Source organism: Boleophthalmus pectinirostris, unplaced genomic scaffold (assembly GCF_026225935.1).
Source record: "Boleophthalmus pectinirostris isolate CB_2022bp ecotype Guang Dong unplaced genomic scaffold, ASM2622593v1 HiC_scaffold_5, whole genome shotgun sequence".
Classification (NCBI taxonomy): domain Eukaryota; kingdom Metazoa; phylum Chordata; class Actinopteri; order Gobiiformes; family Gobiidae; genus Boleophthalmus; species Boleophthalmus pectinirostris.
Window position 1 is genome coordinate 34,166,218 of NW_026571404.1, and position 72,089 is coordinate 34,238,306.

The 72,089-nt window shown below is 39.2% G+C and overlaps 3 protein-coding genes across 8 annotated transcripts; 2 read left to right on the top strand and 1 right to left on the bottom strand.

Annotated features, from left to right (window-relative positions):
- The first annotated feature begins 8,678 nt into the window (after positions 1 to 8,678).
- avpi1 (arginine vasopressin induced 1) lies at positions 8,679 to 16,472 on the top strand. The gene is made up of 3 exons (XM_020929569.2): positions 8,679 to 8,788; positions 13,225 to 13,597; positions 14,418 to 16,472. The coding sequence occupies exons 2-3, from the start codon at positions 13,239 to 13,241 to the stop codon at positions 14,662 to 14,664; spliced, it is 606 nt and encodes a 201-aa protein (XP_020785228.1). The 5' UTR covers positions 8,679 to 8,788; positions 13,225 to 13,238; the 3' UTR covers positions 14,665 to 16,472.
- A 2,384-nt stretch (positions 16,473 to 18,856) lies between these two features.
- On the top strand, positions 18,857 to 37,245 carry gpr155b (G protein-coupled receptor 155b). Of its 6 annotated transcripts, none has more exons than XM_020929545.2 (20): positions 18,857 to 18,986; positions 20,019 to 20,218; positions 20,571 to 20,718; positions 20,879 to 21,008; positions 22,004 to 22,182; positions 22,690 to 22,842; positions 23,197 to 23,264; positions 23,613 to 23,784; positions 24,621 to 24,776; positions 24,865 to 24,948; positions 25,431 to 25,554; positions 25,625 to 25,709; positions 26,227 to 26,314; positions 27,219 to 27,441; positions 27,586 to 27,660; positions 29,084 to 29,220; positions 29,938 to 30,033; positions 30,121 to 30,185; positions 31,194 to 31,331; positions 32,476 to 37,245. In XM_020929545.2, exons 2-20 carry the CDS (start codon positions 20,061 to 20,063, stop codon positions 32,600 to 32,602), a joined length of 2,406 nt encoding a protein of 801 aa, XP_020785204.2. In that variant the 5' UTR covers positions 18,857 to 18,986; positions 20,019 to 20,060; the 3' UTR covers positions 32,603 to 37,245. The 6 variants fall into 6 exon arrangements, 4 of the variants coding, with proteins under 4 accessions (XP_020785204.2, XP_055018587.1, XP_055018588.1 ...); XM_055162612.1 differs by having other exon boundaries at positions 31,194 to 31,442; positions 32,418 to 32,614; XM_055162613.1 differs by having other exon boundaries at positions 32,418 to 32,614.
- Positions 37,246 to 38,221: 976 nt separating this feature from the next.
- Positions 38,222 to 46,867, bottom strand: LOC110164390 (transmembrane protein 41A-B-like). The gene is made up of 5 exons (XM_020929426.2): positions 46,369 to 46,867; positions 41,834 to 41,984; positions 41,057 to 41,218; positions 40,552 to 40,690; positions 38,222 to 39,235 (listed from the first exon to the last, which is right to left on the bottom strand). Exons 1-5 carry the CDS (start codon positions 46,497 to 46,499, stop codon positions 38,973 to 38,975), a joined length of 846 nt encoding a protein of 281 aa, XP_020785085.1. The 5' UTR covers positions 46,500 to 46,867; the 3' UTR covers positions 38,222 to 38,972.
- Positions 46,868 to 72,089: the final 25,222 nt, after the last annotated feature.

Consider the following 72,089-nt stretch of genomic DNA (forward strand, 5'->3'; position numbering starts at 1 on the left):
CAAGTGTGTGGTAAACAAGTGATTTAAAACCAAGAACAGAGTCAGCTTGTCTTATGTAAATAGGCAACTCATTTTATAATTTAGGCCCAACAACAGAAAATGCTCTGTCTCCTCTAAGCTTTCTCCTGGACTGAAGAACCATGAGCAGAGCCTGGTCAGCAAATCTGATGGAGCACACTGGAGAGGATGGTGCCAGCAGGTCAGAGAGGTATTTAGGCATTTAAAGACAAATAAAAGTATTTTAAAATCCAGTGCAGGGCAGACAGGATGAGGGACATGTGGTCCTGTTTTCATGAACCAGTTAAAAGACAAGCAGCTGTGCTTTTTGGGCTAGCTGCAAGAATGCTTGTGAGAACTGGTTTATGCCAAGATAGAGAGCATTGCAGTAACCCAGTCTTGTCATGAAAGTGATGACTTTATCTTTGCCAGTTGCCTCAAATGGAAAAAGCCTTTCAAAGGGCATTAATTTGTTTGTCAAGTTTAAAGTCTTGATCAGTCTCACTCCCAAGTTTGTGACAGTGGGTTTCATAAACATCACTACCAGCACTACTTGGACCAATTAAAAGAACTTCATTTTTTTTATCATAATTTTTTTTTTTTTTTAACATCATCAGTACAATCCAACAGAGGAGCAAACAGATGGAATGAAACCTCATGCTTTTGGAGTACAGATCCTAGAGGAAGTAGGTGCTGTACAGTGAAAAAAGGAGTGGTCCAAAAATGGATCCTTGGTACTCACCACATGACAGGGCAGCTGTGGATGAAACACAATTACCAACCTGAACACTAAAACTTCTATCTGCTAAGTCGGATTGGAACCACTCCAGAGCATTTCCTTGGATGCCATCCCAATTTTGCAGGGAACACAGGAGGATCTCGTGGTCCTCTGTGTCAAACGCTGCAGTCAAATCCAACAACACCAGAGCAGCGGTGTGACCAGAGTTAGTAGACACAAGAATATCTTAAAAATCCCTCATCAATGCTGATTCAGCACTGTGAAGATTTTTAAAACCAGACTGAAAAACCTCAGAGATCTCATGCTGTTTTAAAAATGCCTTCATCTGATTAGAACTTTTTTTTTTTTTTTTTTTTTTCAAAATTTTTGAAAATATGAAGTCTTGTTAAAATCAAGGCCTGACAACAACATATTTAAGGGTAGCAGGTACCACTCTAGGTACGTCAGGGCGCTATGGTGGAAAAGACCTCTTTAAACAGGCAAGGAAGAATAGGGTCATTGTGTGAACCAGAAGGCTAAATTTCCCGGACCACTTTTTCCAAACAAGATAGTGTCACTGGCTCAAACTGACTGAAACAAACTAGACCTGTGACAACATCAGACTGGAGCACAGGTGAAGTGCTGATAAGAGCTCTCGCTGTCTGAACCTTGTTTATAAAGATGTTCAAAAAATATTCACACACCCAAGGGGGAGCTTCGAAGCTATCAGACTGGGGGACATTTCGAACTGCATTTACCATTCTAAAAAGAACATGTAGTTTGTGTCTGTTATCAGCAAAATACAAAGTTCTGGCAGATTTTACAATTTTCTGATAGCTGTATCAACTATTCTTAAACATTTATTATTATTATTATAATTTATAATTTATTATACAATTTGTTGTTATTATAATATGCTGTTTGCTACTGTGTCCAAATAATTTCCCTTGTGGATCAATAAAGTTTGTCTAAGTCTAAATGTCGCCTATATGTACAAAATATAGAAATATAGTGTGTGAACTTTTTGGCATGAAACATCATTGTGTCAGGAGATCAACAGTTTTTGTTTTTGTTTTTTTTTAACAATTACCTTACGTTAATATCCAAAGTATTAAGTTTATTTATAGTATAGAGTTGCATGGAAATACTCTGCTGTGGTGTTTGAAAGTTGTGGAAAGTGCTTATAAACTCATCATGGTGAATAACTCGGATGCTCAGAATGCATAAGGTAAGTGAGGAATAACTTTGAGCCACTGCAAAACATTTAAAAAGAACTAATTCTGTTTTTCACGTTTTTAAGAAGGTAAAAAAAAATCAGATACAGCGACTTTAACTGAAGGACTTCCTCACTGTCCATTTTACAGTGCCCCATGAAGGTGCACTTGTGTCAAATGACCAGCAGGTGGAGACAAAAAGCCTTAAAATTGCACACCTGGAACAAGCCTGAATGAACAAGCCTGTAGACTCCCGTATTTTTATTGCAAGCTGGGTTGCCTCTCCACAGATCTGACCTGTTACTTGCCAGGTTGCGTCACCTGTTTGTCATCATGGGATAGTTAAAACTCCTATATCTGACTCTTGTGAGCTTTAAGCCATGTTATAATGTTACCTTTTCAAAAACAGACCTGGACTTGTGTTTGTTTCATTCACACGTGTCTGAGCAATCCTTTATTGTTACTCTGCACCTTTGACCAAATCATAAATAGGCCTACAGCTGCTTTTGTTTGATAGTATTTATAGTGAACATGTTTGCAGTATCCCACTTTACTAATGGCACTACTAGGGTTGTCAAAAATATCGAAAATCAGATACTAATCAATACTAAAAATTAGTATCAAATCAAGACACTTATTTGAGCAGGTATCAATACTAAAAAAGTCACATTCATAGGACAGAAATTAGGCTTTTCTGAATAGTTTTAGAATGATCTTGAGCTGTATCAGAACAAGTATAAGAGCACATGGACTAGTATACACCCATGGACCACTATGGAACCTACCTGGATGAAAGTACTATGATGTTAAAAATCATGTCCTATTGTCTAAAGACCTGTTTCTTCTTTTTTCTGTGGACCCATAGTTTAAAAGTCACAAACTTTCATGACCCAAGTCAATAGATATTATTTATAAATCATAAAATAAAGGTGGGTCTGCCCATCACTAAACATTCATGAGGATATTTTATTGTTGACTGAGTGATTGTGTCTCAGAACAATTAGTATTACTCAAGTTTTAAACAATGAAAAACAGTCATTGAACCAGCAGTAAAAGGGATCCATAAGTATCTTGAAGTGCACTGACTTTTTCTGATTTATCACCCTTCTTTTTAGACAACAAAGCAAGAATTTCTCAACTTTAGCTGCAGGAACACTCGCTCAGATCAGGCAGGATTTTGCTGCCTGATTGAGAAACAATGGTCTAAAGAAAAAGTGTTTTTCTTTTAATAATCATTGTGGTATCAGAATCAGTATTGAGTACCTAGTCTGTTCCTTAGTATCAAAATTGAGTTGAAATGTTACTTAACACAAAGCACAAACAAAGTCTGTGTTTGGGAAGGAACATAGCCTATAGAATTAAGCAATTACATTGAAGACATTTTTTAGAAACTCATTTAATTAATTTGTTAAACAGTCTCAGAAGATCAGGTGCACTTTATTTTTTTATTTTTTTTATTTTTGTTTAAATATATCCCATATAAAATGAAAAAAACATCTCCCTCAGGGTTTGGTTGCTGTGGTTTTGGTGATGTGCATCAGTATTGAGTGCACTCAGGGACAGGACAAACTTGTATTGACTTTTTAATGAACTAATCAATCCGTCAATACTTTCTATGGGATTATATAAGGTCCTGTCAGTTACTAGGAAGAAAAAATAGTCGCTGTTATTTGTTGGAAATTTTAAGTGGCATATTTAACTTGATGTGGAACCTGCAGCCATGTGGCAACGCCAGTAATTTGAAATGTATTTTTAATTACAATGTTTATTACAATGATTTAAGACATGAGAGCACGAAATTTGGATTATAGCTGTGGTAAAATTGCAAGATCAATTACAAACAAATCTCAATCTTAATTTGAATTGACGCAATTAGCCAATCGTAAAGGTTGTAATTACTTTGAGTACCATGATTTCCTCCACAAACAACAAAATATCCGCTCTTATTCTGCATAAAAGCTGCCAACCCCCTAGTTTAGATCTGTTCATATTTCAGTCTTTTGGTCAGTTCTTCTGGACAGGTTTTAATTGTGAACTTTGAACTGAATCCTATTATCAAAACATAGACCACCGTAATCACAATCACAGTGGTTATCAGAAAAATTGCAATTAAATATTTCTGTTGTGGAAAAAATTATGTATTTCTTGATGATAAATAATTAATCAATTTGTGAAGCCCAATGAGTTTTTGGAATACAAACAAAGGTTTATTCTTGTTTCAGCAGATATGGACAGGGCCTAGGTCTGCCCTGGCCACGAACCACCATCCTCCCCTCCCCAGTAGTATGTCCCTCCAATGTTACACCCCAGTCTCTGCCCCGAGTCTCTCCCCAGAGCACAAAAATACAAGTTACATACATATCAAAGCAGAGTGACACTTGTCTCACAGGCTGATGATAACATACATTTGAGGACAACAAAGACAACACCCAGTTTCCTGTAGGGTGGGGACAGTTGAATCTGTTGAGTTTTTACACATGTTAATATTTAGTCTGGTCTCAGGTAGAAATCACATTCATTTACACAAAGACAGATTGAGAGAAATCTTTCCACAATATAAATTTCCATTACAATTTCCAAATTATTCAACCCTAGACTTTGGTCACATCCTGCATCCTGGATTAAGCATAAGCATTGTTGGGGTTTTGGTCTCTTCCCGCACCTACTTAAAAAAAAAAAAGTTATATGTTCAGCAATATAAGTGCAAAATAAATACAAAACACTGTGTAACTTTTGTAATGAGGGGTCCACCATCTGCTTCATGGAGCTGCAGTGACTTGGTTTTGAGATTAAACTTGTTGTCAGAGAAAACTTTCTTACTCTGAGCAGGCATACCTCTCCACAGATCTGATTTGTAACATACTCGTGACTCCATCTGCTTGTCTTCCTGTAGATGATAGAAGTTTTAATTCCTGATGTCACATCCCGACAGTCACTCTTACAGTTAGTTTTACCATTACTTTTCCTACATACATTTTTACGCTATAATTTAGACTACTACTATGTATTTCTACTTGAGCAATATTATTTTGAAGTCACTCTTATTTGAGTACAGTTTTTGGCTACTCTATGTTAGGTTTATCTAGACATTTAAAACAAGAAGAAAGACAAGAGATTAATTCAGTTTTACTCATGAGGAGAACGGGCAGAGAGTGGGCATCAAAACCAACAGTCTCCACACGTTCTGATGACTCAAGGCCGCTCTCCTCCTTTTATTTCATTAGGAGGCCCTAGTTACAGAATGATAATTCTCAAGGGGAAGGGGGAACCAGCAAAGACATAATAAGAAACTGATGCAGCTAAGCATAGTATAAACACATAAAACATGATTAACAATCAGGAGGTGCCGTAGGTATAGTCAGACACCATCATAACTCTTGCATGTGTGACAGTGGGAGTTGGCTTCATGTGAGGAATCATCTCGAGGTTCACAAGAGCGATAGGTCACTGCACAGTTGTCAAACACAAAGAGGTTATTCATATTCATACAAGTGATTGGTACATTATAAATCAAAGAATTGTAGTACATAAATGGTTAACTCATAGGCCTAGAATATCACACAAGTATTTAGCAAATATGGGATAATAAAATTATTCTGACATCTATCATGACTCTACTCACCTCTGATAATATATGCCATACAAAATAAAGACAGTTCCCTCAGGGTTTGGTCGCCATGGTTTTGGTGATGTGCATCAGTACTGAGTCCACTCGGGGACAGGACAAACATGTATTGACTTTTTAATGAACTAAATACACCCTCACATCTGACCTTGGGCCTCTTGCCACAAATTTGCACAGTTCTGCAAAGAACCTTGGTGTTTTTACGGCCTCTCTTTTAAACTTTGAGAAACAGATCTCAAATGTTGTTAAAACTTGATTTTTTTCAGCTAAGACAAATTGCTAAATTAAAACCAATCCTAACACGCAGTAACTTTGAAACAATCATACACGCTTTTGTAACAAATAGACTGGACTACTGTAATGCATTATATTCAGGCCTCCCAAAATCCTCCCTAAATAGGTTACAGTTAGTCCAAAATGCTGCTGCCAGACGTTCACCGCTTCCAAAAAGAGAGACCATATTACACCCATCCTAGCCAAACTCCACTGGTTACCTGTTAAATACAGAATTTATTTTAAAATTGTATTATTTGTTTTTAAATCACTCAACTCACTCACACCACAGTACATCACTGATCTTTTAACCCCCCACACAGCCTCCCAGTCTCTCAGGTCAAACTCTCTCAACCTACTGTCCATCCAACCATCCCACCTCAAACCAGGGGAGGTCGAGCTTTCTCTGTTGTGGCCCCCAAGCTTTGCTCTCCCTCATCACCTGAGATCTTGCTCCTCCCTGCCTCATTTTAAAACCTTCCTAAAAACAGTTTTTCAACAGCCCACGAGCTCTATTTTAGACTATTATCTTTGTGTATCAAGTCACTCTCTTATGTAATATTTTATACATTTTATATTTGTGTTATTGTTTCACTATGTTATGTTTCACGATGTAAAGCATTGTGTGCGCAACTTGTTATGGTTGTTTTTAAATGTGCTATATAAATAAACTGACTTGACTTGACTATCGACAGACATTCACATCAACAGTCTGTAATATAATTAGCTTCGGGTGTTTGTGGAGTGGGTAAGACTGTTTTTAGTGGCAGGATAACTATGGCCATCATGAGTAAATGTGTCCCATGATAAATGCGCTCCACTCCAGACCGGAAACTCGTGACCTCCACCTGGTACACGTGACCTCCACCTGATACACGTCACATCTCCTATAGACCTTTATTTTATTTTTTATTTTTTTATTCATATTAGCCGTGTTCCAATTCAAGGGCGGCAGCTTTCGAAGGCTGTGAAGGCTGTAGCCCTCACCGTAGCTGAAATGTGACAGGTGTAGCCCACGGAGCCGCCCCGTCGCCTAGCAACCGAGACACTTGCTAATGCTAATGCTAACAACATGTACCGCGCAGATTACGCACGGGTAATCAAACTGTCGGAATTTCAGACCAAAGTTATTCTAATTCTCATCCAAATCTTATGGCTAAAAACGAAAACTTATGTTTAACTTTTGCAAAACAAAACAGATCTAATAAAGCTTCAACTGTTGTGATTTTAATACAGATTTGTGCTGAAATTTGTTCAACATAAACAAATTACTTGATTGTTTTTTCCTAGTTGATTTTTTTATTTCTGTTTGATCAGATTATGAATGTGTAATGTATGAATATGAAAATAAACCCTCTGCCTTTTTAGCAGGTCTTACACTATTACAAAAAACACGTTGGTCCTGTTCAGTAATGCAGTGGAGTAGAAAGTACAGATACCTGCTCTCAGTGGTGAAGAAAAAGTAAAAATTATCCACTTTAAAAAGTACTCAAGTAAAGTACAGATACAATTTTTATTTTTATTTTTAACTTAAAGGTACTTCTACTTCAGTAATATTATTTTGAAGTAACATTACTCTTACTTGAGAACATTTTTTGGCTTCTCTACTCACTGATAATACTCAGATAAAAGATTGTAACAGCAACTATATACCCTAGCCCAGTGGTGAAAGAAATACTCGATTTTGTTACTTAAGTAAAAGTACAGATACTGGAGCAAAAATCTACTCACAAAAAAGTATCACATGACCAAATCTGCTTAAGTTAAAGTATTAAAGTACCTGTTAAAAATGTACTTAAAGAGTAAAAAGTATTTTGCGCAGATTTTCAGATCTAAAGCTTCAAATGTTGTGATTTCAATACAGATTTGTGCTGAATTTTGTTCAACAGAAACAAATGAATTGATGTTTTTTTCCTAGTTGTTTTTCTTTGTATATTTCTGTTTGCTCATATTAAGAATGTGTTAAAAAAATAAACACTTGGCCTTTTCAGCTGGTCTTACACTATTATGAAAAAATACTTTTACTTTTCAGTCCAGTTCAATAATGTAGTGGAGTAGAAAGTATAGATACCTGCTCTCAGATGTAGTGAAGAAAAAGTAAAAAAAATATTCACTTTAAAAAGTACTTAAGTAAAGTACAGTTTCAGTTTTTTCTTACTTAAAGGTGATATGTAAATTTTTGGTTGGGGTTCCGTCACCTGCTTGTTTCTATGGATATGTAATTGCTCTGCCCTGAATGTTCCACAATATGACATTAAACAACAACATTTATTCAATTATAGGTGGTTTTATAGCATTCTGGCAGTGAGCGGGGTCGCCTCTCCACAGATCTGACCTGTAACATGGTCTGGTTTGGTCTCCATGATGACAGAAAGGTTTATTCATACCGTCAAACATTCCAGACAAAGCATTTACGGACGCAAAAGTTACACAATGCATCTCTAAGTTCAGTACTTTATTACTTTTACTCCGTTTACAATCCACGACTGCCCCAGACATCCCTCAAGTCCTTCCCACGGGTCTTTCCAAACTTATAGCACCCCTTATTCCACATTTTTTTCATTTCTACACCCAGGAGTCAGCAGCAGTGCACTCATGTCTTAATCTTAATCTGTGTATTTAGTGTCCATTAGTTTGCGTCACTGCTTGCGCGTATCACATGCCTCTCCTCTTCCTCACAGATCTGACAGGCGCAAGGTTTGCCAAACTCATTGACGTCAATACCACGTCGCTCAAAAGGCGGGGATTAGCGCTGTAAACCCCGCCTCCCTCCGATCCTTATTGGACGGGATTAGCGCTCTGAATGACGCACGGGAGAGCGCATTGGCCGACGCGCGTGATTGACAGGTGGATAGAGGGCACAAATGGATCGCAGGTGAAAAGAAAGAACGCTACTGTATTTTTTCACTGTATTTAGCGAAATGAGAAGAAGAGGAACGCATTCGGAGCTGTTCGTTTGAGGTAAAGCGATGATTCTTACACTAAAATATCTTTAGCTTCGGTAAGATTAGACTACTGCACGGTTACAACAATATGCATTCGCTTTTTTGCTCTTTGTTTGGCAATTCAACCCAGAAAACCTTGTTGTTGACGACGTGTGACTGAGTGGTGCAGGCGCGTCATTGAATTGCAGCTTTGAATTGTGAAGAAAACACGAATTTACGCACGGACTTTATAATAAAAATAATATAAATAGGGCATGCTGCGTTTTGCATTTTGCACACTGGGCCTAATTATTCCTTTATTTTAGATTTATTAATGTAAATATTGGTTCACAACTAGTATTTCAGTAGGCGTAGCTATGTAACTACACTGGATTATGCATGTGGTCTGTGGGTACATGCTGTCTTGATCTTACACAATCAGTAGTTAGAATTAATAATTTATGTAGTAAGATATTTTTAGTAAAGCTGCACATAGGAAACGTGTTTTTTGTTTATTGACTTAAAATATAAAATACAATTGCTGATTTGCATGGATAATACTTTACTACAAGTGTCAAATTTTTACCTAAAATGAAATCTGTTAAACTAGGACTAAACAAGTACTAAACCAGGTCTTGAAATATAGGACTAAACCACGTCCAGACCACAGGACTAAACCACGTCCAGACCACAGGACTAAACCAAGTCCAAACTACAGGACTAAACCAAGTCCAAACTACAGGACTAAACCAAGTCCAAACTACAGGACTAAACCAAGTCCAAACTACAGGACTAAACCAAGTCCAAACTACAGGACTAAACCAAGTCCAAACTACAGGACTAAACCAAGTCCAAACTACAGGACTAAACCAAGTCCAAACTACAGGACTAAACCAGGTCTAAACTATAGGACTAAACCTGATCAAACCACAGGACCAGGGCTAACCTACAGGACTAAACCAGGTCTAAACCAAGTCTAAACTACAGGACCAAACCAGGTCCAAACTACAGGTCTAAAGAAAAGGACAACAAGAATGAAACTGGACTTAACCAGTTCTAAAGTAGGGTAAGAGCAACTAACTAGGTTTAATGTTGGACTAAACTAGAGCTAAACCAGGTTTAACTCAGCACTAAATTACTGTCAAACCAGTTCCAAAGTTCGATAAGGTGGTGCTCCCACTTAACCCAGTTTAGTCCTGATGTCGATTTGATTTGTTTTTGTCCTAGTCCTGGTGTAGTCCTGGTGTAGTCCTGGTCCTGGTGTAGTCCTGGTTTAGTCCTGTTGCAGTCCTGTTGTAGTCCTGTTGTAGTCCAGGTTCAGTCCTGGGTCAGTCCTGGTTTAGTCTAGGGTCAGCCCAGCTTAATCCTCATGTAGACTTGTTTTGGTCCTGTTGTAGTTCTGGTTCAGTCCTGATTTAGTCCTGTTTCAACCCTGGTTTGTTCCAGATTTAGTTTGAAGTTTTTAATTTTAATTTAATCAATTTTGGTATGATGTCTGTGAAAATTAATCAGACTTCAATGAAGCATTATTATATATTTATTCAAGAGACAAGAAAATGCAAAAAACATATTCCAGGTAATAGGATTCGGATTAAAACTGTATCTTAACCTCTTTGTAACACTATACACAACATCTACTAAGTCATATCCTACTGTTCAGTTGAAACCCAGGGACCCGTTTGACCTCACCACTGCTGACAAATGAAACTGAAACTCCCTCTCCCCTTAATGAGTGGCCTATATTTTCGCATGCACCCAGGAGCAGACAGAGGAACCATCTGCACTAAGTGGTTTACGCACACTCACTCCTGTATTAGAGGATTAAAGCGCGCGCAGATGACTTACAATACGGCTCTCATTACTACTACAGACGTCACAATGGAGAACACAGAGATACTGTCTGTGCATAGGCTAATGAGAAGTCATGCAAATGCTGTGGCACAAAATGGAGAAGTAATTATAATAGATTTGGTTTGGTAATGTAAACTGAAAGGTTAAGTAGTAATTAGTATGGAAGTGTAACAGTAGGTCTGTCACGATAACAAACGCTGAAATTTTGTGCGATTATATTGCTTAAACGTGCGCTGTGTAACTTTTTGGTTGGGGGTCCACTCTTGTCCTGCTTGTTTCTATGGATATGTCATTACTATGCCTGGAATGTTCTGCAGTATGACATTAAACAGCTGTACTTTACATTTATGCAATTATAGGTGGTTTTATAGCTCAAAAATACCTAGAAAAACTGATGAACTGCATTCTGACTGTGAGTGGGGTCACCTCTCCACAGATCTGACCTGTAACTTGGTCTGGGTTGGTCTCCATGAAGAAAGAAAGGTTTAATGCCATCATCTCCATGGAGAAAAGCATTTGACGGACCCTCCACCTGAAAAGTTACACAATGCACCTTTAAGTCAATATAGATGATAAACAATAATCTAAACCAAACCAGAAAGCAAAATTATCCACAAAAAGCATTCTAAATGTAAATATTGTTACATATTGTTGAGCTGTATAAATAAATAGCAGAATACAACACTTAACTCATTTGTTTTTGTAATTTTAGTTCACAATTCAACCATGTATAGCTCAAATCTAATCATATTGCAGAAAAAATAAACGAAAATTTCCCACTACTACAAAGAAAAAGTACGACAATAAAAACTGCCCCCTAAAATTATTGTTCTATTTATCATATATTGAACCATATGTCAATATTGTAATTATCCTGACAGGCCTATAAAAGTATCTGAAATAGTGTTGTTGTGACACTAAAATTTCAATTTCAATACTAAGGAATACTGATTTTGATACCACGCTGATAATAAGATTGACATGTAATAATGTTGTTACCTCATCAAAAACATATGTGGAGTTGTGTTTTGTTTCATTCACACATGTTTGAGTAATCCTTTATTATTTACCTTTTACCTTTTGTTTAGTAGAGATTGGTAATTCCAGATCTGAAATTATCGAAATGATTCTAGTGGAGTTTAAAAACACAGTGGAGCATTTCCTGTATTGCCGCATAACATCACAAGGTAGAAGTGTTTTCAGTTTGAAAGAAGAACTCATCCTAAATATGCAGGGTTTGTGTGTTAAATGTGTGCAAATCAATGAAACGAAACACAACTCTAGATATGTTTGTGATGAAGAATCAACATTACAACATAGATCAGAAAATACTGTGGTGTAATATGGGCCCTTTGATCAATAAGTCTGTGAAGTAGGATTTTTTTAACACTCATTTTAACGTAAACTATAACGGTTAGTTTTGGCCACATGTTTTTCCCCAAATTAATTATTTTTGCAAACAATATCAATTTGAAACTGCTGGGTTTTTGTGCACTCTTTCTCTCAAAAAGGCCACCAGTGTGTACCACCAGCTTGTACCTAGTGTGAGTTTCATTTCCCCCTTTATGACGTTGTGATTATGGTGTAAACAGCATATGTTGTGCCCACAAACAGGCACAGTTAAAAAATACACTTCTATAAAAAAAATTTAAAAAAACAAAGAGAGAAGAAGAAGAAAAACATACACAAGAATATGTATTTTTGGACAGTCACAAAATAATATTACTGTTGTACAAACTGCTGTAGAATCAGTGGAACATGAACAACATTAGTCATACTTATTTAATGATTTTCAGCTCTCTGCTCATGAGATAAGAGATCATAAGGCTGCCTTTACTTGTCCCCATGACCCAGCACAGTGTATTGTTCAAAGAATATACCAGATATTACATATATATTTTCCTTGAATGAAATGAATAGGGTTGGTTTATATTAACAGTTTATCCTCAGTGCATCAGGTTTGTTTTTTTCAACAAACTCATGAAAAAAGTCGAATTAAAGAGCAAAATTAGGTTAAAAATATGGCACTATATGTTTACTCAAAAATGCAACTAATTATTTTAACTAATGCTTTTATATTCCAAATAAATCCAGTTGTTATTATTCAGTTACAGCAGCCAGACAAATTAGATATTGGTTTTTAAACGGACAATGAATATAGAATTTGACAAGGATTGGTACTAATGAGCTCAAATTAGGTCATGAATGTTACACTGTTGCTTTAACTATTGCTGACCAGGACTAAACCAGGACTAAAGCAGGACTAAGTCAGGACTGAACCATGACTGAACCAGGACTATAAACCAGGGCCGAACCAGGACTAAAGCCAGGACTAAGCCAGGACTGAACCAGGACTAGAATCCAGGGCTATAAACTAGGACTATTAACCAGAGAACTAAATCAGGACTAAACCAGGGCTAAAATAGAACTAAACTAGGACTGAACCAGAACTAAACCAGGGCTGAACCAGGTCTATAAACCAGGACTGAACCAGGACTAAACCATCTTCAGATGACTTGACTTTTAATAGAATGTTTGTGGTTTCTCAGTTAAGTCCTTTCTATGTCACAGAATCACTGAAATCAGTATAATAACTGTCTGTACTTTTCCTGTTGTTCCCAGCTGAGTGCACATATATGCCCCCGTCCCCGGTGCTGGTGTGGATGGACTCCGGCACGGCGCCCCCTGCTGCCTCCTCAGGGGCGGTGATGGCTGGGCCCTCGTCCGTGTGGAGACTGAGCGATCGCAGAAGCAGGAAGGCGGGCTCTGCTAACATTTTCAGCTCGGTGCACCTGTGGCAGCTGCAGAGGCTGTTCAGGGCTGCGGGGGACCAGGATGCCGAGCAGAGGGCACAGCTGGTGTGGGGCAGAGGGGATGAGGCGGAGCTGGCACAGGCCCTCATCGCTCTGAGGGCACGAGGCCAGAGGAGGGGCCTGAGAAGCAGAGGAAAAGATGCACTGGGAGCTCACTGGATCAGAGCCTTCAACCACCTCAGGTACACAGAGAGTATGCAGAAATGTCAGGAGGTTTTATGACATTATAGTCAATGGAACAGCATTTCCATACATCTATTACAGTTATGCGATAGGGTTTTAAATTTGTACAGAAAACAACCAAAGAAAAAATATCCATCTTTCAGAACAATTTTCCTGTGGGAGTGGATCTGCACAAAAAAATTATTAATTTGATTGACTAAATTTGAAAAAAAGAAAGAAACAAAAAAAAAAAACAATTTTTATTTTTTCCACTTTCTTGCATTGAAAATTGGGCCATGCAGCTTTGAAATTTGTGATATCATAGTAAGCTGGGGGTGCATATTTAATACAGTAGTTTGTTTTATTTCATTCCTAAAAGGTTTCTCTAATGGCCGATGGTTTAAATATGATCCTTGATCCTTACATTTTTTCTGTAGACCACAGAATATTTTTAGTGGAGGGGGGAAAAAAAATTAAAATCATATTGCTGGAGAAAAATGTAAAGAAATTTAAAGAAATCAACCAGGTCTATGTGGCAGGTTTTGGACTAGGTTTTGGGCTATGAATTAACCCACGACGACTGTGTTATCCAACACATTAGGCTATTTTGTTACTGCTGACATCAGAGTGGAATGTCACTTATTTAGTATGAGTAAACATTGGTGTTCCAAGCATGTGTTTCTGACCCAGGATACTACTTTTCATTTCATTATACTAAATTGCAATAATATTGTACTGCTTTTGAGATTGTGGTCACTCCAATTGTGATCTATGAAAACATGAAAAATGTAGTCTTTTGTAGCTGGAACAGCAAAGTGAAGCTCCCTCCACTTGTTTCAGGATTGGAGAGAGCTCCCAGAGTCCTGCAGACAAAGACCCTGAAGACCCCTGCAGCGAGCCCGAGTCCGACCTGCACCACAGCGCCCCTGCTGACCACAGCTGGGACTGTCCCTCTCCCCTAGGACCCAGAGAGGAACCAGGGGAGCGGCCAGGCAGGAGCGGGGCAGTGGGGGGCAGGAGAGGAGGAATAGGAGGAGGAGGAGGGGAGGCAGACCCGGACAGATACCTCCATCGAATCCTGCACTGACACACACCTGTGTAGCGGACAGTGAATAAGAGACATTCAGTGAGGAAAAGAAATTTCTCCAAAAGCCCTCCCTTTGTTCTTATCTTGGTGCTGTACTGTTCTATCCAAGTGTTTGCTGTGTTTAATGACTGTAGTTATTCCTAAAGCTGCAGGGGTAGCAGTTTATTTTACAGTCAGCCAATTTTCTGTTTTAAGTAGAGTTATACCAAAGTAAGATTACGATATCCTGAACTTTAGACAGTGTTGGGGAAAATACTTAGTTAGAATGCAACTGCTGTATTTTGCATAATTAGAACACTTTAGTATCACATTTAGTGGTGTTACATTATAGTGTAGATACCACGGACTGTATATATAAATGGACATTGCTAACCTGCTAGCCATGACATTCCACATAGGAAGTGAGCATGGGCGTGCGTTTGGCTCCATGGACTCTGGCTCCAGTTCACTTTGTATTGAAAAAACATCACACCTCTCTGTAACTGCTGCCGTGAGCCTCATCATTTTGGTCTTGATGTTTATGTTAACTCACTCTACATGCTCCTGGTGTTTTTATTTAGCTGTTTTGTCCATAAATCTGTTCCTAATGTGGAACTCGGCTCCAAATTTGCCCCTGTAACTGCCAGCATCTGTGAGCCTCATTTGACCGGAGCTGGACACTATGGATGACGTCACACTTCCTTAGTCCACTTCTTTATACAGTCTGTGGTCAAAACGTGACATAGGATTAAATCTACTATCAGTTTATTAGACAGAAAAATAATAGTCTCTAACTAAACGCAGACTTTATCTTGTATTTCCAGTGATGGCAACTTCACTAGTTTTGGTTTGCTTCGCATAAAAAGCAAAAATCGCACATGCACAGACCACATGGCCATTTTTTCTCTTTTTCTCACCTCAAAATTAGAATTCCAAATACGTATTTTTAGTATTGCATTACTTCCCACCACTGCTCATAGAATTCAAACCAAATATATATAGTGTTATTTACTGATCAGATTGTTTCCAGATTAAAACCAGGACCAAAACAAGGCTAAATTACAAATTAAAACATAGTTATTATAGATGCATTGTGTAACTTTTCTGGTGGAGGGTCAAATGCTTTTCTCCATGGATGTTATTGCTTTGTCTGGAATGTTTCACCAAACCAGACCGAGTTACACGTCAGATCTGTGGAGAGACGACACCGCCCACAGTCAGAATGTCTGTTTTTCTAGGTATTTTTGAGCTATAAAACCACCTGTTATTGAATCAACATAAGGTAGAGCTGTTTAATGTCATATTGTGGAACATCCCAGGCACAGAAATGATATATCCACAAAAACAAGATCTAGTGACAGATCCCCAACTAAAAAGTTACACAGTGCACCTTTAACAATGTTTTAGATGTGTCAGATTGAAAAACTGTTGTGATAGAAATGTTTAGTTTCTCGAGTACTGTATTAGTTAGCTGCATGCAATAATCTATAATGCTAATTCTATTATAGTTTACGTACTAGTTTTACGCAGCTTTAGCTCTATCCTACCTAACCACTGATGTCACAGAAGGACGCTACTTCTTTTAAAGGCAAGCCAATTGAAATGTATATATTTAACGTATATTCTTTTTATTTTTGGGAATGTCATGAAGCTGCATTGCGATACCTTGCAGTTTGGATTTTTGCCTTATGATTTTACAAACCACAGAACACTACAATGCATGACGATCCCCAATTATGTTTTTAATGTATTTTATTTGCATATAACTGAGAAGGTTTTGATAACACTTTCATTTTTACACTGAGAATAAACTTGATGAATTAAGCACACCCATTTGTATTCAATGTCTTATTTTAATATTGACAATAATATACCAGTAGTAGTTGTTTTGTAATTATGTAATGGGTAACTCATTATAGGAAAACACAGGAAAGCATTACATCTTTATATTGAGTGATTTTCATACTGCCTGCAGTGATATAAAGTCAGTATTGTTAGTTTTCAGATACAGTTTTAGATATTATGCTATTTTCTGATCTATGTTATTATATATAATATATTTCCTCATCATACAACATACCCAGAATTACCTTATATTTTGTTCCATTCACACATGTTTAACACACACACAGGCTTCCCTGAAACAGAAAGCATGCTTTTCCATCTTGTGATGTCATGTGGTAATACAGAAAGTCCTCCACTGTGTTTTTAAACTCCATATACCTTCATTAAAATCATTTGGATGAGTTCAGTCCTCGAAATGCCAATCTCCACTGAACAAAAGGTAAAAAGTAGCTGTTGAAAACTACCACTACATGACAAGTAACTAACTTGAAAACTACCACTACATGATATCATAAGGTGGAACAGGGCATTCTGAGTGTTGAAGATGTACTGTAAACATGTGTGAATGAAATAAAACACAACTCCAGGTATGTTTTTGAGGAGTTACCAATGTTCTAACATGACTTAAAGCTCATAATAAGCAATTTTACACAAAATAAGACCTTTAAAAAAAAAAAGACAAATTAAGAATTTTGCTTTGTTGTGTGTCATTAATTGTAAAAATGTGTTAAAATGTGATGTTTCTTCTCACAATAGCTGCGGTTACATGCACACTCAAAGTCAAATAATTATCAAATTTTTGGGGTTATAAAATTTTTAAAATGGCATGTTTCAGATCATGGTCCCTCTATACTCACATGCGATTTTGCAGTTTACATGTCATTTATGGCATTTTAAAGGTCCATAAATCAGATTATAATCAGATTTTGATGTGCATGTGAACAAGGCCAATAATCATAACACTGAAGTTTGATATCGTGACAGCTCTTAAATTTATGCATGTGAGTTTAGTGTTTTGAGTTTCAGTAGCGGTTTAAAATGAGACTTGTGGTGAGACTGACCCACTTTACTAATGTAGTGAGGGAAGATTGTATCGATCTGACTAAGACATACGTGAGGCTGTAACACAACAAAGGAACATGGGATTTTAATTAGGTCTTAAGTAGATTTTGACGTTGGAAGAAATGACTTTTGTAGTTTTTATAACCTATTTTCTACTGAAAAAAATTCAGCTGAAAGGTGCAACTTTTGTTATCAACTGAATTTGTACAGTTCAGCATGTGTGGCTGAAAGGAATATGCCAGGATCAGAGGTCTAAATTGTTTACAAAATACTAGTACTAGTACTACTACTACTACTACTACTAATAATAATAATAATAATACATAAATAAAATAAATTACTATAGAGGTGACAATTGTGCTAAAATTATTTTAAATGTATTTGAATAGTTTTAGTTTTATATATACTGTTTAACCTTCTTTTTTTATAAGATCTCATTTACATTGTTTGTTCATTCAAAAGGGACCATGTGCACTTGTCCACACATGTAGCCATTAGATGCCATCCATCCATTTTCTTCCACTAATCCAGGGTGGGTCGTGGGGCAGCTTTCTGTTTTTGAATCAACTTGATTTGAAACGCCTCAGAGCTACTTTAATTTCCTGTGCAAATGTAATTGCCATTCACTTACATAATTACAGTAGGCTCACCTGTTTATCACATGACACCATGTTACCTCCTTAAAAACATATCTGGGGTTGTGTTTTGTTTTATTCACACATGTTTGAGTAACCCTTTATTATTCTATATATATATATAATAGTCTGTCTATATCTCCAAAGCTCATAATGCTCTGTTCCACCTTTTGATGTCATGAAGCAGTAGTTTTCAATTAACAGCTGCATTTTACCTTTTGTCCAGTAGAGATTGACAATTCCAGGCCTGAAATCATCCAAATGATTCTAATCAGTGTGGTGTTTTAAAACACAGTGGAGCATTTCCTGTATTACCAGATGACATCACTAGGTGGAACAGACTGTTTTCTGTTTGAGAGAAGAACTCAGCCTCAATATGCAAGCTTTGTGTGTTAAACATGTGTGAATGAACTGAAACAAAATCCCTGGTATAGTTTTGATGAGGAAACATTACAAAAACATAATATAGATCAGAACATAAACATAAGCCCTTTAAAGACACATTGATCTGAGACGTTACCAAACTACTTTAATTTCCTTGCGAATATAATTACTATTCACTTACATAATTACAGTAATCACACTTTTGTCACATGACCAACCCTAACCCCGCCTATTCTCTAAAATCCTGCCTCGTGATTGGCTGTCTGACCTGTCCGTCACTCCCGCGGGGCGTTTCCTCTCCGGGCAGCTGTCAGATTCAACCCCTTTTCATCTGCAAAACACGGCTTTTGCCCGAGCGAAGATGATCCACACAGACTTGACAGCGTTTGTGCAATGACAGCAACATAAATCCAATCGGTAAGCACTGCAAAATGTGTAGATCTAATGAAAAATGCCAGATGTGCACGCGGAAGCCATTAGCCGTCATGTTTTTAGCATGTAGCTCACCTTGCTAGCCCAGTCAGCTGGAGGTGACAATAGCTGATTTTGCGCGGCATCTAATTAGCGTTCATGCAGATTTATCATTAAAACTGTGCTGTTTTTGTATGAAAAACTGACAAACTGATGCTTTAACTGTGTTCAACATCGTGGGAGGTAGCCATGCAAATCTTTTTTGTTATTAATTATTTATAGCGAGATTTTCCAGGCTTTAACTTGGCTAGATTTAAATAATGTGATATACCAACAATACATGCATTTCTTCCATATAATTGACTGTTCAAATATAGGGTCTATGTTTTACATTTGATTTCAATATATTTATTTTTTCAACAATGAAACAGCCTGCTAATTAAAGTTGGTGACATTAACCTTTAGGCAATTTTGATGCCATTTGCATTACTCATAGCTATTATCTGTTGCTCAATTTAAGTTTTTCTGCCTATGTTTAGATACTGGGACCAGAAGCTTATAATTTTTTACAAATATCTAGATAAACTTACCAAAAACTGTGGACATCAGTCACTCTACCTAAAAACCAAAAACAAACTCCAAACAATTGATTTATACATTGTCTTTAGCTTACAATATTCCTTAAAGCTGGATGAAAAAAAGGTTTCAAATTCTGATTTGATTTTGATAGATATCTATTTTTGTAAGTATTATTTTAATAGCTATTTTAATATTTAGCTTTCCAAGTACCAACAGGACTTTATCAAACCTAAATTTGGGTTAAATTAGACTGCATCAGCTGTCAAAGATGATTAACCCAAAAGAGGACTACAAACATTAAAACTGCAGTGGACACTGCATACCACCAGAAGCAGCCCAAATACCACCAGTGATATACACGTATTCCAGAAACACTGAATAACTGCTGCCTTTGTGACTCAAATTGCTGTCTTGATCCAGTTGTGATATATAATGCAGTCCATGTGCTTCCTCTTCTAGACCTGCAGATTCTCCGGCCCTGTCCAGTGTGCTCCGGTCACCATGGAGACTGTAAACAGCTACGTATTGATCCATGGGAAGAACATCTCCCACAGCTCTTTGGGTGGGTCTGCGGCTGGACCACAGATGTCCATAGACAAACTGTTTCCTGCTCTCCTGGAGTGCTTCGGTATCATCATGTGTGGATACATCGCTGGGAGGTATAAACAGGAGTGGAAAAGAGAGTGTGCACAAAAAATGCTTGAATTGGTATAATTGAGTGTATCTTTGGTGGCAGTTATACTTTTGAGTAGATTTTTTAACCTACTTTTACTCAAGTATAATTCTAGCCATGTAATTGTAATATGTTACATATAAAATCATAGGAACACAAGTCCCAAATTCCCCAGGCCCCAGGCTCACTAGTCCAGGGGTCTCCAACCTTTTTCTCCAGTGAGCTCTAAAATGAAAATACCAGAGGCCTACAAATTTTAGCGATCGCAAGAAATGGAGCCACGGTTTTTGATGGGTATTGTTAGATGCTTCTAAAACCATTCTCCATTTACTTTGCAGGACTGACATCATTACAGAGACCCAAGCGAAGGGACTGGGTAACTTCGTGTCTAAGTTTGCTCTCCCGGCACTGCTCTTTAAAAACATGGTGCTGCTGGACTTTGGGGATGTCATTTGGGCATTTCTGTGGAGTGTTCTAGTAGCAAAGGTAAGTTAGTGAATATACACTGATGAATGAATTGTGTTTTTGTTTTCATCATCGGTGCAGTGGATTAAGTTAGTGCTTCAAGTGGATGTTGTTGTACCTATAAATCTGTATCTGTAAAACTGGAATACTAAACTGTCTCCATGTGCTTCCTTATACACAGGTGACAGTGTTTGTGCTGGTGTGTGTGCTCACACTGATGGTGGCCAGCCCAGAGAGCAGGTACAGCAAGGCCGGTCTCTACGCCATCTTTGCCACTCAGAGCAACGACTTTGCTTTGGGATACCCCATAGGTGAGGCCCACTGTCTTATTTTTGTAAGATAAGATATTTTTGCAGTGTTTCATGCCACATTTTAACCTGTAAAAGAAACAATCACAATAGATAGGTGCATTGTGTAACTTTTCTTTTGGAGGGCACATATTTTTTTTTATCTTTAGGGAGATGTTATTGCTTTGTTTGGTATGCTCCAGAGTGTGGCATTAAAAGTCTATTCAGCTTTTATTTCATTGGAGGTGATTTTTATTGTTCAGAAACACCTCAAGAACTTGCCTTCTTGTGTGAGTGGGCCTGCCTCTCCACCAACCTGATCTACCTTGGCCTCCTTGCCTCCATGTGGATACATGGGTTTAATGCCTTACTGTGAAACATTCCAGGCTGAGTAGTTTATAGTACTTCAACATGGAGTCCAGCATGTTGCAGTCCACCTATAAATAATGAAATGAATCCCCTAAAAATGTACACATGAATCATGAATTAATGCAAATTAAGCACAAAGTCTGTTCTGACCAAACACGCCCCAACACAACCCCAATCTGAACATAAAATCAATCAGTTCTCACATGGACAAGTGGAGCTCACACAGCAGCTGATTCAAATAGCATTTATCAGATCATTTCTTTGTTTCTTTGGACCATAGTACACAATAATACCCTTCAATAAAGACAGATGGGAGACAGATAGACTTAAATTGTAAATCTATGCAAATTATAATAATAGTAATACATTTTATTTATATAGGGCTTTTCTAAACACCTAAAGACCCTGTACAAAGAATACAATTAAAAAAGTACATATAAAAAACAAAATATCGGCATGATTTAAAAGTAGGTTAGACATTAAAAGCAGTTCTAAATAGATGGGCTTAAACTGTCTTAAGAAAATGTGCATTTATAAAACAGGTTGTAATACTGGACTTGTCAAAGAATTATCAACCATTAAAAGGAGGTACATTCAGGTGGAGAAAAAGACTGAGATCTTGTGACGATGATGATTATGTGTGTGAGCAGTGGAGGCCCTGTACCGGAGCACATACCCAGAGTACCTGCAGTACATTTACCTGGTGGCCCCTGTGTCCCTCATGATCCTGAACCCCATCGGCTTTGCTCTGTGTGAGATCCAGAGGTGGAGACAGGCCAGCCACCCCGAGCGCAGCACTTTAGCCATTGTAGCCGTTGTCATTCTTCAGGTACTATTTTTATTATCACAGCTACACTCCAAAAATATTGTTATACCATTTTACCATTATTAGATCATGCAAGCTTTCATCTGACAGAGATCCGTGATTTTGTAGAAATTTTATTTAGCTCACTCAAAGAAAACTAATACTTATAATTATTGTGTGTGTAACAAATGAACAAAAAAAAAATCACAAAAGATGCCATTGTTGAAAGAATTTTAAATATTTTTTATATTTTTTGTGACCAAATCAGTCACAAAAAATATAAGATTATGTTTTGTTATTTATGAGTGAAAGGCTCATAGAGTTGTATATGCCTGTGCCTATTCTATAAAATTATATTTTGTAATTTGGTGAACGCAACCAGTAATATCTTACCCAAATTCTTTTTTACCTAATTTAAACATTTCTTGGACTTTCAATTTTAGTACAATGCATGGATACTCTGCCCAATCTGTCTGTAATACTACATATAATACGGCAATACTACAATACTATAATTGTGTCTGTGCTCAGGTGTTGAAAAACCCCATAGTGTTCATGGTGATAGTGGGGATCGTGTCTCACTTTGCTCTGGGGCAGCGGATCCCAGCTGTGCTCTCTGAGTTCATTGATGGACTCGCCAACTCTTTTGGAGGAGCGGCTCTGTTCTACCTCGGACTCTCTATGGTCAGTTTGCCTTTGGGTGACTTAAATAGAGGAATACATTCTAGATAGTAGAGACAGATGCTATAGCAGGCAACATTTTTTACATTTTAGAGACTCTTGGCCTTATATTTTGTTTTGGTCAATCTGCTGCCTAAAATATATACACAAAGCTTTATATTAACACTTTAATATTAAGAGACAGCTGCACAAAACGTGACTACACCGCTCCTTTATTGGTTTGTGGTTTAAAAAAAAGAGTTGAGAGGAGTTTTTAATACATATAAATTATACAATTTGAGTTACACACATATATACATATACATATATACTTACATCCTGACCTAAATTTTTGCCTTTTTTGTCTTGTCTGTTTAGGTCGGCCAGCTTAGGAAACTGACTCGGGACACTGGAGTTGCTTTGATCCTTTTAATTACAGCGAAACTGTGAGTAACATTGCTCATTTACTATGGATGAAATGAGCCACATGTCACAAGTTTTGGTCCACGAGACAAGACAAGATTTTGATATAATTTTTAATAAATAATAATAAATAAACTTTGCCATTCATTTCACTATTTTAGCTTTGCTATTTTTCATTTATTTCATTTTATAGTTTTGCTATCTTTGTTGCACAGCTTGTTGGTTTTAAAAATTCTAAAGAGGAGTCAAGTTAACCCTCTTTTTTTTTTTTCTTGTCCCATCCCTAATTTTTACCTAACAAATAAAATAAAATATCTTATAATTATTACTGGCTCATACCTAGTCCATAAAATCTTCTGTATGTGTTCCAGTCTGGTGATGCCTCTGGTGTGTAAGGACATGGTGGAGATCCTGGATGTTGGAGTAAACAGCAGCAGTCCGAACCACACCAGTCTGTCTAACTTTGCCTTTCTGTACGGAGTCTTCCCCACAGCCCCCAGTGTGGCCATCTACGCAGCCCACTACAACATGGAGCTGGAAGTGGTATGTTATACTTGTATACTGTAGAAAGTTACTCTGAATTATACTGGATTCTATGGATCATGTAAGACCGCCAGAAATAGAATAGTAAGTGTCTTATGTATGAAATCATAGCAGTCCTCATAAACATTGTGTCAATGCAAGTTTATTCAGATAGCACATTTGGCATACAGTGTAATTCAAAGCGCTTTACAGAATAAGAAAGACAATACAAACAATTAAAAACATAAGTAATCATCATAAAATTAACATTAAAATATATGAGTTTAGAATAAAAACTGTTCAGTAATACAGTATGTACAGCTTGTTTCACATTGTACTAGCTTTTTACCATAGTTATAACAGTTTTCCCTTATGAAAAGCTTAAACTAAATTGTATTTATAGTTGGTCATGCATAGTTATCCTGTATTGTCCTGTATTTCAGGTTTGAGTGGTCAGAAAATTGCCGTTTTCACCTACTTTCTATCCCCAAGCATACCGCACAACTTCCTGTAGTTTTTTATTTACCTTTTTTTCTCTACAAAACATTGTCACTTAGCCATTTTTCACAAATGAAAATAGTAATATGAAGGATTAAAAGGATTTAGATTAGAAGTTGCTGCTTGCATTTGATCCAGGACACCTTTCCTGTGATCCAGAATACACACTTCTTCAACGCTTATGAAGATGTGAGTCATCAGTGAATCTCACTGCATGCATAATCCATCTGTATCAAAAAATATGACTGCTAAACGAGGAAAGAAGATGTAGACAAAATATAACAGGAAACTAAAAAGCATCACAAATTTCTGCAAAATCAATGAACAAGGCACTAAATTGACTGTTTACATTTGTCCAGGTGACTTCAGGCATGGTGATCAGCACGTTCCTGTCTGCTCCCATCATGTATGTGTCGGCATGGTTACTGACAATCCCTCTGATGGACCCCACCCCCCTCATCACAGAGCTGCAGAACGTCAGCTTCAACATCAGCATCATCTGTCTCCTCGCTCTGGTCAGAAGGAGCTACAGTCTTACAAATCTATAGTACAGTACTTATTGTATATATTATATATTGAGACATGCCTTCTCTCTTTGTGCAGGTGTGGACCATAGCTGTGATGCTTCTGAGCAGGAAGTTCAACAGGCTTCCTCATGTTTTTGCCCTGAATCTGTTTTTGGCTCAGGTCAGAAGCATCATATTATATCATCTTACCTTAATTTAGAATATATTGAAGCTTGTAAAGTTGTGAAAGGGTTAAAAGGTGACACTTGAACTAGACACTGCTAACAAGTATTGCCACTGAACAAAATAAACAGCTGAATGTGTCTATTTACAGTGTGTTGGGTGGTTCACACAATGCTACAAATGCTGGTGTTCTGATACCATACTAATACATTTTACTACAGACAATAATAATAATAAATCCTCCAGCTGAGGTAGTCCTGACCAAGCCAAGTAACAAGGTCATGGAGATGGGTCCCCGGGCGCTCCATGTGCTTCCCACTGTTCCTGAAAGAATGGGTGAAAGGTGCAACGGACAGTTTCCCTGCGGGGACAATAAAGTACTCCAAAACAAAAAACAAACAAAAAAAATATAGCAAGGGGAAAGTTGAAACAACTGTGTTACTTGTACTGTCAGTGTAACCTCCTCTCGTCTGTCAACAGTTCCTGGTGTGTGTGAGTATGATTCTGTGGAACTTCCTGGTCAAACAGGAGGAGAACCTGGTGGGCAAAGTCATCACCTTCACTTTGCTCTACGGCTCATTATACAGCACTTACATCTGGACTGGTGAGTCTCTACAGTAAAGGCATAATAATAGTGCTGAATAAGTCTAACATACGTGACATTGTGGTTTCAGGTCTGATCCCTCTGTGCTTGGCCCTCACAAACAGAGATGACCTCCTGAGGCTGAGGCCAGGGGTCTTCATGGTCCTTGGCTGGGGGTAAGTCTGCGCGAAAAACAGAACTAGTTCATTTTAAACAGTTTGCAGTGGTCCAAATTTATTCCTCACTTACCTTTTGCATTCTGACTATCCTAATTATTCACCACGATTTATAAGTTTTGTCGGGACAGTAAAACTAACAGCAGCTATCATGCTAACACACACTTCCTGATTATCTGACAATAAAATGAGAGGGCATATTTTGACCTCAAGAGCAGCTTATAAAATACATCTATACTGCTAGAAGTTTGCTCAAATAAATGGGGGAAAAAGGGCCTGTAACTCACTTAGATCCTGATCCTCTATAGTCCTTCACTGGAGACTTGAGTGCTCAGAAAATTTCAGTCATCCCCTAGCCCCTTTGTGCAGCATGCTACAGTGAATTACTACTATAAAGAGACTAATCAATCTATGTATGTGTATGTTTGTACCTGCCTACTAACTACCAGAAAGAAAGCATAATGTGTCTTTTTGATACGTTGTCAGTCCAAATGTGACGGGTGTGTTTGTTTGGCAGAGTACCCTTCCTGATGGTGGGATGTCTTCTGCTTGTGGGAGAAAGAACAGACTCCATAGACTCTGCCTTCTTCTATGGCAAAGCTCAGGTTAGTTGGATTTCTTAAACCTACAAAAGCTAAAAACTATATCCAAAAAGCATAAACACACACACTCGTACTGATGGTATGTCAATACAGTTTCCTCTACAAACATTTTTCAAATTGACAGGCTATTTAATCCACATTTTTGTCCCTATTCAGGCTTGTCTTTGTTCAGGGCAGAAGTGTAGTCCTATTGCAGAGCTGGTTAGTCCTAGTTTACCTGGAATAGTTAGACCTGGTTTAGATCTGGTGGCACACGGAAGGTCAAGGTGATATTTGGCATTAAAAGTAGAGATGTAATGATATCCAAATCTCTCGGTACGATATTATCACGATATGTATCTCACAGCACGATATTTACTGTGATATTTTGGAGAGGCTGACATAATAGTAGATAGAACACATTTCTGCTTTTAAAATACCCTGACAAAATGATTATTGTCATAATTCCATGATTTCAAGTAAAAACCTATTTCCTCATGTTGTCTGCGCTGAAATGAATCATGGGATATGTAGTTCTTGATGTTTATTAGCTATTGCAGCTTTAAAACAGTGCATTTAAACAAACAAACTTGTAATTCTATATATTGTGACAGCCCACGGTATTATTGTAAGACTTTTGATGATACAATATCACGATATTTCGGTTATTGTTACATCTCTTGTAAAAAGGTTTCTGGAACACTGGAGTATGTAACAGTCTGGTATTTTTTTGCCATGCCAACATTACATTTTAGGCCTATGATGTTTTTAGAATTTTTAACCACTTAACTTTGGACAGATTATTAAATCTCTACTCAAACAGCAATACCTCAAACTTTAAATCCATGGCTCAGATTCTTAGAAAGTTCCTTATAAAAAACAGTTAATGCCAAAATATGCACGTTATGTACATCTTTGTCCGTTGTAGATCATCTGTAGTGCAGTTGTATTAGCAGTCAGTCTCCTGCTGGGGGCGCTCTCTCTTATGGGGCTGAGCCAGGGCAGCAGGGAGCAGAGCGGGTACGAAGCTTTGGGTAGAGCCGCTGTCACCGGCCTCACAGACGACCTGCAGCCCCCTGGAGGAGGGGAGGAGCCACTTCAGCAGCCACCCCTGTTGATCAGCTCCCCCTCCGCCTTCAGCATTAACTCAGGTACACCGTGGATGTGTGATTTTGTATCATATTGCTGTATATTTCCTTCTGAATGTCATTTAGCAAATTAGCAAATAAATAAACTATAGTGATATAAATATAGAAACTGCAAGCCCTGATTTTTTTTTTTCTGTTTAATTCCAGACATGCAGAATGGCTCTCCACCTCAGTCCATACCTGACATGATCGGCAGCACCCAAAGAGAACACAACCACCTGGGTAAATAAACTCTCAACTCTCAATGAAATATTTTTTGTGTTGATTTCAGTGATAATAGATTTAAGAACACTTCCCTGGATCATGCATGAGGCCACAACAAAGCTGGAAATTACTTTGTACATAGGCCTGTCACACAATTTTGAAGCACAATATACTGCTACAGAGAAAAATTGCAATAAATTATAATATGTCATTGACACAAAGCAGGATAATCACAGTAAACCTTTATAAATAGAAAATATCTTTAAAAGGCCTGAGCTGCAAACAATACATGGCAGTATGAGCAGATAATTAGCCATATAAGTTAGTTATTCTACTCTCTACAGCTCAAATCTTATCTTACTACATAAAAATGACAAAAATCTTCCCACTGTTGTGAAGAAAAAATACCCAATATTAAATACATATAGAGCCACAAATATTGTTCCAGCTTTCGTATATTGAATGATACGGTGATATTGTAATTATCATAGTCTAGCTGTATGTGTGTTGCTCTGTTGCCCCATACGCTCTCTCTGAATGAACCACCACGCTGAGCCATCTCTATTCTTTTTTTTTCATCTCAAGATAGAATCTTTAACTTCTGAGTACATATGGTGGTCAATTACGCAACATAAGAATAGAAGACGTCTGAATGAAAGTGTGTGGCTGATGTAAAAGAAGAGGAGCATAGAAGAACAGAGAGATGTCAATGAAGAAGCGAAAGAGAGATAATATGTGTCAGGGGTCAGGGCTAATGGTGCAAGAAACACACTAGAACACTGCACCTGTAAACATATGAAACCCTCAGACAGGCTTATTCTTACATTAAAACTTCACTCAGAACTTACAGGTTACATAATATAACTCCAGTTCTATGAGTGTGCAGACTTGGGCTAGGCTCAGAAATTATTCAGGTGTGTGTCGGGTTTGGATTTTGGACAATAAAGGCTCATTTATGCTCTATGTTCTAGACTCATACGGATGCACATAGAGGCTTCTGTCTATCCTCTGCTTTGTTATGTCTGTATTTTGGTCCATCTCCTCAGAACATGTGGAATCTTAGCAATGAAGCTGTACATGAGCTGTCCACTGGGGGCAATAGTGAACACAGTTCGACAGTAGAAGATAAATGAATGCTTCTCTCACCTCATTTTCCTTGACTCTTTTCTAACAGACATGATCTAAAACCTGCAGTGTTTGTTTATTTATTGTCCTATTTTGTCCGTTTTGGTCAATTCTCAAACTGACCTTTAGCGCCCTCTGGTGATTTTTTTAAACACAGCCTTGACATTAGAAACATTTGGAAGTATAAACGCAGTGATGGTTTCTACTCTTGGAGCATAAATGAGTTTTGGCTTTGCTCTACAGTCTGTTGTAAAGTCACCAAATCACATTTACAGAATAGATTTTCAGTATCCAGTGAAGCTCTCGCTCTCTTCAGATGATGGAGCCCAGTCGGATGGTCCTCCTCTGTCCGAGCAGCCCCTGAATCTGCCTCCTCCTGGTCCCCCTCCAGATGAGAAGCAGACGCTCAGACATGTGCTGCTCTGTCTGCTGCTCAGCGTTAGCCTATTAGCAGTAAGAACTACTTTGGACATGCTAACATAGACTACAAGAATCTCTTTCCTGCCTTCTTTCACCTGTCTGCTACTGTCAGCCAATCACAGCTGCTGCCTTTGCCACTCAACCAATCAGCTCTCAAACCATTCATATTATCATACTCAAGCCTTCATGCTTTTAGCTACAGCTGTCCTTTTCTCTTTCTCCACCACAGCAACAGAACCATCAGCCTCCTCATCCTCTCCATGTCCTCCGCTAATTTTCTCTAACAATTCCATCAACTGTTCAAAGCACCTCTTTCATTTTTCAATGTACTTAAAGGCATTGTACCTGATTTTCACCACTGTCTTTAACACACTAATTCATTTTAAACTTTTTGCAGTGGTCCAAATTTATTCTTCACTTACCTGCATTCAGAGCATCCAAGTTATTCACCACAATGAGTTTGTAAGCACTTTTCACAACTTTGAGAGACCAGAAGGGAGTTTTGCACTCATGGTAATACTAACAACTAGCAGAGTACCAGTCTTATTTCCAGGCTCACAAACATTGAAAATGCACACAGTGGTCTCATTTTGACCCTAAGAGCTGCTTTTACAACGTATTTGTACTGGGGCAAGATACTTTTTATTTTTATTATGTAAACACCAAATCAGATAGAGCTCCTTTAATATATTTGACAGAAAACATTATAATATGAGGACTGTATGATTCTAATATAAACTTTGTATTTAGAACCTGTCCAGCTGTATGTGGTGGCTGCTGAACAAAGATCCAGGCCGACTGTATCTGGAGCTGCAGTTCTTCTGTGCTGTGGCCAACTATGGACAGGTAACACTCTATGGGCTACTGTGGTATATATTACTATTACAACGGGACAGAAGAGTCTATACATGTATCTATATTATTATGTTTCAGGGTTTTCTGTCATTTGGAATCTTTGGCCTGGACAGACACCTCATCATTCTCCCATTCAAAAAGAGGTACTACACTACAAGTCACAGCCTTTCATTCTCTCATGCAATGTTTTTGTCTTTGTTTAATGCTTTGCACATTGTAGGCATTGTCATTTTAAAAAAATAATTTAGATTCTGATTCCTCAAAGTAGCCACTGTTTGCTTTGTCAAGCCTTGGCCTTCTCTCAGTGAGCTGCATCATAAAGTCTTCTGAAATGGTTTTTACTTGCATGTGTACTTTGGCAGGATTCATTAGTGATTTGACAAGAGTGAGAAAAGCAGCGATCAAAGCAAAGGGTAAAAGCTTTTTTAAAAAAAAAAGTCACATAGTTCTTTGGACTCATAAGCCTCAGTGCTGGTTGATCTTAACCATCACTATTTAAAGCAACATGTGTAACTTTCTGCAGTTGGCACATCACCTGCATGATGCCATGGAAATAGAAAAGAAAACTGTGGAACTTGCTCCATGTAGATAGATACGTTGGCCCTCCTCCAGGCCAAGTAAGAGTCAGGTTTGTGGAGATGCAAGCTTTTCTAGATGAAAGAATACATATTTTTCAGAGCAATAAACATATCCAAAATGGAAACAAAAAACATACTTTTATTTTTTGTTTTATTATTTTTATTGTTTGGGTAAAACGTTGAACATGGAACAGCTTTAATCAAGTCATAATTTTTATCTGGATTTGACATTTCAGCTGTACAAAGGCACTTTACAGTATGTATAAAGAAAATGGTCCTACTGCACTCAGTGACTGCCGTAGGAACAGTGACTTAACTCAGAGAAGGTCCATGTCCACTCTTTACTGTGTGTTACTGACATGAGTGCACCATCCATCTCACTTGAGACAGACCGGTTATATGGAGCTCTGGGCCTCTACAGAACACTTCACCCTTCACTATGTAAACACGGCTTTAATGGCCACTCTCACTGTAGTGTGCTGTAAAATGTGATTTATTGACACTGACTATAGTCACTGATTCCTTTTTAAAACCAACCCAGTAGTATAAATCTCTTATCTGTTGTATTTGCAGGTTGCTATCTTTATGGCACGGTCGGGACAGCTCTGAGCTGCCCTCTGCTGGTGTCCCTGAAGAGGTGCGGCTCACGTGCACTCAGTTTGTGCGTTACCACAAAGAGCAGTGTGTGCAGGACGTAGTGCACAGGCGCAGGTACAGTGGCTCTCCTTATACACAACTTTTTATACATTCTAGTGCTTTTCTAACCTGTTCCTCTGCATGAGTCACACTGGGCCTGTAGTACAACTGTCATCTACACTGGAGGTGAGCACCTGGACTCTGGGTCTCTGGGTCTTATGTGTATTGCGGTCAGCTCTTTATAAATACATTTCAGCTATATGCATTTTAACAATAAAGCTCCAGTTTCACAAGATCATGTTTTAAGTGAGAGCTGTAATATGTGCTCCTACGTGGTGATTTTTAAATAGCAATGTAATAAGATCTGAAGCTGGAATGCCATTAACCTCCTATACACTTCATATCATATAGAGCAGTGATTCTCAAAGTGGGGGTCGCACCTTGATTTCAAGATGTAATCTTTAAACTATAATATTTAATTGTAGTACCACTTTTTAAATGAAAACTGTGTGATTTAGTCAAATTAGAAAAGAATTTGATCAAATAACTGAATAAACTACACAAAGAAACATAATTAAACTTAATTTTAACTTTTATTTTAATGTTATTTTGGGACCCTGGCCTGAATATTTGGGAAATAAATAATGACAATGCCTTGTAAAAACATGCACGAATCACAAAAAAATCTGCTGTCTGTGTATTGAAAAAACTTAAAAAAAACAAAAAACAAAAAAAACATGATACTTTTCCTGATCCAGTTTCACCATGAGTTTTATCTTAGTAGTGTAAGACCACAAGGTATAATAAACATATTATTTTGTGTTAGAAATTAGAATATTTTCTAAAAAAGAGATCATTTGGATATGAAAATATGTACTAAGTGTCAAATCTATTTTTTAGTATCAAAATCGAGTTTGAACTTTTAGCATTGTGCCTAACTAACTAACACTAACTGTAAACCTAATGGTATGAAGTATCCTCACTAATCTGTTCTATATTAAAATGTAAATGTATTTATACTTAACCGCAATACCACAGTCTCTAACACATGCACGGTTTCACGCTTTGGAATAACCCTCTGCTTCTTCTGCTCTTGTGGCCTGCTCCTCCTCTCCCTCCCCTCCTCTCCCTTCCCTCCTCCCCCGCCCTGTTGCCCTCTAGTGGCTCTGGGGAGAGTGTGACCGCTCCCACCGGTGAATCCTTCCTCTGATAATGACAGGTTAGCGCGCCCCCCAGTGGACACGGACGGAGACGCGCCCCAGACTGACCCTCCACCCCAGCCGCCTCACACCCCCCACCCGCACCTGGAGAGCCTGTTCCGGGCAGCGACCTGGTGGAGTGGTTGATGGAGAGGGGTTTGTGTAAGGGGAGGGGGGAGGCGCAGATGTACGGAGGGTTTTTACAGCAGGGAGGAGTGATAGAGCATGAGACTGGACAGTACAGCTTTAAGGACGAAGAGACGCTTTTGTATTATTTCACCGAGGAAAGCCTGAGGTGGACAGAAGCAGCTCAGGATCAGAGGTGGGTAGAGTAGCTAAAAATTGTACTCAAGTAAGATCAACGTTACTTCAAAATAGTATTATTTAAGTAGAAGTACAATGTAGTGGCCCAACAAATGACTCAAGAAAGAGTAACTTCAAGAGTAACTGTCAGGACACAACGTCTGATTTTATAATTTAAAGTTAAAGGTGCACTGTGTAACTTTTCTGGTAAAAGTCCAGCATGTGGTTGTGTCCATGGAATGTTCCAGAATATGGCATTAAACTAGCTCATTATTTAAATATAGTTGTTTTTTTTTGTTTTTTTTTACAATAAAGCAATACCCACTTCTCCACCAAATCAGACCTGTAAACTGGCATGATTCTTGTCTCCATGGAAATAGATAAGTTTAATATCATACTGTAAAAAAGAGGCGAAGAAACAACATCTCCATGATGACGGACTCTCCATCCAGAAAGTTACACAGTGCACATTTAATCTAATTTGAAGGACAAAACTTTAAATAATGCACAAAGTATGAAAGGACAGACACAAAAATGAGACAAACTAAATCTGAAGGAGCACTGCAAGAAACACAAATAGTCAAATCTTTTCATATTGTCACATAAAGCTTCTTCACTCGTAAACTTACCCACAGTCCGAAGCATAAACAAAACTTTTACTCACGTAAGACTACTGTTACTTCAATGAACATTTTACTTAAGTACTAGTAAAAGTATGCTGCTAGAAAAGTAAAATTTTGAATAATGTTACTCAAGTAACATTATCTTTGACTGAATACTACCCACCTCTGCTCAGGCTGCATGATGGAGCAAGAGGAAAAGGAAGAATATTGATGTTGTTATGTTGGGGCATTCAGGCTCTGTTCTGTTAAAGGAGCTGTACCTGATTTTTACAAAAAATATAACCGTTTAAAACTATTTTAAATGGTTTGCAGTGGTCACAGAGATGAGTTTATGAGTGCTTTTCACAACTTTCAGAGACCAGAGTTTTGCTGTCAAAGCTAATGACAACTAGCATGCTAATTGAGCACCTCCTGATTATCAGACAGTCAAACATGTTATAATAAGATGCAGACTTATTTTGACCTCAAGAGCTGTTTATACAATATGTACTGGACCTAGACGAATTTTGCTCAAATACATAGGAGAAAAATTTGGGTACAGGGCCTTTACGATGCTATCAAATCAGTTATTTCATAGATATATACCCCTTAAAATGAGCCATTTTACAAGCCAAATTAAGTTCAAGACATTTTCAAGTCCAAAAGTTTGTAATTTTAATCCATATAGCCAGTTAAAACCCTTGAAGGAGCACTGCGTAACTTTTTTCTATCACCTGCTTGTTTCCATGGAGATGTTATTGCTTTCTATCTATTATCTATCAATCATATATTTCATTAAAGGTGTATATAATGCTAAAATATTACTGTGAGTGGGATCGCTTCTCCACAGATTTGACTTGTAACTCTGCCTAATAACATGATTTATTTTTCACTATGGTAATGCTAGATGTAGTATTTGAGGCCATGCTTTGAAACATTTTTTGGCAAATCAATAACAACTCCATGGAAACGGGAACCCCAAAAAGTTCCACAGTGTCCCTTTATGCTATTTCAATATAGTATCTTACTGTTCGCCATAAGACCCTTACAAGTTGCTGCGTTTTTACATACACTTTATTTTGTTTAGTCTAAATAAGATGTAACAATACAACCAAAATGTGACAGATTTTTATTATTTTATTACATATTTTTTGTAACAACCTGGATAAAACAGTTCTATATTATATTATTTGTTATATATTTATCAAAGTTAAGGCCAGTGCTCACTACTTTCTCTCACAACCCAACTTCATTCAGATCATGTGTTCTGAAATTTGAAGTTTTAATATTATTTTTGTAAAGTAGCTTTTTTTTTGTTTTATTTATTTATTAGTATTTGTGTCATTTATGTTAAAGAGGGGGTATTATGCAAATTTGACTTTTTGGAACGATCTACCATGTTATTGCGTTGTTCCTTCATCAAAAACATGCCTGAAGAAGATTTTTTTTATGTCATCCATGCATGTTTGAGTAATTTAGTGATCTCTCCCCGACCCAAAATATACAAAAGCGGGATACAAAACGATACACTACAACACTCAAACCTGATGCAATGTGTAGTAGTTTCATTCACGCGATGCACACCAATTGCATTTGTGATAGTGCTCTGAAGGGAGAGTGACTTAGCACGGGACCAAAGGAAGGGGACACTCAGAGCGACAAAACCAAAACTTATTAAACATGTCAAAACACTAAAAGGTAACATGGTGATCTAAATATGTTATGTGTTAGCAGTTAATACCTCCTCTTTAAGAAGATTTTAAGTCTGCCTGCGCCAAACTGAGCCTAAATCCTCTCAAATTCCGTTAATTGACAAATATAGTTCATATTTCAAGCACTACCAGATAGTGTTTCGAGAAGCCAAATGTTTTATGTTTTACAACTGTTTCTAAAATTATTTTGCACGAATAAAACTGCATGATCTGAAGCAGTTCAAATGGCCGCTCGTCTGGCACACTTGCACTATAACACACATTTACTGGAAATCTGGTCAAAATGCAGATACAATTTTGCTGCTGTTACGTTTAATGCTTATTACTGTTGTGTAAAGCGGTTCATTATGAGTTCTGTTTTGGTGTAAATAAGCACAAGTGGCCTCTGCGTAATGGAGACCAGAGCACAGCGATGCATGTGCCTGAAAACTCCCAAATAATGTTCAAATGTGATGTTTGTTTTCATGTTTACAACAGCAGGGGGCAGTATGCTGTCTGTGTCGATGCTTTAAAGGTGCACTGTGTATGAGGCTGCGTTCACACCATAGACTGTATATACAAAAGGACATGGCTAACCTGCAAAATAGAAGTGTTCATGGGGGCGCTTCTGGCTCTGTTGTCTCTGACTTCAATAGATGCATCACGAATCTCTCACTTCCGGTCATTGCGCAGTGCATACTGGGAAGGATTTTCCGAAAAAGTGAGCATCAAATTGCCATGTTTGTTTTCCCAGTGGGATGTGTCTATTGACAAAGCCGATCTTTTCAAGTCTTTTGAACCATATCGCTTTTGTTTCTGGTTCTGATATTGTCATATTTTAGTTTTGGGATTTGGACATCGTTAATTGTGTTGTTGTTGGATCCTAACAGCGGAAAATGGCTCGAGAAATTTGTTTGTGAACTTCATAACTGCAAAAGGGAATCAGATGCGTGTGACTGCAAACCTCCGTTCAAACTGTTTCCCTTCCCAAAGGAATTAAAAAATAGTGGAAACCTCTGACTGCCTAAATCATCCCGAGTTTGCAGTGAACATTTTGTATGTGGAACACCATCAAAGAAAAACCATAATCTCTCTCAACCTCGGTTACGAATTTAAAAGTCAAAAGTGAAAGGCACCAGGTGTTCGCCAAGAAACACCTTTCACTGCAAAGCAACCAAGACATAATGTTGCTGTAAAGCCACAAGAACAAGAAAATGCGAGCTTAGCCTGTTTGTCTTCTGCACCTCTCACTTAACAAATGGAATTTTGCTTTGATGGTGCTCCACATACAAAATGTTCGCTGCAAACTCGGAATGACATAAAATATGACGATATCAGAACCAGAAACAAAAGGTTTAAAAGACTTGAAAAGCTCGGCTTTGTCAATTGGGAAATCAAACATGGCTCACTTTTTCGGAAAATCCTTCCCAGTATGCATTGCACAATGACTGGAAGTCCGAAATTCATGATGCCTCTATTGACTTTACATTGAAAAATTATCACCTCTCTCACTGTGAGCCTCATCACTATTTTGTTCATAAATAAATTCTTACCAAATCACTTCACAATCAAGTCATAACAGGCCTCCACACTACTGATACTTTATCATCAGGCTTGGGAGTGCTTCTTGTATGTCTATGATTGTCTGGAAACTCAAGAAAAATATGAATATGAGCATTCACGGTCCACTTTAGGTGTTTGATTTTCTAGCATGTAACTGGGACATGTTTAACAGCACGAATCAGCCCACGTGTTGTAGTTGCAGCTAAGTCGGCTCTTTATAGTTAGATTGTGATAAAACAAATCTTAAATGAAAGTCTAACTCACGTAACAGAGCTTCAGACAGAGCAGTGCCTCCAGTTAGCTTGTCACATTGTTTTGTTTTATAAAATCTGAACTACCCAGTGCACCTTTTAAGCCCAGTCTTCCACCTGTGCTTTGTGTATTCTGGCTGTGTGTGCTCATGTGTCTGACCTGAACACTATGCACAGAAGTCCCTTTATTCAGCCTGTGTGAACGTGTGCATGATTTTGTCTTCCATCAACTGAAGAAACTTTGCATTTTTGTTGTATCATTTGTTTATTTGGATCATTTTGTGAGTGTGTGTGTATGTGTGTGTTTATGGTGACTGGAGATGTTGTAAGCCAATGAGGTCCATTACTTTGTGACCTAAATAAAGCCACTATACAACTGAGTCTGTTGTTTTAAGTAATTATGGAATAAGAAATATACAGTACAATATACACACACACCAAAAAAAGACTTGTTGAAACCAAAGAGAAAAGAAAACTAATTTCTCCAATAATAATACACAGCAAAAACTACTTGAGTATAGTTATAACATATTACACCTTGTAATGTACAGTAATAAACAACAAAGCTTTTCCTTTACAAATATTAGACTGTATCCATCTGAATGGTCATGTGACTTTTTTAGCACATACATGTACAGTATAAGACATAGGGGTGGGTGATATTGTGTAATACTAGTCTATAGATTTTCACAGTAATAGAATGGTGATGGCATGATAGTACTATCGATGGCAGGGTTCTCCAACTTGTAGCTCTCCACTCCCTTTCAAGTAGCTCGCCTAGGGATTTCTGAATTATACCAATGTGCTGAATAACAAAAATGTGGTTAATTACATGCCCACTACTATTGTAAATATATAATTTTGAAGCCCAACTTTGTGCACTAATAAATAGACAGTGGTTTATGTTTTATAGGCGTCTAACTGTACCCTCTTGCAGCCACTAAAATGAGCAGCTCTCTGGCATTTCTGTTTCCTAAAGCAGCTCACCAGAGGAAAAAGATCCCTGATCTATGGTGATAACATGATAACTGGGATAACAAGGATTACAAATGTCTCCTTTACTCTTTTATTATTAAGAAAATACTAACCATGTTCCCTACTGATTTACAGTGTTTATAGTTATGAATGGGTTAAGTTTATTAATATTACAAATAAAGTAGTACTAGAAATAAATACTCTGTGTAATAACAGAATGTACAGTGAGGTAAAGTGCTACCAGGACTATCTGTTATTAATATACATATTAATATAAACTCAAGATATAATATAATGTAAATAAAGAAGTCCAATGAGATTAATGTGGTCTTCCGATATTTTGTGTTATTAGGTTGTTTTTACAGACCAAGAGTTTGTTTTTCATACCTGACAGTTTTGACTGTTCACTAACGCTCTTCCTCAGAGTCACGTGATGTTGCTGTGATGTGTCCGGTTATCTGATTTATACGGGACTATAAACTGGGATGAGGGGCTTTTTTACTCTCACACACCAGGGATACTGTCCTGAGGGAGTGGGACTGCAGATGGCGCTGTCGTCCTGCCTCCATCGGTAGGAAGACAGCGCCAAAACCTGTTTAAATCAACTGACCGGACACGACACAGCAACATCACGTGATCACTCTGAGGAAGAGCGCTAGTGAGCAGTCCAAACTGTCAGGTATGAAAACAAACTCTTGGTCTGTAAAAAGAACCTAATAACATAAATAAAGAAGTCCTGGTATGTCTGCAGTCCAGTTGTGATTCTAAGTGCATTGGGGGAGGTCCCTGATCTCAGACCTCTGCAGCATTAGGGCCTGTGTAAAACTACTGCTCTCCTCTGATGTGTAAAACTTCAACTACTCCCAGAAAAAAATTCTCTCAAGTATTAAGACACGTGAGCACATTTCACATCAGACACAAAACAGAATGAGAATAAATATGTAAGACATGTAGCACCACTCTCTTAAAAATGCAAAAATGCAGCATAAAAATAAGTGCTCAGGATCCTGAAATAAGGCACTGTGAATTCTCCTGACACAGTAAACACTTTGGCAGTAGTTGGGAGCCAGTTAGTTCCCACTATAAAGGCATGTCCATCTTGTCCCCCTCTACAGTCTCTGCGGCTCTACAGTCACCGTCTCTTGCGCTCCCTGTGCTCTGTCTCCTTGTGTCTCTTGTCTCTGGTCTCTGATCTCTTCTCCTCGTGACAGTCCAGGTCGTCCACGCTCAGATGGCCCTTGCTGTAGTGTTTGATGAGGGCCCCCGGGAGCAGGGCCATGAGGGCGATGGCGAGCAGCTGAGCCAGAGTTCCCCAGGAGAAGATATCGTCCAGAGAGGAGATCTGTGAGAGGATGGAGCCGGTGCGCACGCAGATGAAGTTGTACGGGATCAGGCCTGGAATACACAGGGCACATATAACAGGGTTAACGACATAAACTCTGAAAACTATTGAGCTGCTGATTTGAATATCCATATGCATCCTAACCGCTATGGTGGGCACAACAGAAGTACTAGTACAACATTCTGCCAGTGACAGTTCATATACATCTCATTGAACAAATTGAATATTTAAGGATTTAAGAGTACTGTACAGTATTTTGAATTTAGTATGAATTTTTAAGATTGATCTGTGGTCTGAGATGACTGATAGGGGGATGCATTAAGCCCAATTTATGGTTGTGTGTCAAATCGTCTGTGTCACGATGCAGAGAGTCTGCATCGCCATGAACCCCATCCACAGAGCGTCTGCGTCGATCAACGTGCACCTCCGAAATTTTCTAACTACTTGTCGAAATGATGCAGACACTAAGGGCTGTGGTTGGTCCTCTCTACATCCGACAAACATTACCAGTACTCCGCTTTCCTGCATCATTCTGAATACACAAACACTATTTTTAAATCCTAGCCTCCTAGTGTTGTAGTGGTGAATTTGTGGTGCATAGACATCGACACAGATCCATAAATCAAAAACGACGGCGACAAGGCGATGATGGCAGGGTGCGCCGAGTTGATGCAGAACTATAATTCCTTTAGCCTTTAGATATGCATTTTATAGACTCCTTGTCTAAACTACACAGGCTCAGGCCAGACTGATCAGTGTGTCACTCTGAATTGAGTTCTACACATTTATCAAACATTGATGGCTCTCTGAAAGTGATCGGAAAACATGAAGCGCCACGATGACTATTTGAATCTGACTGGTCGAAGCGTCACAACAGTGGAACAAACCAAAAAAATCAAATGTTTGTTACACCCAGATGAAAGAAAAGCACAGACATCTTCATAAACTAAACAGACTGATGCTAAAATAGGTCTGATGGAGCTGTCATGTTTGTTTTGGTTCATTTGGGCACTTCTCCTTTGGTTTCCACCCAGTCAATAGATTGACTCTACACATTTCATTATCTGAGTTTTAACAAGAGAATTGATGAATCACATTGGATTTTTGTTTTTCAAAAGCCAAATAAAGAGCTTTCAGTTTAGATTCTATGGACATGATCAACAGAGTGTCGTTTAACACAAAAATAGTCAAATTTTTTCCTCCAAAATCTGATCTCTGCTCCAAACCACATGCATTTACTGAGGATTGGCTGTAGACCTCTCCATTAAAAACACCCTTGAAGCTGATCACCGATGATTAGAAATGATTAAATCTTGATGTTGATTTAAAAGTGACCAGTTTCCTGGCCCAGGACCATGCAGACGCTCACCTATGAAGACGGAGGAGAAGAAGATGGGCATGGGCACACTGAGCACAGGGCACGTGATGTTCAGGAACCAGTTTGGAGTCATGGGGAAGAACCTCAGGAAGAGAAGGAAGAAGAACAGACTGCTGCGGTTCTCCTCCACCTGACAGACCGGCAGGACAGGAGAAGACAGGTGCAGACAGGTGCAGAGGAGACCGGAGCAGAGAGGAGCAGACAGGGCAGGTACAAATGGAAGAAGACAAGAGCAGACAGAAGCAGGAGAGCAGACAGGAACAGAGAACAGGAGCAGGGTGGACAGGGGCAGAGAGGACAGGAGCAGACAGGAGTACACAAGAGTGGACAGGTGCATAAAGAAGCAGACAGGAGTAGAGGAGAGGAAAAAAAGAGGACAAGAGCAGAGAGGATAGGAGAAAAGTTGACAGGGCAGATGTGACAGGCGCAGATGAGAGTACACTCAGGGTGAATGGAATAGAAGGAGATAAAGTGTATATGTTTAAAGCTTACGTACCTTCCTCTGAAGCAGGGCCACCTTGTCGGGGAAGAACTGGACCACGTACTGTTTGCCGAAGGCAGCGGAGAGCAGGTAACAGAAGGTGGAGCCGGTGGTGGTGAGCAGACAGGCCAGGAGCAGCCCCTCCCACGGACCGAAGATGGCCCCCGCTAACATGTTCTGACCAGGGACACACATTAAGTTACTTCATTACAATAATTGTTACACTATAGACAGTACATATTAAAAGCTGTAGCATTCTGGGTGTGGTTACTACCAATACTGCAGTGACTCCAGTGCAAACTGTTGCTGTGGTCTTAGTATGTTGTGTGCATGTGTGATGGTGGTGGTCAGAGAGGCAGTGGTGCAGATTGGCAATCTCACTTCTGTCAGTCTGCCCCAGGGCAGCTGTGGCTACAGTACCACCACCACTGAGTTTGGAGTGAATGAAAAATGCACTTTAAAGCACTTTGGGTGTCTTGAAAAGTGCAGTGTAAATACAATATGTGCATGTTTCTGCATTAAATATGCAGTTGTATAAATTACTTTTAAATATAGCATGTCACATACATCACAAGTTCTTCTTATGCTTTTTTAATTAAAATGAAAACATTGGTAAACATTACATCTTGTAAACCTATTTCTCTAAAACAGTAACAGATAAAATAACAGTCGTCATTCATGTAGGAGCCTGACACAGATCAGTCTGATCATCTGCAGTCTGTATATGAGGACTACACTTAGGACACTTTAATGATGAGGCCCATTGAGACAAATGCAGTGAGAGGTTCTAACCAGGAAGGAGGAGCCTGGGATGGCGAACGATTGTTTGTAGAGGTAGGCGGAGCAGAAGAGCAGAACCACGTATCCATGGTGATTTCTCTTATACAGCTTCAACATGTACGCCAGCTCCTTCAGTTCATCCAGGTCCGAGGGGAACTTCAGACTGGCACAAACACACAAAGAAATATAAATGAAATAATGCAAACACATAGAGATGTCACAGTGTTCAGACTGTGTAAGAAATTAGAGATAGATAGATAAAATAGGGGTTTCCAACCTTTTTCCTCCAGTGAGCTACTTTTACAAAACAGAAATGCCAGAGAGCTACTAGTTTTAACAGTCACAAGAAATTTAGCATATAAAAGAGCCTCAGCAAGTCTTAGATGAGGGACAGTTAGATTACTGTGACCAGATGTCCCGATTTACCCGGGACAGTCCAGTTTTGAGCCCTGTGTCCCCTGTCCCAGCAGATTTATACAAAACCACTGATTTGTCCCAGTTTTATACAAGAAATGTCCCAGCTGTGCCTATTTTTGACCAATTTGATCCCTGATAACAGTAATGGGAGACATACATTGTTTAAGTAAAATACAGAAAAGCTGCTGAAAAATGACCAAAACACAAAGAAAATGTGACTGTACTGACTGATGTTAGTCATGAATGGGCCGAGTGCAAAAAGGTTCTGAATTACTCGATTCACAATTTAATTATTACTAACTGCCACAAACGGAGGGTGTCCCAGTTTTTTTTTTTATTATTTTGAGACTGTGATCACCCTAAGTTAGATACCTATGAAACATAACCCATTATCCATTTATTAGTGTACAAAGTTGGGCATCAATACGTATAATTCAGAAATCCATTGGCGAGCTACTTGGAAGGGGCTGGAGAGCCACTGGTGGCTCCCGAGCTACAGGTTGGAGACTCCTAGATTAAAATAAATTAGAATACAAGCAATATAGTACAATTCATTTCAACCTTCATTTATAAAGGGCCCAAATTAAGCTGTTTTTTGATCTATGTTAGAATGTATTTTCCTTATCACAAACACACCTGGAGTTATGTTTTGATTCATTCACACACGTTTAACACACAAACCCTGCAGATTTAGGTGAGTAAGTCTGAGTTCTTCTCTCAGACAGAAAGCACTGTTTCCACCTTGTAATGTCAAGGGTCAATTTTGCGTAATATAGGACCTTTCGTAGGTAATACTAGTCAAAAAGTTGTCTCTAAAATAAATGTTGGTTGATGCCACTACTATGCAGATGGATTACACTATCACTAATGAGAGACTGTTGTTGACATAATTTAAAGTACACAAATACTTAGATGTTAGGCTAAGCTGATCACGCTGACTCCCAAAGTTAATTTCCTAACCCTATATTTATCTTAAGAAAGTCACTGGATATGTTTGATTGACACTTAAAAAAACAGGAAACCGAAACCACTCCTCAAACTTTCACTCGCACTAAAACCCCCGCTGAAACTCAAGAGGGCCTTCTCCAGGCACCTGCTGTACCCCTCAGCATTCCTCCTTTTCATTGGCCGACAGAGGATCGTGCCACGCTCTGATTGGTGGAGAGGCGGTGGGCTGTTTGGACACTGGACACTGGAGTATTTGGGGGTAAAATGTGCAGAGCTGGCACTTTTGGATGTGCGTAAATAGCCCCGCCCCCTGAGAAAAGATGTTGTCATTGCATGGGGGACAGTCCAGACTCCCCTCGTGTCGACTGGGAACAGCGTGGTGCTGAAGGAGGATCAGGTTTAATGTCAGAATCTGTTGTGGGTGTATTCATATAAAGAATAAGATGGGTGCATATAGCTTCAAATTATAAACTCAAAGTATACATAAAAAAACACCCATCTTCCAGTAGTATGTATGTATATGCTTTTTGGGGCTCCATAATATGTAGCAGTTGAATCAGAAATGTAGTAGGTGTATTTATCAAGTCAGAAAGATCACAATTATTTAGAAACACAAGGTCGTCTGTAAATTAAAAAAACATTACTGAAAAACTAACCCTGTATTGTTCAGACCTCAAGATGTTTTGAAATTCATGGAATTATTTTAAGTTCATATTAATGTTCCTGGACATGTTTGAAATGTGTATTATGAACAGTAAACATGTAGAAAACATTGGCTTAACATCATTTTAGTGATGGTCTTGAGCTGAGACTGCTTTAGTCACCAAACCCACATCACATCTCAAAGTAACACATGACACATGCAAAGACTCTATATGTAAAGAGGAGAGGAGGAGGAGGAGATTAAATGATTCACTCTTTAAAGTCCAGCTCATGCCTTGTGTTTCCTGTTTACTGTTGTGAATCAGTTATGGCCAAACCTCCTGTCAAAGCCTCAGATCTCAGAGGCTCAGCAGAGCCGGACCTGGTTAGGACTCGGATGGGAGACCGCTGGGAAAACCAGGTGCCACATTTGGACACCAGCCAACAGCTGTTGTTTGTTTCAGTTTTTTCAATATATCACTTGTTATCGTATCGTACAATACTACAACACTCACTAGAACACTGTGATATGATGTGACCTCAGTGGATGACAGCTACATTTGGCACACAGAGCTTCAGATTGGCAGGGACAATTACGTAGGTCATCCTGAACCTTTGAGAAGGTAATAAGACACCAGCTCCTCTGTAGATCATGTCATTGGGAAGCCCTGTGCTCAGCGGGGCCCCTGCTGTACACAGCAGGAATTACACATGTGTGCGACGGTCCTGGTCTGGCCTCAAAGGGACTGGCTCTGCGATATTCTATCAGCCTTCACTCATCTGGCTCACACGCTACTGCGCGCGCGCACACACACACACACGCACACACACACACACGCACACACACGCACACACACACACACACACACACACACACACACACACACACGTACCTCAAACACACACACAAACATTTCCACACACACACTACTGCACACGCATGCACACATGCCTCAAACACACACACATTTCCACACACATTTCCACACATGCATAGACACACACATCTCCACACACAGTAATGATAATATTGATAAAGATGAGCCCTGTGCTCACTCAGAGCTGTAAATCTGATTCAGTGAGAGACGTTATGTAACCTGACACAGGTGGAGGAGATCGGAGCAAAGAACACTGAGCTTTTGAAACTTGTCTAAGACAGAACATTTCATTTTACAGACATGTTTTCTTTTGTTTGTTTGTTTACAAATACAAAATATATTATTTATGTATTATTATAATATATATTCATATATTAGTCATATAAGGATTTGGGGTTTAGAAACTCTAAAACAAATACAGTGTAGTGGAGCACATTATATAGAGCTGTACCACAGCCTACAGTAGTGTGCAGTATACAGTGTAGTACAGTGCAGTATAGAGCTGTGTGGTGTATGACAGATGCTGTACTTTCAGGGAAGTAGACTTGCTCAGATCGCGTTACTCACAGGAGGTTTGAGGTACTTTCTTTTGGGGGGTCCATGACTAAAGCTTAAGTGAGTTATACTGCTGAGCCTCTCATGTCCCCACAGTCTGTTTATGTAAATGGACATAACTAACCCATTAACCGCCACCTTCCAAATAAGAAGTTTTCTTGGGGGCGTTTCCAGCTCCATCCACTTAGTTTCCAATTAACTTTACATTGGAAAATCGCTGCCCCCCTCTCTCTGTAAATGCTGCTATCAGGTTCTTCATTTTGGCCTTAAAATGTTCGTATTAACCTGCTGTACAGTATGAACCCACTCTACATGGGGCTTGGCTCCAAATTCACCCTTATAATTTCCAGCATTGTGAGCTTCATTTCATTTGTGGAGTGAACACTGTGGGTGACGCCACGCTCCTTTAGTGCACTACTTTGTACATTCTCCCACATGTATCTCCCACACTGTGACCCTCACTCATTTACCTGCACTACATTGAATTACTTTGTTTCAAACACTTGAAAAACATCAATTCTCCACAGATCTGACCTGACTTGGCCTGTTGGCATGACCTGATGTCTCCATGGAGATAGAGACATGTTTAATGCCATACTGTGGAACATTCCAGGCAAAGCAGCAAGTGATACCCCCCATAAAAGTTACACAAACACCTGTCATCTGTACTATTTGTATGTTTTGTTCTATTTCAATGTAATAAAATCCAAATATGAGTTAAATAGCCTCAAGTACATAATAACTACAAAAAGCTCTATATTCTTTCTTTAAGCATCAGTTATATCATGAAACCATTCGCCTACTTTTTGAAATCATATTCAGCCCAAGACACAATTAATTCTAGTCCTCATTATAATACAGGTATGTGGGTTATTATTAATATTATTGGGCTATAGGCCTATCCATATATATCATACAAAACATATTGTTTGGGGACATTTTACTTAGTAGTTACAACACGGAAACATTGGTCCATACATAAGTAACTGAATAAAAGTGATTTGGATCTTTTGGATAGTTGTTGTGCTGTGATGCTGCGCCCCGCTGCACCCTGCCCCTCTATTCTCCCATAGACTGCATGTATAGCCTCCCCCGTATGGCTCCTACCTGTACTCGTCGTCCTCCAGCTCCGCCCCGGGCTCGCTGGGCCTCACTCCCCGGGGAAGGTGCGTGGACAGCAGGTACAGGTACACGCTCGCCGCCGCCATGATCACCGCGAGTCCCACCAGAGAGCGCATGTCTGCGTCTGAAGCGCACCGTTTACGCACCGTTTGCACACACTTTTCTTGAGTCGAGTCCAAACTTTACCTCTCGAGTCTGAATTTAAGAAGCGGGAAAAACCCCAGGAGCAGGAAAGTCGACGTGTAGCTGCTCCGTTGGACGACACCGGGCGCAGGCGGTGTCACTTACCGGTGTGCGGGCTCCACATGACGGCTGGCATACCGCGCGGGGCTCGGGTTCAGCGGGGGAGTCACATGGCAGCAGCCGGACTTCCCTCAGACTGACTGGAGCTGCATTTGTCCCGATCAGTCAAAAATGTCCAACTCTTACCCAGAACAACCGGAAATATAGAGCGGACAACCTGCGAAGTCGTCCATGTTGAATATACAAGTTAAATCCAGTTTATTTTTAGTCCGTTTCAGTGAAGAGTTAAAAGTAGCTCCGCTGTTTCTATTCTGGACGTGCACTTTCACCAAACGGCCAGCAGAGGGAGGTGTGGCACAACAGACTGGGAAACAGCAGCGCGCTTCTTATTTACCAGGCTAAAGGTGCATTGTGTAACTTTTTTGGTGAAGGGTCCATCAAAAGCTTTTTTAAACCTTTTTATTCTTCATGTAGACCGAGTTACAGGTCAGATCTGTGGAAAGGCGACACTGCTCACAGTCAGAATACCTGTTTTTCTAGATACTTTGGAGCTGTAAAACCACCTGTAATTGAATAAATGTAAGTTAGAGCTGTTTAATGTCATACATTTTAACGTGGAACATTCCAGACACAGAAATGACATACAACACTAGTGTGAGGTGACTTTTATGGAAAGGCAAGCTGGGGTGGACATCAATATTTAGTCACTAACATTTCAATAGCACCACTTTTTATGAAAACTACGTTGCAAATTAGTAACACACATTAATTGTATATATACTGATCCATTCTGGAGTAAAATTAATGACACCTAGACTATATAGTTTAATAATATTTATATATATTGTACTGTATTTGACTATTGTCAGGCTGGTAACACCTAGTGCCTTCACTCAGTTTCATTTCTCTCCAGCGACTAGGTCAGGAATGAAAAAATATAATAGATGGTTTGCAAGAACCCCAGAAGTGTGAGTTCGGGCACCAGCCAATCAGTCAAGAGACATATTCTGTGTTGTCAACGATTCCTGAGATAGAGGATTTAAAGCCGGAACAAAGAGAATGTTTGGTGAATTTTATCATACGTTATTGCTCTTGGGAAAAGCTTAATATACCTGTTAACCCCATTAGCAGCACATTACATACGTCACGACCAAATAGCAAGGATTGGTTAAATATAAAAAATACCCGCCTACCATCGAGCGAACGAATCCTAATGCTGTGAGATCAGATGGTTTCTACGAAGTGAAACCGTCTGATGAGTCAGGCTAGTATTTGACACCGTCTTAGTACAAACAGGGCTATTTGTGGTCTATTTGTTTCTATTCCTACACCTTGTTTATGCAGCTAAGCCTTAAGAACTATGTTATCTATGTAATTATTATTAAGCATCAAAAAGGAAAACAGGATTATTTCGATATAATTTGAAACTATGTAGTTATACTTTTGACATGTGATCATTTTAGATTTTTTTTGGAGAACCACTGTTTGCCTTGATTGCTCTGACTACACACCCCTGCCACAAAAACAAGCAGGTGACGGACCCCCAACCAAAAATGTACATAATGCACCTTTAATATAAGGTTAATTATTCACAGTTTAGGCTACTTCATAAAAGGTATGGATGTATGACTGAACATTTATTCCAGTATGTTACAAAAACACATCACATAAGAGATGAAGACCACATGACATCACAAAGTGCTATAGTGTGGAGAGTACTCAGTCTAAATCTGCAGGGTTTGTGTGTTAAACATGTGAATGAAACAAAACACAACTCCAGGTCTATTTGGGATGAGGAAACAACATGATAACAAATCAGAAAATAGCATTATATGGGCATAAAATAGAAAATAAGAGAAAGAAGAACAGAGCAGTGGGTGTGTACCGGTGGTGGTGAAAACCTGGGATAGGTTGGAACAATGTTGTTTTGAATACAGGAGGATAAAGACTTACTCAAACATGTATGAATCACTCTAAATACAACAACTATAACATTTTAACATTTTTAAAAGCTCTGAAAAGACCATTTTGCATAACAGGTCCACTATAAATTCATTTAATCCCAAATTCTAACTCTTGATCAATCAGTTTTACTAGGCCTGTGTGCATTTTTAGATACACCTCTGCAGAGATATTTATGTTGGATATAAATAAATATAATTTTTTTTACTTGGAAAGAAATAAGAAAACAAACAATTTCTTGTCAAACTTTAAATGGAAGTTATAATAAGCATTTACAGATGTGGTGCTTGTACAGGAGGGTTTATGGCTTGGCGTGTATTGGCCGTAGTTCAGTTGACTGCCCCTGGTGGTGGGGGGCGGGGAACTGCAACACAAAACAGAAGCTACTGTATAAATGACATTAACATGATCTTTTTATTACATACATGTACAAAATATATCAAAAAAGCTTATATGTTTCTTGGCTGATGGAACTCAACAGTGAGGTTCTGAAAGTGAATCTTCTATTTGTAAAACTTTATAAAAAGCTAATATATCAAAACATTTAGTAGAATTGTATGTTTTAAAGGTCATACATTATGCAAAATTGACTCTTGTGAGTTTTAAGCCAGATTAGAATGTTACCTTTTCAAAACAAAATAAATAAATAAAAGAGTTGTGTTTTGTTCATTCATACATCTCCAAAGGTCAGAATACTCCGTTCCACCTTGTGATGTCATGAAGTGGTAGTTTTCTTTTTGTTCAGTAGAGACTGCGAATTCCAGGGCCAAAATTTTCCAAGTGACAGGCTCTATAGATGCATCAAGAATTTTGGATTTCCAGTCATTGCACAGTGCATACTGGGAAGGATTTTGCAAAAAAAGTGAGCATCAAACCGCCATGTTTGTTTTCCCAGTGGAATGTGTCTATTGTCAAAGTCGATCTTTTCAAGTCTTTTGAACCATATCACTTTTATTTCTGGTTCTGACATTGTCATGTTTTAGTTTTGGGATTCGGACATCATAATTGTGTGGTTGTTAGATGTCCTAACAGCGGAAAACGGGCTTCAGAAGTTTGTGAACTCCATAACTGCAAAAGGGAATCAGATGTGTGTGACTGCAAACCTCTGTTCAAACTGTTTCTCTTCCCAATGGAAGGGAAACAGTTTACTTACAGTTTACATTGATGGTGCTCCACATACAAAATGTTCGCTGTAAACGCTGATTTAGGCAGTCAAAGGTTTCTTTTTTGGTCCTTCCTGTGTATCAATCCTGCCCATCACCTTCACCTTTCATTATTTTTCAATTTGGTTGGGAAGGGAAACAGTTTTAACAGAGGTTTGCAGTCGAGCCGTTTTCCAGTGTTAGGATCCAACAAACACACAATTACGATGTCCGAATCCCAAAACTAAAATATGACAATATCAGAACCAGAAACAAAAGTGATATGGTTCAAAAGACTTGAAAAGATCGACTTTGTCAATAGACACATCCCACTGGGAAAACAAACATGGAGGTTTGATGCTCACTTTTTTGGAAAATCCTTCCCAGTATGCAATGGGAGTCCGAAATTCTTGATGCATGTATTCACTCTTACGTCACAAACCAGGAAGACGTTTGGAAACACATGACAAACATGTGCCTACCGATGGTGATAGAACCCATTGAAGTAAATGTGATCAACAGTAAAATGAAGACTGCAGACGTATGTCGCCTCATCTCTTCTAATCACATGTACCCAGTGCACTTGGAGTTGTGCATCAGCGGGGGAAATGATGAAAACTGAAGATGTTGATTAGCCGAACATAACGGAATGCTACGATGACATGGAGATGAAAAAAACTGGACCATTTTTTCATTTTCCTTGATTTTGTCAGACTTATGTAAGTTGTCATCGTGTGTTTTCAAACGTCTTCCTGGTTTGCAACGTAAGTGTGAATAGAGCCTATGTAGTGAAGGTGTGTGGAGTTTAAAAACATCGTGGAGCACTTCCTGATTGACCACATGACATCACAAGGTGCAATGGTGCAAGGTGTTTTCCAATTAAATGAAACAAAACACAACTCTGGGTCTGTTTATAATGAGGAAACAACATTTTAACATAGAACATGAAACAACAGTGAGTAAATGTTCTATTTATTTTTCCAATAGCCATAAACTGCTGGAGTTCTAAGTTTAGATGCATGTTTTATTTAGATTTCTAGACTGATAAACACTAGTTATTATCTCATAGCTGGTTAACCTCTGCCGTGCCTTTAAACTGTCAAATTGGAATTTTTCAAACAATCTATGCGGAAACTGGAGCCTTCAAAATGTGTGAGACTGTTGAGCTCCACAATGACTGAAAAAGACTGAATATTACTGCCACATCTTTAACTGTGTTGGGGCCAAAGGTCATCACGCCTAAAAATATGAATTTACCTTTACCTTTATCTTTGCTGATTATCCTGTATTCCTCATCGGATATTTCCACATCATCATGGAAGATCTGCTCCAAGGCCTCGTCTTCAGTCAGCACTATAAAAACAGAACACTTTGCAAATGATTTACATGTACAGGCTGCAGGGCCCTGAGGCGTGAATTCAAATAAGGATTTACAGATACGGCAAAAGCTACAAGTCAAATTGTGTTTACACCAACACTTCAGCTTCTATAGACTTGTGTTTCAAGGTTAAAGTTGATGAAAACTATTATTATTTTGTGACTATTGTTAAAAAAAAAAAAAAAAAAAAACTGCATTAAAGTACAAAACCTACTGATATGATGAAACAAAACCAAACTTAACTGGCTGGTTAAAAATGCACTTTATCTATTCCCTCTGGAAAGACTTACTTTCCTTTAAGTGATTTTTTTTTTAAGAGATCATGCTGACACGCTAGCAAAAGCATTTAGTAAAAGAAAAAACTTAACAAATAATAAAAAGTAACTGTATCCTTGTCTGGCCCCAGGAGTAGAGACCAGACATCCCAGTTTCCAGCGGAGTTATCCAAACCCATTAATTAGTCCTAGTTTTACAAGAAATGTCTCAGGTGTCCCTATTTTTGACAAATCTGATCCCTGCCAACAGTAAAGAGAAGGATAAATTGTCATTTGTTTAGGTAAAATACAGAAAATCTTCTTAAAAATGACCAAAAAGAAAATGTGACTCCACTGACACATGTTAGTTGTGAATTCAGAAGTGAGTGTATGAACACATCACACCTGTTCTGTGTGACCTGCACTGGCTCCCTGTCTTATATCGGGTGCAATTTAAAATGTTATTAATTGTTTTCAAATGTTTGCACTCTATGGGTCCAGTCTATTTGAGGGAGTTACTGCAGCCCTGAGATCAGCCGACCAGCTCCTGTTGGTCGTGCCCAAAACTAGACTCAAAACGAGAGGTGACAGAGGTTTTTCTGTGGCAGCGCCCAGACTCTGGAACAACCTTCCTCTTCCTGTCAAATCCTCTCAGTCTGTAACGCAGTTTAAGACGAGACTCCCTGACATTTAGTACGAGCTATTCAGGTTATCTTAGTGTTTTTATATTAGTTTTCACATGTTTTCTGTACATATGTATATGTAACTGTTTCTTCTATTTTGTTGACTTGTATGTGAAGCACTTTGGTCACCTGAAGTTGTTTTAAATGTGCTATATAAATAAACTTGAATTGAATTGAGTTATGAGTGAAGAACAATTTTCTACACTTGATTTACAATTTGATTATTACCAACCACCACAAACTGAGTGTCCTTGTTTTTGAGTTTGAAAATCTGATCACCCTCCATCCATCCAAGAGCCCCTACCCATACACCAGACTTTTTTGGAGATCTTGTTTTTGTTTTCAATTCATAAAAAAAAAAAAAAAAAACAAAACAAACAACTATTGATACTTTGCAGCTGATGTCATCCATATTTCCTGGAGGGCTGATGTTAACTGTAGGCACTGCTTGGAATGTTCAACATGATTGCAAAAACTGCAAAAACACAAATGTGTTAATATAGTCTGAAAACTCAAGAAAAAATAGGAGTTTGATAGGAGTTTGATTTTCAACAAAAAGGTGAGAGTAACTAAGTGAAAAACTGTCGACTAACACTCGCAGTCTTATGATTGTGATTTTGTTTGGGACTTATTTAAGCGCACAGATCATTCCACCTGTTGTAGTTCCAACCAAATCAGCTCTTTCTGGTTGAATTGTGTTAAAATAAAGCTCAGTTCAATTCTAACTTGAGTAACAGAGTTTCTAACAAAGCAGTGCCTCCAGTTAGCATCACACCCCTCAGCTGCAAATGGTCCAATTTTTTTATACAGCGCTTTTCAACCTTTAAAGGCACTCAAAGCTCTTTATATTTAATAATAATAATAATAATAAATAATAATAATAATAATAATAATAATAATAATAATTATTATTATTTATTTTAATTATTATTTTATTATTATTTATTTATATTTTATTACAACAAGGAACCACTCACCCATTCACACACACAAACTAGGAGTGAGGTGGGATAAGTGTCTTGCCCAAGGACACAACATCAGCATTCATCTGTGGGAGCCGGAATCACATTGCCAACCCACGGGCCGGTGGATCTGACCGCTCAAAAAATGACGTTTATGTCGAGAGCGGGATTCGAACCGATCAGTGGATAAACTCTACCAACTGAGCTACTGTTGGAAAGTATCAATAAAGGCGTGTAGTTTGAAAAAAAAAAAAAAAAATTAAAGTATTCTTACCCGGGCCATCTCCAATCATGACCTCGTGCTTATCCGCCGTGATGTGGAGCACCCAAACGGTCAGCACCAGCAGGCTCACCAACTGCACCCTCATGTTCCTGCAGAATCAGAACGAGCTTCCAACACGACCGTGAACTTGCCTCAAAGTGGAGCTGAGCAGAGTTAAAAACAAACTGTAGTCTGTGCGTCGCTTTGAATAGACTATACCTGAGAAAAATGAACTCACCCGACCAGTTTTCCAGGTACGAGAGAAAAGGACGGCATGTGAATGATCTGGTTTGCATTCGAACCGAAGAGAAACAAAACATGGCGGTCAGCGGCGACGCGAACGTCAGAGCTATTTTTGGTTCAGTAGAGAAAACAATGTTGGTTTAACTTAAGCAGTACACGTATATACAAATATCTGACTGTTTTAAAGAGACAGTATTACACTATTTTTCATCATTCACACGTTTAACACACAAACCCTGCACATTTAGACTAAGTTCTTCTCTCAAACCAAAAACACCTGATGTCTGTTCCACCTTGTGATGTCATGTGGTAATACAGGAAGTGTTTCACAATGTTTTTAAACTCTATACACCTCCACTAAGGCTACGTTTATATGATGACGGACTGAACAGAAGGTGCAAAAGTGGCGTCGCGTCTTCACTTTTTATTCCACGTTTAGAGTAAGAGTTTTCGGGAGGAAATCTGCGTGGATACGGTGACGCAAAAGTGTGTGGAATTCGATTGGGTATGCATGCCAGGTGGCGATGTACATGATGTAAACGTGTACGCGACGTGAGCAGATCTGACCAGAGTTTTGCGTCTTGGGCAGTGTAGACGGAAACGCTACGGCGGAGCGTGTTCAACTTTTCCACTCTGGAGGGGGGTTTCAGATTTTTTGTGTTTTTAAGCCCCAGAAACGCCATCACCGTCTAAACCAGTGGTCCCCAGTCATTTTTGCGCCATGGACCGGTTTTATATCCAACAATATTTCACGAACCTGTTTTACACTTGTTTTAGATCTGGTTTAGTCTTGGTTTAGTCCTGGTTTAGACCTAATTTAGAACTGGTTTAGACCTGGTTTAGTTCTGGTTTAGTCCTGATTTAGAACTGGTTTAGTCCTGGAATTGTCCTGGTTTTGTCCTGGTTTAGTTCTGGTTTAGTCCTGGTTTAGTTCTGGTTTTAATCCTGGTTGAGTTCTGGCTTAGACCTGGTTTCTTCTGTTATAGAGGCACGGTGTATGGGAGGGGGGGTTCTGGTACCAAATGACCCACGGCCCGGGGGTTGGGGACCCCTGGTCTAAACGAAAGGCACTTCCGATGAAATATTTAGTTGTTTTTACCTGCAAGTGTTCATATGTAAACAGACCCTAAAATCATTTGAATAATTTCAGTCCTGGATTTGTCTATCTCTGCTGAATAAAAGGTAAAAGGTAGCTCAAAAACTACCACTTGATGACATCACAAGGTGGAACAGAGAGTTCTGAGGTTTGGAGATGTAGACAGACTAATAATAAAGGATCACTCAAACATGTGTGAATGGAACAAAACACAACTCTGGGTCTGTTTTTGAGGAGGTAACAGCATATGTAGTTAATACGATTAACTGAGATTCAGGAGCAGGACCACGCCTCAGCCGCCCTCTCCTCTCACCGGCGAACCACAACTCACCTCGACCACGCCTCTAATTTCCCAGAAGCCTATATGTAGCAGCCTTTCCCATCATCCCAGTTTGTCTCGGCGAACTCGACAGAACACGAGACACGGTTCCGAGCCGATCATTAACCCGTCCAATTCGGATTCTGACCTGTTCGGCGCGTCGCAGTCCGCCGTCTCCTCACACTCACAGCAGTTCTACGAAGATGGTTCCCGGAGACCCACGAGCAGGAAACATTCACGACGCTCAGTTGCTCCGAGGTCCAAGCAGTAAGCCGGCGTGCCTCCTCTAGACTTCCGAACGCCATCAGCCCCACGCCTCCACCGCGGAGCTCTCCGGGGCGTACACGTAGTAATCTCCTCCGCAGACAGCGGGATTCTCGCTCTGCTCCCCCTCGTTCGCCTCTTCCTGCTCGCCGCTCGCCCGGCAGGAGCCCCGGGCCTCGCATTCGTCACTCCAATGCCTCCACTGCAGCCCCCTCGGAAGTCACCTGAGCTCCGGCCGCAGAGCTCGACTCCACGCCCGCGCTACACCGCGCAGGTCCCTGCGCGCGCACGCTTCCCCGCGCATCCCCGCGGGCTTCTCCCAACAGGTGGGACGTTAGAAGTCGGACCGCGGCCGGCCTCCAGCAGGAACTGAAGAAAAAAAGGCATCGGACCCAGCCGCCAGGATAACAAATCCAAGCTGTTTCATCACTATTTAGATTCGGTCCGAGCCTCGTCACCGCAGGCTCCCAGCCCTCCTCGTTCTCGACCGGCGCGCGCAGTTCCAGCCGCCGACGTCTGCCTCCACAGCTCCCCCTGGCGGGGAGCATGTTGTCTCGTCCCCTGTGCCTGCTCCCTCTGTGTTTGACCAACGGGTCACCTCTCTCATCCCTGTCTGCAGGCTGCACTAAATCCCCATGCACACACATCTAATTCCCCCATCCCTCCTTTATTTTCTCTTATTCCAGCCATTATTAGTCAGATGGCTTTCTTGCGCTCCAATCGTCGTCACCACAGCAGCTTCAACAATCTCCTCGGGCAGTACCCATGGCCCCGCAGACCCTACAAGCTGCAGAGCATTCTTATCCGTTTCTTTCTTCTGCTCTATCCCTTCCCCTCCCTCCCCTTCCCCAACACCCAATGTTTTCTACTGTGTCTCCTACGTCGCCTCCACCAATCGTTTGTCTCTCGTTCCCTCAATACTGTTACCTCGATATTCGTTTAATCGATTTTTCGTTCAATTGATTTTCGTTCCCTCGATTTCGTTCCCTTCGTTTCGTTCCCTAATCTCTCCGGTAGCCGATTATTACTGGTTATTACATCGATCTCGCTCATTCGATCCAGCCGTCCTTCCATCGCAAGCCACCCACGGGATATACCAACCACCCAGGGCCTCACCTCGCTAATACTACACACCACTCCTTCGCCATTCAAGAATATCACCCTCACCAAATCGGCTTTCGCCTTCTCTTTATATTGCAACGCCATCCGCTCCGCTTTCGACAACCAGAGAATGGAGTTAGATTACTATCGGCATCGGTCCTCAATCTTGTGCTGCACTTCGGCAAGACCGGGATCCACACATATGACGTTCTATTTGCTACCCAAGCGACAGGAAGGCTCCAGCAAATCAACCATGGTGCTTACTGGGGGGTCCCGGATTTCGAGCTCTACTGCAGGGTCTTCACAGCTCATGCCTCTCTCTCATGTGACCTCTGGAGCTCCCTTTCATCCTGCTTCCTTGCTCAGTGGTCACGCCTCCCGTAATTATACCTCAGCCTCGAAGAACCTAGCGGTTTATTGCTCATCTTCCACCGCTTCCCCTCTGCCTGTGATTCCTCGCTTCCTCAGCACGCCCCACCGCATCATACCCATCAGTAGAGGCAGTGATCCACGATGCTTCATCCTCCATCAGGGAGGAAGGATGATCTGCAGTTATTTCTACGATCGGTTCGTTAATTTCTGTTCGATGGTTTCAGCGACAGTTTTCACCCTGGCATCGAACTTCCGCCAGTCACTTCACAATCACGTAGAAATCCCCAGTCCTCGCTTCCGGATCCACCACTGTGGACAACCTTCCGGCGAAGGATGTCGCCAAAGGGTTCATGATCGGCCAATTCAAACGTCCACCTCGCGAGACTTCTGCATCAATTCCATCTGCATCGCCACACGCATGTACACCGGGAAGAAATGTCCCACTATCGACCTATCCTCCCCTCATGGCGCAGCCGTTCCCAGCATCGGCAGTCTCATTCCCACTTCAGTTTTTCCGTGCAGTATGCCACCAGCAATCATGTCATCTCTCACTCTTCTTGCAGGCCATTGAGCGCAGCCCTCTGAATCGGGCATCACCAGCGCCTTCAAGGTCCTGCCCATCCACCTAGATTCCTGGCGTTACTTCAGAGTCTTCTAGTTAGGGTTTTGATACGTCGCTGTACACCCGAAGTTTGGCTCCTGCAGCAGCCCTGGAACTCTGACTCCTTGTCTGAAACCTCGTGTCAGACTCTCATCAGCAACCTTAAACTCCTGTTCGCCCTACACCTCCTAGACGACGTCCTGGTCATGACTTTCTCTTTTCTCAGCATTTCACTCGATTCGATCTCATTCCAAGTGTCTCCCTCCCAAAAGGTCTAGCGAACCTCTCTGCCCCTCTCCAACTCATTCTCGCAACCCCATGCAACAAGAGACAGCTTGTTGCCTTCTAGGTCACCTTAACTATGCTATCCGCACCATCCCTCCGGGCAAGCCCTTCTTTCACATTTCCTCACGCAAGCCGCATCAGTCGAATCCTTTCAGAGTATTATACCGATGATCGACGCACGTACATCCGACATGCGCCTATGGAAGCATTGCCTACGGAAGCATTGCCTAGACTCCCGGAATGGAATCTTGATTTCGCATCTTTTCCGAAGATGTCCAGCTTTCACACTCGCAGCTCCTTTAGTTGGTTTCAGAGGGTTTTGTACGGAAAGCGGTCCGCTTCCATGTCACCTCCAAGCTCCACTCTCTCAGACCAGCCGATGGCTCTTCCGCCTTGTTCGAATTGTACTCCATTGTTATCACAGCCATTCTTTTGGGGGGTACGAGTGGTCTAGAAGGTGCATTCTTATCCATTCCGACAGCGACACCGCAGCCCACATAATCAACAGGGGAAGGTCTCGCTCCTCCGCGATCTTAGTTCCTCCAAAGCTCACCTAGTATCTGCGCAAAAATCAGTTTGTCATTCGCGCCGCTCATATTCCAGGTTACTTAAACTCCATTGCGGATTCTCTCTTCGATTTTACAGAAGCTTGGCTCCGTACTCGGACGTCCAGCTTATTCCAGTTCCCCATTTCGGCCACGATCTTCAATTAAGCTACCCCGCTCTCGCCCCTCTCGCCTCAATCTCGCAACTCGCCATCCTTGACAGCCTCTCCCTGAGCTCCCTTTCTACCTACCTGACCGGGGGGTATAGCTTCAAGCTCTTTTCAGTCTCCATCAGCTTCCCCTCAGTTCTCCAACGTCAGCACCATCTGCAGTTTTGTCGCCTTCTCACATCTCTCCAGGAACATCTGTGTCTCCACCATCCAGGCGCATCTCTCAGGTGTTAACATCATTTTAAGACGATCTCAAGCAAGGACCGCACATCTCTCTCGCTGTCTCACTGCCACATTTCTACCATTGAGTAAAGAACTGCTTAAGTTCGAACCTTGTCTCCCTCCTAACCGCTTACCAATTACTTCAGATATCCTCTACCTCATATCCTCACACTTCGTTCCAGATACTATTCGCCGTCCGAGGACATGACCCTCGAAAGCATGTTCCTCACAGCCTTCTTCGGCCTTCCGATTCTCGTTCTGAATTCACTCTTATCGTCAATCGTTTTCGACCCGTTTGTCCACCCCAGGCTTCCGATCTCGCCTTACATTCTATAGTCTTCGCTCATCACTCTCCGCAGGAGTATAACAGACCAGTTGGGAAACACCTTCCCTATCCACCTCTTCGCCTTAACTGACCGATAAGTCCCTGCGAACCTTTCGTAAAATATCTCGCCCAAGTCACACCTCCGATTCCTCTTCCATCGATCCGCTCGTCCTCAGATACGGGCAGATGGCTCCCAGGTTCTGGTTCAGTGACATTTCCAATAAGTTCTACGCTCTCCAGCATATCTCCGCATTCATTTCCATCCACTCCTTCCTCATCGGCGCGGGCACATTCGACCAAACTCAGATCCTCAGTCATCGGGCCTCCAGCGCCTATCTCGTCTACGTTCGTTATGACCTCAATGATCTCTGTCCAGCCCATCCTATCTTGCACTCTTTTAACCTTTTTGGGGGTCCCGTTCCGGCTGGGCCAATTGTAGATTGAGACGGAGCCCCACCCATAGTCTCAACCCAGCCATCTTTGCCTCGCTTTGTACATTATCAATAAACTACTTGGCACTATGTTGTCGTTGGCGTGGTCCTAGCTAGTGAATAAAACTTGATTTGAAACTCACAAATGTTCATACTTTGCAGCTGATATTTCCTGGGGATGTGATGCTAACTGGAGGCACTGCTCTGTCTGACACAATCTGACCAGAAAGAGCTGACTTAAGCACTATTCGTATGGGATTAGTTTTACCTGTGGACCTTTGGTGATTGGTAATAACTGTGGAGGATAACTGAGATCTTAATTCCATGCAAATGCCCCATGTCTGTCATTTGTAAAGTAAAAATTGTGACGTAAATGACCTACTACATATCGCCAAACACAGATGTCCGTGGATAATTCTAGTCCCGTGTGAATCTGCATCTCAGTGCTTGTTGTTGTAATTGTGCCTTTTCTATCTCTTTCTTTTCTTAACATGTTCTTTTTTCTTTCAATTTCAGTCAGTGTCAGTAAAATAGAATCATTTACAGACTTTGCTTATCCCGTGCAAATGCGCCGCAAGTAACGCAGAGGTGAGGAGATAATTTGCAAATGACCAGATGTCCCCAGGTTGTACTTATCCTGTGCAAATAGGGCTTTAGAACTACAATAGGTGAGATGATTTGTGCTGCTAAACAAATCTCTAACACATAAGATTACAGTCACACGTTGCTACCATAGGCCCACAGTTTTTCAGTTTGTCACTCTTACCTTTTTGTTAAAAATCAAACACATAAACAGGATCATTAATGCTCACAGAATACTGAGAATGTGCAACATTACATTATATAGAATACATTTAAATTTTCTTTCTTGAATTTTCAGACAATCTTAACCTTTATTATCTGTTTTTGCTTCTGTGTGCATTGTGCCACTGCATTAATAATCTACAGCAGAGGTCCCCAACCCCCGAGCCATGAACCGGTACCCAACTGTGGGTGGTTTGGGACTGGACCGCGAAAGTGCAAACCCTCCCTCCCATACGCTGTGCCCCTAAACCAGGACTAAACCAGGTCTAAACCAGGTCTAAACCAGGTCTAAACCAGGTCTAAACCAGGACTAAACCAGGTCTAAACCAGGTCTAAACCAGGACTAAACCAGGTCTAAACCAGGTCTAAATCAGGTCTAAACCAGGACTAAATCAGGTCTAAACCAGGACTAAACCAGGTCTAAACCAGGTCTAAACCAGGTCTAAACCAGGTCTAAAACCAGGTCTAAATCAGGTCTAAACCAGGGACCAGGAAACCAGGACTAAAAACCAGGACTAAAACCAAGACTAAACCAGGACTAAAACCAAGGACTAAACCAGGACTAAACCAAGACTAAACCGGAACTAAAACCAAGACTAAACCAGGACTAAAACCAGATCTAAATCTGGACTAAACCAGAACTAAACCAGGACTAAAACAGGACTAAAACAGGACTAAACCACAACTAGACCGGGTCTAAACCAGGCCTAAACGAGGACTAAACAAATACTAAACCAAGACTAAATGAGGACTAAACCAGAACTAAAACCAAGACTAAACCAGGACTAAAACTAGATCTAAATCTGGACTAAACCAGATCTAAACCAGGACTAAACCAAGTGTAAACCAGAACTAAATCCAGGTCTAAACCAGGTCTAAACCAGGACTAAACCACGTCTAAAACAAGTGTAAAATATTGTCAGATATAAAACTGAAAACTGGGGTTGAGGACCAATAATCTAGAGCATAATCTGGACAAACAACACTCAGTCGGAGTCAGTTCACTGTAGTGTAGAGATTTATTCCCTTCTCCTGTACAGAAGAATACGACCTCTAAGACCAGAACTTAACTCTTTCTACTATGTACATGACATCTGCTGACCGCAAAACAACATGGAGCTCAAAACACACATGGCCGTGAGGACAAATATACAAAAGATGATCGGAATATTCACAATCAAAAGCATCATGAAGGACTTAACACCGACAGTGGTACTTCAACTTTCACTGTTCTATTTTCTAAACAGTCTGCTAGTGTCTTTTACGATTACATTTCTTATTAAATCGTACACTTTTATCAATCTACAACTGTACTTTTTGTGGGTTTTGTAGGATTTAGGTTGTTAAATAAAGCCGCACTATGTCACTTTTTTGATTGGGGCTCCGTCACCTGCTTGTTTCTATGGAGACGTCAACTATTGTGTCTGGAATGTTCCGCAGTGTGACGTTAAACAGCTCTACTTTACATTTATTCAATTACATTTGGTTTTATAGCGTAAAAATACCTAAAAAAACAGGTACTATGACTGTGAGCGGGGTCGCCTCTCCGCAGATCTGACCTGTAATTTGATCCGGTTTGGTTTAAAGCCATACTGTGAAACATTCCAGTGTGTTTTCAGTACAGATATATTATATAAGCAGCTCTCGAGATCAAAATAAGTCTGTGTGTACTGTCAGAATGTAATTATAAACCGTTTTTTTAATCATCAGGAAGTGCGCTGTTTGCATGCTGCCTCTGATAAGCTCTAACCCGATGCCAAAACTCATCTCTGGCCTCTGAAAGTTGTTAGAAACTCTTCACGGGGAGTAATTAAGATGCTAAGAATGCAAACTTTCAAATGAATTAGATCTGTTTTTCACGTAAAAAAGCCGGTACAGTGCCTTTAAATGTTATCAAAATTGTTCTTAACCTGGTTTGGTAACACATTTTAGTTATTTATTGTTATATTTTTGCTGGATTACTTCTGCGTTACACTTTTTTTGTCCTCACTTAGTCCTTTAGTATAGAAAAGTTAAATCCGTAGTGTTATTTTTAGGTACCGTGCCTTTAAATGTTATCAAAATTGTTCTTAACCTGGTTTGGTAACATGTTTTATTTTATTAATTATTATATTTTTGCTGGGTTACTTTTGCGTTACGTTTTTTTTGTCCTCACTTAGTCCTTTAGTATACAAAAGTCACATCCGTCGTGTTATTTTTAGCGGTGTATGTATGCCATGTTTGCTTAGGTTTAGACTTGAGTGCTCCTCCAGGGCCCCACAGCACCATCTAGTGGACACACACTTGTACGTACTCAGCTAATGTCACACCTTTGAATCTGGGTCAAGACAGTTCTAACTCATCCTAGAGTCTAAAGCCTAAATTACAAATACTTTTATATTATTTTACATTTGGACAATATTAAGTTTCTAGATATTTGTTACAGGGAATTTCAATCAGCAGTCGATCACAAAGTTTGATCACAAAGTATTTAAAGGTGCAGTGACAGGTGAGTTACAGCTTGAATAAAAATGAACACAAATAAGATATGAACAGAAGTGACGTGTTTGCTTTCATGTATATTTTTAGGCTGCTGTAGTTAATTGAAGCAGTTCTTGAGACGTCCAAGAACAGAGGTTTGAACTTGCAAGCCGTGACTTGGACTCGAGTCAGACTTGAGTCATTATTTTTAGAACTTGAGACTTGACTTGATAAAATGGACTAAGACTTGGGACTCAGCTTGGACTTGAAGGTCAATGTCTTGGGACTTCACTTGCACTTGAGAAGATTTGAGAAGTAGAGTAGAGAAGAAGAAATCTGAATTCTTTCTATTCTGAACGTAAAGACTGACACTAAGATCTTGTCAAAACATTTAAAAATAAAACATTTACTTTTCTACAACTCTTATATACTCTATAAATACTCATATATAAATATACTAGGAAGTACAATTTAGTTTATTCATGTAAATTGCAAAAATCTAAGCTATATTTGGTAATAACTGTTTAAAGACTTGAAATGACTTGACTTGAACTTATGGGCCAGTGACTCGAGACTCGACTTGGACTTGCCTGTCTTTGACTTGGGACTTGACTCGGACTTGAGGTCAAAGACTTGAGACTTACTTGAGACTTGCAAAACAACACGTTGGTCCGACCTCTGTCCAGGAATCTGATATAGACGCTATATCACGCTTACATCACAAACCAGAAAGACATTTGGAAACATGCGTTGACAACTTCGCGGTAGTAAATCTGACAAAATCTTTAAAAAAAGAGAAAATAGCGCAGTTTTCTTCATGTACATGTCACTGTAGCGTTCCGTTATGTTTGATTAATCCAGGAGTTTTCAAATTAACAGCTACTTTTTATTTTTAATTTAGATTCCAGGTTTGAAATTATCCAAATGATTCTAGTGAAGGTGTCTGGAGTTTAAAAACACAGTGGGGCATTTCTTGTTTTACCACATGACATCACAAGGTGGAACAGAGCGTTTTCAGTTTGATAGAAGAACTCTGCCTAAATATGCAGGGTTTGTGTGTTAAACATGTGTAAATGAAACAACAATCAAGGTATGTGTTTGATGAAGATACATTATAAAATAGATCAGAAAAGGTCGCACTATGGTAAGTAAAATTGTACTAACTAACAATATACTAGTACTACTACTTCTCAAGTCAGGGGGTACTTGGAGTGTTTGACAAAGCTTTGGAGGTACTTGAGACAAAAAAGTTTAGGAATCATTGGGCTAATCAACAATTCCAACCATACTTCAGTTTTCATCATTTCCCCACTAACACACAACTCTGAGCCGCACTGGGTACATGTGATTAGAAAAGACGAGGCGCCAAATTCAAGATAATTCCAAACAGCACATACGTCTGCAGTCTTCATTTTACTGCTGATCACATTTATTTCAGTGGGTTTGATCACAGTCGGTCGGCGAGTCCAGTGTCGGGAACTACACCGGAAGTTATCATTGCATGTTTCCAAACGTCTTCCTGGTTTGTGACATAAAAAACGAATAGAGCCCATTGTCACAAAACTGATTCAAAACAATTGGACTTATTCAATTTCGTGATAATATCTATGGCAAAGTATTAGGGCTGAAGGATCTATTCGTTTTGGATCGAAAATCGCGACAACACAATTTTGGGAGTGTCAAGACCGTGTTTTTTTTTTTTTTACAGTGCTCCTAAAGGTCAATCATCAGTGCAAGATTCTGGTAAGTTTCTGTGATGTTCATGTGCACTAAAATTCTGATTTGAAAGAAATCTAAAAAAAAATTGCAACATCTGCCAGAAAAATCACAATTCAATTTTTTCTTAAAATCGTTCAACCCTACAAAGTACGTAAAGCTTTCAATACTGTAAAATGTTTTTTGCCAGACAAATCCAGACTGCTATTTCTCTGGATTTTTTTTACACAGATTGATCTCAGTCTGGTCCCCACTTCTTCTGTTGCAACTTGAGCCAGAACCAAACAAAATAGTCCAGTCAGATTTGTTATTTCAGTGACACATGGGAAACGAAGAAGCAATTCTCTGACTGAAGGAGCTACAGGATTTCAATGATGATGCACACTTAACATGTAAATAAAATGTAGTTAGCACCCTGTAAAGATGTATAAAACATAATATGGAATTGTTTTATTCTAGTCTCATTTTGGACACTCAAAGTCGAGCCCTGCACCCGACGCAAAACAGTGCGACGCGGGACACATTTTGAAAGCTCAATGCGGGCTCACAAACTAAATGAGTGTAAAATAAAATCTACAAATGATGAATGTTTGCCTTTCATGCATAATTTGAGCTGGATATTTTATTTGGCATTAATAAAAACATTTTAAGCAACCTAAATTTGTGAATGTGGTCTAATCTTTTAGACAAATCCTTTCCTCTTTGCCGTGTTTGACAGATCTTAAGAAAGCGGACGTCCACATCTTGCGGGACTTGTGGGCAGGAACGGGACAAAATATTGCAGAAGCGGGTGGGAGTGGGACTGAAAATGACAATTCTTTGCAGGAGCAGGAGACTCAAAGCAGTTGACTTTTGAGCATTTTTCTTCTTCATTCTACTGTGCCTGCCCCTGTAATTTTTAGTTATTTATTTCCTTTTAAGCAGCCATATTTATTTTGATATGAACAGGCCATTCACGTCCCTGATTGGCTAATCCACCTGTCAATCACACCCATCTGAAATCGGGGAGATTCACCGGTGACCATACTCACATCTTTGCAAAGTAATGAAGAAGTGTGTATTAAAAAAAGTTGTAATTGTGATTTAAATGGTTACAAGATGACATCCTAAGACTAAGTAAACATGAAATATACAGCGCTATATCCAACTGTACACTGCACCTTTAAACAGCATTCTCAAATCAAATCCTCCACATGTCAACAGTGATGTTTTCATTTCACACAAAACTCAAAAAAATAAGTTGTGAATAAATTGTGAATTGCAATTGTCAGTCTAAAACATTCCCATCATACATCAGTGGAGTTTGGACAAAGGCAAAAGGGAAGTGTGGGGTTAGAAGTCAGGTTCAGAAATGATCAGAAAATGCAAAAATAGAGAAAATAAAATAACATAAAAGAAATATATCATTACTTTGTTATCCCAAGCTCATGTTCTCAAACGGTGAGTCAGTTCAAATGAGACCGGACTAAACCAGGTCTGCAAGCAGAGGTGGGTAGTACTCAGTTACATTTACAGATCTTTTACTTTTCAGAGTACATACTTGAATCAAAATTGTTATTGAAGTAACAATACTCTTACTTGAGGTGTTTCCTCTTCCCACTGTAAGTCGAAAGTGACAAAAGTTTTATGTGATAATATGAAATGATTTGAACATTTGTGTTTCTCCTTCAGTTTTTCTCATTTATGTGTCTGTCCTTTGAAAATACCAGATCTTGTGCATTATTTAAAGTTCTGTCCTTCAAATTACATGAACTTAGAATTATAAATCAGACGTTGTGTTCTGACAGTTAGTCTTTAAGTTACTCTTACTCGAGTAGTAGTTTCCCAAATACATTTTAGTCTTGTTTACCAAAACCACTACTCAGAGGTGGGACCAAGTCATTGTTTTTCAAGTCTCAAGTCTCTGACCTCAAGTCAAGAGTCGAGTCCCAAGTCAAATACAGGCAAGTCCAAGTCCAGTCTCGAGTCACTTGCTCATAAGTCCAAGTCAAGTCCAAGTCGTCTGCTTTGAGATTCAAGTCATGTCAAGTCTTTAAACCAAAGTACCAAATACAGATTAGATTTTTCAATTTATATGAAAGTTAATTTATATGAAAGTTAAAGTAAGTTGTACTTAAAAATTCATGGTAGCGTGAATCCTTACGCTTAGAATAGAAATAATTCAGATTTAAAAGAGCTAAATAACAGTTATTTTGTCATGAAGGATCATATTCTTTGTAGTTCCTTCTGTTTTACTGTATTGTACTGTATTGTACAGTATTGTACTGTGTATTACTATAGTACATTAGAGGACACCACATCACAGTACTTCAGTTATATCCAAAGTGACACAGAAGCAGGAGGGACATGTTCCAGTTTATTCATGCAGTATTAGTATCTTCTAGTATCCTGTAGTGAAGTATTCTCTAAAAACATGTATGTTTTTAGAAGCATCAAGTCTTCTCAATTCACAGGGCTCAAGTCCGAGTCAAGTCCCAAGTCATTAACTATCAAGTCCAAGTCAAGTCCCAAATCTTACTCCATTGACTCCAAGTCAAGTCTCAAGTCCTAAAAATGGTGACTCAAGTCTGACTCTAGTCTAAGTCACAATTCACCACCTCTGCCACTACTTTATACTTCTACTTGAGTAATATTATTTTGAAGTAACGTTTCTCTTACTTGAGTGCAATATTTGGTTACTCTACACACCTCTGTCTGCAACTCAGACCTGAATAATTTTAAGTATGTACGAAACAGTTTGTCTTCCCCTCACCATAAGCCAAACTCCACCAAAAATAAAACCTAAAGGTGCATTGTGTAACTTTTCTGATGGAGGGTCATCAAATGCTTTTCTCCGTAGAGATGTTATTGCTTTGTCCAGAATGTTTCGCATTAAACCTTTCTATCTTCATGGAGACCAAACCAGGCAAGTTACAGGTCAGATCTGTGGAGAGGTGAACCCGCTCACAGTCAGAATGTCTTTTTTCTAGGTCTTTTTGAGCTTTAAAACCATCAATAATTGAATAAACATAAAGTACAGCTGTTTAAAGTCATACTTTGGAACATTCCAGGCAGAGCAATGACATCTCCATAGAAACAAGCAGGTGACGGACCCCCAACCAAAACAAAACCAAATACATTTATGAACCAACAATACCAAAATATAACCTTTGCATTGAATATTATCGCTACGACAACAATCAATCTAACAGTCTCAGGGCAGTTAGGCACATATTTCAATGACACAGAACACGTTGAGAAAGGACTACAAAAACTACAAACATGGCCGCCGTGATGGGAGATGTGTAGAGTTGATGGTAATGGCGATTTATGAGTTAGATTCTACAGGTCTAGTGTCTCCATGGAAACCCCGAAGGCTTTCCTCCAATATACAAACATTTATTTGTTTATTTACGTCACACTTTTAAAGGGAAAACTGCTGGTATCACTTAAAACGCAACATTTTGGTGTGGGTTTTTGTACAAGATGTTACAAAGAATACACAAAAATGTAGAAAGAAATTTTTAAGGGTTCTATATTACACAAAAAAATTCACTCATGTGAGCTTTAAGACACATTAGAATGTTGTTACCTCCTCGAAAACAGACTTGGAGTTGTGTTTTGTTTCATTCACACGTTTGAGTAACAATTTATTATTAGTATGTTTATATCTCCAAAGCTCAAAATGCTGTTCCACCTTGTGATATCATGAAGTAGTTTTCAAGTGAACTTTTACCTTTTGCAGAGGTGGTGCTACCATTAGGCAACAGTAGGCGACCGTCTAGGGCCTGCGAACCTGGAGGGGCCCCCAACCAATTGCCCTCAGTGTCACCTATGGCCGAGGCCTCAGAGCAATTTGATTTTCTCTCAATATGACAGACATTAAATGAGAGTAGTTTTACTTTTAAACAAGAATACACCATCAAAATAGTATCTGATTGTCAAATATATTTTAACTGTCAAAGCATCTACCCTTTCACGTTAGAATGGACTTGTCATCTTGACCCTGATTTAAACATAATCATAATCATAATCATACATAATGGATATAAACAAAAATGTAACTGTACTCAGAAAAAATAAAACTACTTTCAGTTCTGGTTATCTAGTAGGTGACCAAACTAATAAGACAAGTTTCCAGTCCATTCTAATTTAAATAAAGATGTGCATGTCTCATAAACAATGGGAAAAACAGACAATAAATATAAAAAAAATGCAACAAACCCCCCAACAAAACAGTGCATTATAGTGAGGGAGACAAACTCAAGTTCGCCTAGGGCCCCCACATTGCTAACTCCACCACTGACTTTTTGTTCAGTAGAGATTGATTATTCCTGGGCTGAAATTATCCAGATTCTGACCAGGAGTTTGGATCATTTCAACCCACAATTAACTATTCCTAGGATTTAGACCAGAATTGGATAATTTCAGTCGTGGAATAATCAATCCTGGGCTGAAATGATCCAAATTCTAGTGAATGTGTATGGAGTTTAAAAACACAGTGGAGCATTTCCTGTATTACCACATGACATCACAAAGTGGAGTGTTTCCTGTTTAAGAGAAACCTAAATCTGCAGGGTTTGTGTGTTAAACATGTGTGAATGAAACAAAACACAACTCCAGGTCTGTTTGTGATGAGGAAACATTAGAACATAGATCAGAAAATAGTGTAACATAGGCCCTTTAAATGAAATTATTTGACTTATTTTGGCCTCTGATGATAAGTAACACATTGTAAATCACGGTTGGAATGGTTTTGTTGGACATTTGGTGCAGTAGACACTTTTTGGCGATGTGTTTTGATGAGTGGTGTTTACAGCTCGGCAACAATATCAACGTTCTCTTCCATTCATTTTAACGAGACAAAAATAAAAACATGAATTTGATGTTTGTAGTAATGAAGATCTATTTGACAATTTCTTTTTCCAATGTTAAAGATACACTCTGAGACTTTTCTGGTGTTGAGGGTCCGTCACCTGGTTGTCGCCATGGAGATGGTGTTGCTTTGCTTGAAATGTTCCACAGTACAAACTTGTCAGTCTTTAAGGTCCTATATCATTATTTCCTAAAGACTGGGTTGCGACCTTCAGGTGGGGAGGAAGAAATTTTTTTGGGTCGCCTTGTCACGAAATGCATGTAGGTCTGCAATATACAGTTGTACAAACTATTTTGTTGCAATATTTCTGGTTCAATTGAAAGAAAAAGAAACGGGCTACATTTAATGTCCAAATAGGCGACTTATGGATCATTTTATTGCTGCTTCAATGACTGTTTTTCATTGTTTAAAAATTGAGTAATACTAATTGTTAAGAGACACGATCACTCAGTCAACAATAAAATATCCTCGTTAATGTTCACCTTTATTTTGTGATTTACGAATAATGTCTATTGACTTGGGTCGTGAAGGTTTTTGACTTTTAAAATATGTGTCCCCAGAAAACAAGTTTGGGAAACACTGTGCTATATTACACAAAACTGACTCTTGTGAGCTTTTAGCCATGTTAAAATGTTGTTACCACCTCAAAAACATTGATTGTGTTTTTTTCATTCACACACGTTTGAGTAATTCTTTATTAGTCTGTTTACATCTCAGAAATGCTCTGTTCCACCTTGTGATGTCATGAAGCTGTAGTTTTCAAGTTAACAACTCCCTTTACGTTTGGTTCAGTAGAGATTGACAGTTCCAGGGTTGAAATTATCCAAATGATTCTAGTGAAGGTGTATGGAGTTTACAAACATAGTGGAGCACTTCCTGTATTACAACATGACATCACAAGGTGCAACAGTGTTTTCTGTTTGAGAGAAGAAAGCCAAAATGTGCAAGGTTTGTGTTGAATGAAACAAAACACATCTCCAGGTCTGTTTGTGATGAGGAAACAACATTATAACGAGGATCAGAAGATAGTGTAGTATGAGCCCTTTAATGGAGGTGCTACAGGACCAAGTTACAAGTCAGATCTACGGAGAGGTAAGTCTGCATGTCTTGTATAACAGTGAAAACAGCTGCCATACATCATACAGCTGTTACATGCCGTTGTGGAAAAAATTATATACATCGGGCTTCGCAAATGGATTAATTATATCATCAAGAGATTTTTTTTTTTTCCACAACACATGCCATACTGTGGAGTATTCCAAGCAAAGTAACAACATCTCCATGAAACAAAAGTTGACAGACTACGCACCAAAAAAAGTTACACAGTACTTAGTTATGGTGATTTTTGTGGCGGTCTATGGATTTGTTGTGACTATAGCATCCATAACTTTTGTACAGTACTTCTTTATTGTTTCATTTAACCCTAGATGCTACAGGAGGCTGCTGGGTAAATAAAATAAAAAAAATGTTGTGAATATTATAATAAAGGACCTACATTACACAAAATTGACTCTTGTGAGCTTTAAATCATGTTATAGCGCTGGAGTTGTGTTGTTTCATTCACATGTTTGAGTAACCCTTTATTATTAGTCTGTCTACATCCCCAAAGCTCAAATTCCACCTTGTGATGTCATGTAGTGGTAGTTTTCAAGTTAACAGTATGCAGGGTTTGTGTTTTAACCACGTGAATGAAAGAAAACACAACTCCAGGTCTGTTTGTGATGATGAAACAGAGATCAGATATGGGCCCTTTAAGATAATATTGATGGTTGATTTATACAAAAATATAAATAAATTGGATCCAGATTTTTGTATCTTTCATTTCTTTCTCATCTCCACAAACGGCAAGTCACTTCTGAAGCCATCTGGGGTGGTAGAACAAGTCTGAAGTTGTGAGTGTGCTGTGTCCTGCGCTAAAGATCAGAATTTGGTTCGGAAAAAGAGAAGTCGATGTTCTTCAAAATCCTCCCATTCACAAATGTAGATCTTATATATATTGTATATTAGGTAGGGCTGTAACAATAATCAAAATATCGCAATATCGTATCGTCAAAGTTCTCACAATAATATCATGGACCGTCACAATATATCAAATTACAAGTATAAGTAATTATAAGTCTCTTTGTTTAAATTAAGAATTATAGTGCAGCAATAGCTAAAAAAAAAGACAAAGGGGACTACATAGACCATGATCCTTTGCTCCATTTCAGTGTAAACTACAAGAAGTCTTCATTTGGATATTGTTACATCCCATATCATGAGCTTTCCTACGATATTGCAATAAATATTGTATGTGTGACGATATCGTATAGTGAGACTTGGATATCGTTACACCCCTAATATTAGGGATGTAACGATATCCAAATCTCTCGGTACAATATTATCTCGATATGCATCTCACGGTACGATATTTATTGCGATATTTTGGAGAGGCTAATATAATTGTAAATGGAACACTTTTTTTCTTTTAAAATACCTTGACAAGATTTTGATGTGAATTATTTTTGTCATAATCCCAATAATTCAAGTAAAAACATATTTCTTCATGTTGTTTACACTGAAATGAATCATGGGATATGTAGTTCTCTATGTTTATAATCTGTTGCTACTATAAAACAATGCATTTAAGCAAAAAAACTTGTGATTTGATATATTGTGACAGCCCACGATATTATTGGGAGACTTTTGACGATACAATATCATGATATTTTGGTTATTGTTACATCCCCATTATATATGTAGTAGGAACCAGTGCATTACATACATACATTCAATGATACATTTTGGTTTAAATACAGAGTGTCTGTAATTTTGGCTATAATTTTTAAAGATGCACTATGTAACTTTTCGATAGAGGGTCTGTCAACTGCTTGTTTCTATGGAGATGTCATTGCTCTGCCTGGAATGTTCCACAGTATAACATTAAACAGCTCTACTTTACATTTATTAAATTACAGGTGGTTTTATTATTTATTATTCAAAAATACCTAGAAAAACAAACATTCTGACTG

Excerpts from the sequence above, each read along its gene's own strand:
- avpi1 (XM_020929569.2), top strand. The coding sequence starts at position 13,239 with ATGCCCCCGTCCCCGGTGCTGGTGTGGATGGACTCCGGCACGGCGCCC. Across the intron at positions 13,598-14,417 it reads AGAGCCTTCAACCACCTCAG|GATTGGAGAGAGCTCCCAGA; the intron begins GTACACAGAGAG and ends CACTTGTTTCAG.
- gpr155b (XM_020929545.2), top strand. The coding sequence starts at position 20,061 with ATGGAGACTGTAAACAGCTACGTATTGATCCATGGGAAGAACATCTCC. Across the intron at positions 22,183-22,689 it reads TAGCCGTTGTCATTCTTCAG|GTGTTGAAAAACCCCATAGT; the intron begins GTACTATTTTTA and ends GTCTGTGCTCAG. Across the intron at positions 30,186-31,193 it reads ATTCTCCCATTCAAAAAGAG|GTTGCTATCTTTATGGCACG; the intron begins GTACTACACTAC and ends TTGTATTTGCAG.
- LOC110164390 (XM_020929426.2), bottom strand. The coding sequence starts at position 46,499 with ATGCGCTCTCTGGTGGGACTCGCGGTGATCATGGCGGCGGCGAGCGTG. Across the intron at positions 41,219-41,833 it reads TCCCAGGCTCCTCCTTCCTG|AACATGTTAGCGGGGGCCAT; the intron begins GTTAGAACCTCT and ends GTCCCTGGTCAG. Across the intron at positions 39,236-40,551 it reads CTTCTCCTCCGTCTTCATAG|GCCTGATCCCGTACAACTTC; the intron begins GTGAGCGTCTGC and ends TGTGTATTCCAG.